This window comes from Quercus robur, chromosome 2 (genome assembly GCF_932294415.1).
Source record: "Quercus robur chromosome 2, dhQueRobu3.1, whole genome shotgun sequence".
In the NCBI taxonomy this organism is placed as follows: domain Eukaryota; kingdom Viridiplantae; phylum Streptophyta; class Magnoliopsida; order Fagales; family Fagaceae; genus Quercus; species Quercus robur.
Genome location: NC_065535.1, coordinates 25,942,190 through 26,014,278, shown reverse-complemented (window position 1 = coordinate 26,014,278; position 72,089 = coordinate 25,942,190). Strand labels below are relative to the sequence as shown.

Below are 72,089 nucleotides of genomic sequence, written 5' to 3'. Positions count from 1 at the left end.
GCATACTAATAAAATCGACATATAAAACTTTTGTAATTGTTTGCAATCAGGATCTAAATTTATGTGGGTATGCTTTTGAAATCACTTGGTTTCAGAAGTTTATTTCCTAAGAAATAAATCAAGTTTCTTATCTTTAAAATTAATGTTTTTGTTAGGAAGTTATTTATCATTTTTATTTTTCAGCTTATGATTTTGGGAAAAAATTCTGCATGGGTAGAAAATTTTAAAATTTTTTTTCTTGTTTTTGAAAAAAAAAATGTTCTGGTTTAATTTATAAAATTTAATAAAACTATATAAAGTATTTTAAAGCCTATGCAACCATCTTCTATATAACTTCTTCCAACCTTTAACTACTAATATTGGTCTTCATCTTCTCTTTTTCCTTGCCACATTCCCCCTAGCTATATACCAAGCGTTACCAATAAAAATCTAGAAATGCTTTTATTACTATATTCCTTTCAAATTGATACTATGGGGACCGGCCTAGAATAATAGGCTGGACGGGCCCTGGGCCCGTTCGAGGGCTGGCCCGTCCGAGGAGACATCGTGGCCCAGGCAATCTTTATTTAGGCCCACGGGGGCAAAGAAAACATGTCCGAGGAGTAATTCCTCCTCGGACATTGCAAAATCCGGATCAAAGGTACGCCCCAGCCACTGTAGTCCAACCTCCAAACATGTAAAAAAGAAGGGAACCAGAAATATCTCATCAAAGATTGCCACTACCATATTAAATGCATCACAACTATTCTCCTGACCGCATTAATGAGGAGAAGACCCCTGAACAATGCTACCTTGAACACTGCAACTCACAAAGAATTGATAAGTGTGTCTAATGGGACAGGTGCTCGAGTAGGGGTTTGGATAATCAACAAGTGTAAAGCTCAGATGATAGGAGAGAACCTATATAATATGTAAGAGTCCCCCAAGAGAAGGGGACGGGAAAAAGAAAGAAAAGGAACACAGGAGAAAAATTTCACTGTACAAATGATGCCCATGAATAAAATTTCTCTCTTCACGTCCATCTTCTTTGTTCTCGTTTCTGTATTTCCATAGCCCATGCAACAAACCGTCTAAGCTAACTGAAAACAAGTTATTTAACCCATACTCTATAAGAAATTCATTGTGTGGAACCTTTTGGGCCAAGACTTAATCAATAAGGATTGGACCATTAAAATTGTGCTCCTACAGATACATCATTTAATATATTGAAAGCAAATTCATGTGAATGTGAACTGAATTCTTTCGATTTCAAATGACTTGTTCTAAAATTTACTTATGGTTTACATAGTTAAACCTTTGGAAACTCATTACCACAATTAGTACATATTACTTAAAAAAGCGTCACTTGACTTATATTTTATCAAAAGTCACAATGCTAAAGAACTCTCAATTAAATAAACTATTATTTAGAGAAAATGCTATACCATATAGCATTTTTCCTTGCCCATCACTTAACTTTCTATAATATATTTCTTTTCTACAAGTTTCAATTTCTATAAACACAAATTATTTAGTAGAAACTTTCACATATAAGTCCTTTCAGGGGCCCCTCAAAAAAAAAAAAAAAAAGTCCTTTCAGGGATACCGGGTGGTGGGCTTAATGAACTTGAGAATGTGTTGTAAACATGTTTTTAAAAACTAGTACAGTGAAAAAACTGAAAAATTGACTGGTTATCGGTTTTCTGGTTAGACCAAGATCTAACTAGTGGTCAAATTAGTGACGTCATAAATAATTTAATTAATAATTTTAAAATAATAAAAAATATATATTTAAGTTTTTTAACTAAGAATATTCAGTTAAACACACACATATATATATATATATATAATATATATATATATATATATATATATAAAATTTTAAAAATAATATAAAAATTTAAAAATAATGTGAGTTTAGTATTCGTGGGAAATAAAAATAACAAAACCCACAACTCATATATAAAAATTTTATACCGGTTAAGAATCAAATTAACAATATATAATATATATTTATTATTATTATATATTTAATACTTATATATATATACTAAGTACTGACATGGCTTTCCCTCATGAGTTGTCCGGTAAGTCACTTTGCTTATTTCAAGAACTTGTAACGTGGCTATTGGAGGTGAGTGAGACATAGACAAGACATAGAAAAAAAAAAAAAAAAAAAATCATTCTCCTTCATTAATACTTCACCTTGCCCTTCTTTCAAACTTCCATTTCTCCTTTCAAACTTGTCACTTCAGACCGAAAGCTAAAGTAATTCTCACACTCACCTCTCTCGGTCTCAAAATATTTTTGCTACTAAATAAAAAATTTCAAGAAGTTGATGTTTTCGAGGTAATTCATATTTACCTTAAAAATAATCAAGAATCACATTTTAATCTTTAGTTCTTTACCTCTCTCTCTTTCCATTGATTTTTTTTTCCTTCCCACATTTTTGGATCATCATTCTTATGGGTTTTAGGTGAGATTTGAAGGGAAAAAAAAATGCAACTTTTTTTTTTTTTTTTTGTTGCAAAATGCATACATCTAAACATTATTCTAATCCGGTTCAATTGGCCCGGTTTTCGATTTCCACGTTGAATCCCCAGTTATCGGTTTTTTTCACTTTTCTTTTTAATTTTTGATTTTTAAGCATAACCAGACCGGACTATTAGTCGGTTCCTTGTTGAGCCGGTCCGGTTTGATTTTTAAAACCATGGTCGTAAATTCAGAGGTTTCAAGTTTTAGTTTCCACACTATCAATTTGTGGAGTTTCTAAGGTGTTTCATGTAGGTAGGGAGTAGAATAGTTCAGCTAAAGGTTTTGGTTTTTTTTTTTTTTTTTTTTTTTTTTTTAAATTTTTTTTTAAATTTTTTAATTTTTAATATATATATATTTATATAGGGTAAGACTTAGGTGCAACATTTAGGTACTGTTCCTTAGGTTTCTCTCTTAATATTCTACCGTGAGGATTTGTTCTCATAGGATGAAAGTGTATTTTTTAGTTAAGTAGCCACATGGTTGAATCTTAAGAGGGGAACCTATGGAACACCTAAGGTATTGTACCTAAGTTTTGTCCATATATATAACCCTAACCATATATTTTGTCTTTTCCTAAATGAATATTAGAATTATATGAGGTATTCATGCTCTAATTGACTTGTTTATCATGATTTTTGAACTAATATCCTTTCAAGACCATTAAAATGAATGCTTTAATTTAATATATTGCAGTTATAGGTCATTTGTCTCACATGATCATTGAAACTTATTGCATTTTGCAAAATACCTAACTTATTAACAAGTCAACAGAAAAATTATTATCAGACCTTGTGACCCTAGCAAAAAGATATTGCTTAAACTAAAAGTAACTTAATTTGAAAATTATCATATTTTTCAAAGTCACACTTTTCAACAACACTTATTTGAACAAAATATTTTATGAATCAATCAATTATATATATATATATATATATAAAATATTTATTTCATCGAAAAAAATCATAAAAAAATATAAAATTATATATATTTCAATTCTTTCTAAAACACCTAAGGTATTGTATTTAAGTTTTGTCCATATATATAACCCTAACCATATATTTTGTCTTTTCCTAAATGAATATTAGAATTATATGAGGTATTCGTGCTCTAATTGATTTGTTTATCATGATTTTTGAACTAATATCATTTCAAGACCATTAAAATGAATGCTTTAATTTAATATATTGCGGTTATAGGTCATCCGTCTCACATGATCATTGAAACTTATTGCATTTTGCAAAATACTTAACTTATTAACAAGTCAACAAAAAAATTATTATCAAACCTTGTGACCCTAGCAAAAAGATATTGCTTAAACTAGAAGTAACTTAATTTGAAAATTATCATATTTTTCAAAGTCACACTTTTCAACAACACTTATTTGAACAAAATATGTTATGAATCAATCAATTATATATATATATATATATAATATTTATTTCATTGAAAAAAATCATCAAAAAATATAAAATTATATTTATTTCAATTCTTTCTAAAACACCTAAGGTATTGTATTTAAGTTTTGTCCATATATATAACCCTAACCATATATTTTGTCTTTTCCTAAATGAATATTAGAATTATATGAGGTATTCGTGCTCTAATTGATTTGTTTATCATGATTTTTGAACTAATATCCTTTCAAGACCATTAAAATGAATGCTTTAATTTAATATATTGCGGTTATAGGTCATCCGTCTCACATGATCATTGAAACTTATTGCATTTTGCAAAATACTTAACTTATTAACAAGTCAACAAAAAAATTATTATCAAACCTTGTGACCCTAGCAAAAAGATATTGCTTAAACTAGAAGTAACTTAATTTGAAAATTATCATATTTTTCAAAGTCACACTTTTCAACAACACTTATTTGAACAAAATATGTTATGAATCAATCAATTATATATATATATATATAATATTTATTTCATTGAAAAAAATCATCAAAAAATATAAAATTATATTTATTTCAATTCTTTCTAAAACACCTAAGGTATTGTATTTAAGTTTTGTCCATATATATAACCCTAACCATATATTTTGTCTTTTCCTAAATGAATATTAGAATTATATGAGGTATTCGTGCTCTAATTGATTTGTTTATCATGATTTTTGAACTAATATCCTTTCAAGACCATTAAAATGAATGCTTTAATTTAATATATTGCGGTTATAGGTCATCCATCTCACATGATCATTGAAACTTATTGCATTTTGCAAAATACTTAACTTATTAACAAGTCAACAAAAAAATCATTATCAAACCTTGTGACCCTAGCAAAAAGACATTGCTTAAACTAGAAGTAACTTAATTTGAAAATTATCATATTTTTCAAAGTCACACTTTTCAACAACACTTATTTGAACAAAATATTTTATGAATCAATCCATCAATTATATATATAATATTTATTTCATCGAAAAAAATCATCAAAAAAATATAAAATTATATTTATTTCAATTCTTTCTAAAACACCTAAGGTATTGTATTTAAGTTTTGTCCATATATATAATCCTAACCATATATTTTGTCTTTTCCTAAATGAATATTAGAATTATATGATGTATTCGTGCTCTAATTGAATTGTTTATCATGACTTTTGAACTAATATTCTTTCAAGACCATTAAAATGAATGCTTTAATTTAATATATTGCGGTTATATGTCATCCCTCTCACATGATCCTTGAAACTTATTGCATTTTACAAAATACTTAACTTATTAACAAGTCAACATAAAAATTATTATCAAACCTTGTGACCCTAGCAAAAAGACATTGCTTAAACTAGAAGTAACTTAATTTGAAAATTATCATATTTCTCAAAGTCACACTTTTCAACAACACTTATATATTTGAACAAAATATTTTCTGAATCAATCAATAATATATATATATATATATATAATATTTATTTCATCGAAAAAAATCATCAAAAAAAATATTTATTTCAATTCTTTCTAATCATTCAAATGTATATAAGTTATACAGATCTTGGCCTTAACTATTATTTTGAATTCAACTATAAAATAAGAAATTTATATACTGAGGGAAAATTGATGGATAGAAGAGCGATGAAAAAAATTATCGTAGAAATGACAGAATTGGTCATCCTTATTCTTGTTGAAGTGCTAGCTAATTATCTGACTTTCACTTCTTTCAATCCATCTTCACTTCCAATAAACTTTCCTCATCACACTAAACTTAATAATGTTCCAGATCTATCTCACAAATGCGTTGAGGAAGAAGTAGTCAATTGTATAACATCGCTAAAAATACCGCATAAGCATCGCAATGCAATATGTATTGTAAGATGTTTTCGGATTTGCATGGTTAACCCAATTTTTAAAAACGATCCAGCATATCATACTGCTAAAAGCTGCTATATATGTTGCCTGTATCAATACAAAAACTGAAGGAATCCTTTTTGCAAATTGTTTATTGAGATGTTACAGAGAATTGGTATTTAGCGCAATCTCTCTCTCTCTCTTAGCAATCAATACTTTTGGAAGGTCCAATACATTCAAATTAAACTTATTCGAAAATGGGACAAGAATTATGCTATTAGCTAGTGGATTATGTAGATGGGATTGCTCGCTTGGTCTAATTTATTAAGAACAAAATAGGACCCCCTAGACAAAAAATTAATCCATAATCATGGAAGTTGTGGAATTAGACTACGGGAATAAGAAGTTACTAAACCCAAAAAAAAAAAGATTTTGGAATATTTGGAAGTACAGTGGCAATCCAAAAAAAAAAAAAAAAAAAAAAAAAATCTATAAACCTAGGAAATATTATAAAATTGTATGTATGAGACCACCAAGATGGGTTTTGAAACTCTAGCCTATGCAGTTTTTTAAACAGGTACTTGTTTAATGATATATACAACACATAGTAGTGAAAATTTTAAATAGCCATATCTCACTTGTTTAAAATCTTCAAATGTTTAAATCGGAACCTTTTCAAAACCATGTGTAACACCTCAGGTCCTCTAGGTCCAGAAGGCTAGCCTAATGGGAAAGGGTGTTTAACAAGTTTTATAAACTTTTCAACCTCTCCGTCACTAATTGACGTGAGACTCCACTCCACCACATTTCCATTATGCTATTCTGATAAAGAGGTGGAGAAGTTTTATACTCTTGGATACCCCTTCTCTATGGGGCTAGCCTTTTGGGCTTGAAGGATCCGAAATGTTATATCTTGAATGTCTACTTATAGATCAAAATGATTTTATTTAAAATTTTAAGAAACAGAATCTGCGTAGCGGAATTTTAACAATCGGTTTTATGACATACTTCTCTTCACTAAGTGTATGTTTGGATCCACTGAAAGTTGCTGCGTTTACGTTTACGTTTCAGCTTTTTTTTTTTTTTTTTTTTTTTTTTTTAACGCTAAAACGCTACTGTTCATCACTGTTATGAACAGTAGCCACAACTTTTGACTGTGAACAGTGTATATATGCACTGTTCATGGACCCATAAATTACACTTTTCAGCAACTTTTTCATTAAAAATGGGTCTCACGGTACTATTCACACATTTAAAAATTATTTTGCTACAGTGTTTTCAGTTTTCAGTTTTCAGTTTCAGCAAAATAAGTTCTATCCAAACACACCCTAAGTTGACAATTCCATAGGAACTTCGAAATTTTTCTACATTGTCTAGAGCAATCCTCCACGTAGACCAACAATTTAAACTTGTTCAAAATTTCAGTCTATAATATGTATAACCCACAAACAAAATATTTCTCCAATAGTGATGCACGCTACTAGATTGATGCAAACATAACCCACAATTTAAGACCTCACAACACTCTGTAAACATTATGAGAAATACAAAATTCATTTTCTATGTAGTGGGTACCAGTCATGGTGTTTGTATACATACCACTCTATCAATATTGAGTGGTATAGTGGGATAGAGTAACGGTTTAAGCCATTATTCCATAACTCTTGGATGTTACTTTTGGTGAGGTATACAAAGGGACATGCCCAATTTGGGTGTCTTATATTCCTCTCAGTTTCTAACACTTATTTATTTATTTAATTTCTAAGATATTATTTAAAAAGTATGCAAGGGTCATATTTTTATTTATAGGAATATCAAAGTCAAAACGCACTTTACATGTATTTGAGTCTTAGTTTTTAGTGTATTCAAAGATACGTTCAAGTGGTATGAATTGAAGATAGAAGGCTGCTAAAGCAAAGCAGTGAAATATGACTTTGATACCTGCTAATCTATCGAGAGTAAATGAATTTCAATACCTGGCTAGTCACCTCTCGATCTATTGAGTTACGAGAAAACTAAACAGTAATTTTTGTTTCAGTCCACAATGACTTGGTTCATCTTAGAATTCATGTACTAGAGTTCAAGAACATATAAAAGAGATATTTTATGACCATCATCACATACAAAGAGAGACTCATGCATAAATATTTAAGAAGTTTATTGATATGTAAAATGGGATGTCTACAATATTAGTACTCAACAAATACTTGCTTCTTTTTATAGGTTTAATTACACATTTTTTCTTCAACCTTTTTCTCATGTTTCAAAATAGTCTCTAACCTTTCATATGTTTTAGTTTAGCCCATAACCTTTTAAATGTGTGTCAAAAAGATCCATATCGTGAATAAAACAATTGCTCAAATAATAGTCCAACAGTGAAACAAGAGAAACGTCTAGCAATTACTTGTCAGGCATATCTTAGTGATAGGATACCTAGCTATATATCTTGAGCTAAGGCTCAAGGACTTGAAGAGAAGAAATAGAAGTTTTATGGTTTGATTTGAATTTTCATGATAACTTTTGAATATTGCAATAACTAATTTTAATTGGAAATAAACTTTGGACTTGTAAATTCTGCGGTTAGGTTGAAATTATATTGGTTATTGATTGACTGATCTGCAGGTTTGATCTTTTCTTATTATCAGGATTTGGTTTAAAAAGTATTTTTGAAATTCATTGATTGTTTCAAAAAATGTTGTGGCCTCTGATTTTTTTTGCATTCATTTTTTTTTCCTAAAACAACATTAATAACTTATTCATAAAAAAAAAAAAAACATTAAAAACTTATCAGACATATACAAACGTTATATCCAATAACATTTTTTTTTCTTTAAAAAAATTAATAACATACATATATTTTTTGAGCTTTTTCATTGGCAAAAGTAACACTATTCTTTTTCATATGCATCAACCTAAAACATTAGATTGGACCTAGTTTGCTACCATTCTTCTCCTCCTATTACAATTGATTTTTGTGAGAAAGCTATTTATAATTTTTCATATTCCTACTTGTGGTATTGAAAAAAGTTAAAATTATAAGTTTTACAAACTACAAGGGGCTTAAGCTTGATTTAATATTTACTTTGAAAGAAAATAGAGTTTCTCTTAATTTAGCATTAAAAATTTACTAAAATGAAATTACACTACCAAAAATTGGATCTATAGTGGCATTTTTTTTTATTATCGGTGTTCATAAAAAATGCCACTATAGGATGCTTTGTGATATTTTTGGGATACTTTGTGTGCAAAAATGTTGCACGGGGATTTTAGAGTATTCTAGGGATAGTTTGCATAGTCTTGTTGATAGAAGTTCTTACTTAGTTATGAAATATATGAATTTTTTTGTTATGAAATTGAAACAATTTTCCTAAGTACCTGTATGCTGTATCATTAAAAATATTTCATTAATTGTAATTATGGTGGAGAAGGATTAGACACTTTAGCATGTCTAATTGTAAATATGACGAATGGTTGAGGAACAACAAGCATGAAAAACCTTTATATTTTACTAGTGTGTAGTTTCGTGCATATGCATGAATACTGTGGGGACCAGCCCAGAATAACAAGTTGGCTGGGCCTTGGGCCCGTCCGAGGAGACGTCGCGGCCCAGAATCCCTGCCCAAGCCAACTGGGGCGAAGAAAACACTTCTGAGGAGTAATTCCTCCTCGGATATTCCAAAGTCCAGGTCAATGATGCATCCCAGTTACTGTAGCCCTCACTCCATACACGTAAGAAGAAAGGAGACTCAAAATATCCCAGCAAAGGCTGTCACCACCACATTAAATGCACCACAACTACTCTCCTGGCCGCATTAATGAAGAGAAGACCCCTGAACAGTGTTACCTTGGTCACTGCAACTCACAAAGAACTGGTAAGGGCGTCTGATGGGACAGGTGCTCAAGTGGGGGTTTGGATGATCAACAAGTATAGGGCCCAGATGATAAAAGAGAGCCTATATAATATGTAAGAGTCTCTCAAGAATGGGGGACGAGAAAAAGGACGAAAAAGAGAGAGGAGAGAGGGGAGGAGAACCAGGATTCACTGTATGAATGCATAGTCATGAATAAAACTTCCATTTTCACATCCATTTTCCTCATTCACATTTCTATATCCACTAAGGACATGCAACGAACCGTCTAAGCCAATTGAAACCAAGTTCTTCAGCCCATACTTTACAAGATTCATTGTGTGGGACTTTTTGGGCCAGGGCCTGACCATCCAGGACCGGGCTAACTAAAATCGTGACCCTACAATTGGCGCCGTCTGTGGGAAGAACTAAGGTATCAGTTAGCACGATAGTCGAGCATGACAGAACTAGGTCCACACCAGGAGAATCCCCACCAAGCTAACTCTCAATAGACACAACCCATTGAGTCCCAGCGACAAAATAACCCCGCCAACCTAAGCGGCAGAGGGAATTGTGAAGGAAGCGTGCATACTACCCAGACGAGCCAGAGTCACACCCAGATAGGTAGTCACGTATCCTAGAGGCGAAATAATCATCAGGCCATGCAGCGAGAGATAGATGACCTGAAAAGGAAGTTACAACGTGCACAGCGAAAGCGATCTCCCTTTAGCTCAGATGATTCCTCTAATGGGGAGGATGCAAGTTACCGACGGAGGTCAAGGACCCCCCCAAGTGAAACCTTTTCTTACGAAAAGGAACCACGCCCTGTACGAAAATATGAGAGCCCATTCAGCAGGGTTCAGGAAATGAGGCTATGAATAGGGCGCTAGACCAGATTTCAAGGTCACCCTTCATGTATAGAATCAAAGGGGCTAAGCTGTCTCAACGCTTTAACCAACCAGCGTTCGCCATCTATAACGGCCGAGCAGACTCGGTAGAGCAAGTGAGTCAGTTTAACCAAAAAATGGCTATCTACTCGCAAAATGAAGCCCTGATGTGCAAAGTCTTCCCATCCAGCTTGGGACCAATGGCGATGAGGTGATTCAACAGCCTGAAGACAAATTCCATAGGCTCATACAAGCAGCTCACTCAGTCTTTTTGCTCCCGCTTTATTACAAATAGCAGAGTCTCTCGGCCCCTTAGTTCGCTGTTATCCTTGTCCATGCACAAGGGAGAAACCCTGAAAGCATATTCAGATAGATATTGGGAGATGTATAACGAGTTAGATGAGAGCCATAATGATGTTGCTATCAGCACATTCAAAAGCGGTCTCCCCACCGAGCATGGCTTGAGGAAATCTCTCACTGGTAAACCAGTTGTCAACATTCATCAGTTGATGGATATGATTGACAAGTACAAAAGGGTGGAAGAAGATCAGCTGCAAGGAAAGGGAAAGGAGAAGATCATTCCCCCCAAAGCAAATGATTTCAGGTTGGAACGATATAACCATAACCAGTCGAGGAGAGATTTTCGCGACAGGCTGGACAGAGTAACACGCAAACGGTGAATGTCGTGTTCAGGGAGCCAGTACAACAGGTGCTGGAGAAAGTAAGGAACGAGCCTTACTTCAGATGGCCGGGAAAGATGGCTGGAGACCCTTCCAAACGTAACCAGAACCTTTACTGCCACTATCATCAGGACCATGGGCATACCACTAAGGATTGCAGGAATCTATGGAATCACCTAGATCAGTTGCTCCGAGAAGGGAAGCTACGTCATCTTCTGCACCCCTCGAGTGGTCATCCCGGTCAAGCAATGCAAGAGCCTCGAAAGGATGTGTCATTAAGACCCCCCACCGGAACGATACACGTCATCCTCACCACACCAGGAAGAACAGGGCCACCCCCTTCCAGGGTACTGGCTATTGGTCGGCTCCACTCCGAGGACAGGCAAAGGGAACCTAAAAGGTCGAAAAAGGGAAGCTCTTTGATACTAGGATTCTCGGACGAGAATAAGAGAGGAACTATCCAACCTCACGACGATGCCTTAGTGGTTACGTTAAGAATCGGAGGCTTTGATGTGAGAAGGGTGTTAGTGGACCCAGGAAGCGCAGTAGAGATAATGTACCCTGATCTATACAAGGGGTTGAACCTGAGGCCGGAGGATTTGACAGCTTATGACTCCCCCCTTATCAGCTTCGAAGGGAAGACTGTTACGCCCAAGGGGCAGATCAGACTACCCATATAGACTGGATCGGAGGTAGTGGAGGTAAATTTTATTGTGGTTGATGCTTACTCACCTTACACAGCGATAGTAGCCAGGCCATGGATCCACGCCCTGGAAGCCGTATCCTCCACCCTTCACCAAAAAGTAAAATACCTGTCCAGAGGTCAGGTAGAAGAGATTCGCGGAGATCAGGCCATGGCCAGTCAGTGTATAGTGGCTGCCATCTTACATCGGTCCCATGCTGAGTCCTCGGCCCCTGGGAACTTATAGCAACCAGCCACCTCGGCAGGGCAAGACAATGAGCTAGCCGAGGAGATAAGGTGTGAAAATTTAGAAAAATTCATCGTCAACGACGACCCGGAAAAGTTTTTCCGGGTCGGCTCCGAGTTGCCTTCTCAAGAAAAAGAGGAACTGGTCGGATTTCTTAGAAGAAATGTTGATGTGTTTGCATGGGACGCTTACGACGCCTCGGGAGTTGATCCTAGCCTTATTTGTCACCACCTGAACGTTAACCCATCTTCCACTCCGAAGAAGCAACCACCCCGACGCCCCTCGAAGGAACATGCTAGTGCCGTAAGAGACGAAATGGCAAAGCTGAAAAGAGCAGGGGCTATTAAAGAGGTCTTTTACCCCGAATGGTTGGCAAACACGGTAGTGGTAAGGAAGAAAACGGGGAAGTGGAGAGTCTGCGTGGACTTCACGGACCTAAATAAGGCGTGCCCAAAGGATCCATTTCCCTTACCTCGAATTGACCGATTGGTGGATGCAACCGTGGGACACCCTCGAATGAGTTTCCTGGACGCCTTCTAGGGTTATCATCAGATACCCCTTGCGTTAGAAGATCAGGAGAAGACGGCTTTCATGACACCTATCGGAAACTATCACTATAAGGTGATGCCGTTTGGACTAAAGAACGCAGGGTCAACCTACCAAAGGATGATGACCAGGATGTTCGAGCCACAGCTGGGAAAAATCATTGAGGTTTATATAGACGATATGGTTGTAAAAAGTAAAATAGTGTCCGAGCACGTAAAAGACCTTGAAATCATCTTTGCTATCTTAAGGGAGCACAAGTTGCGACTCAATGCTTCCAAGTGTTCATTCGGGGTCGGGTCTGGGAAATTCTTAGGGTGTATGGTAACCCACAGGGGAATAGAAGTAAGTCCCGATCAAATCAAAGCAATTAACAGCCTACAGGCTCCTCGGAATCCAAAAGAAGTACAGAAGCTCACTGGCATGATCGCAGCATTAAACAGGTTCATATCACGATCTGCGGATCGATGTTGACCCTTCTACCTCTTGATAAATAAATGGAAAGGGTTTGAATGGTCGGAGGACTGTGTTCGGGCCTTCCAGCAACTTAAGGAATACCTATCGCGACCACCCATCATGTCCAGCCCTAAGGCAGACGAGGTACTGTTTGCATACGTGGCCGTAGCTCCCCATGCTGTAAGTCTGGTACTGATATGGGATGATAATGGGGTACAGCGACCGGTTTACTACGTGAGCAAATCATTACATGAGGCCGAAGTGCGATACTTACCTTTGGAAAAAGCAATTCTGGCGATAGTACACGCCACACGGAAGCTCCCTCACTACTTTCAGGCGCATACGGTCATTGTTCTAATCCAACTTCCCCTTTGAGCGGTGCTTCGAAGCGCTGACTACACAGGAAGGATCGCCATGTGGAGTGCGCTTTTGGGGGCCTTTGATATTAAATATATGCCCAGATCCTCCATCAAAGGTCAAGTTCTCACAGACTTAGTCGTGGAGTTTGCTGAACCCTCTGTAGAAACAATAACCGAGAAGAAAGACATAGATGGAAAATCGGTTGGTACAATTTTAGCGGGGGGGACCCTGCATTGGAAGGTCTACGTAGATGGCACGGCCAACCAGAGAGGATCTGGAGTTGGGATAGTTTTAATATCGCTGGACGGTGCTGCCATTGAAAAATCACTGAGACTCGGGTTCTCGGCTACGAACAATGAGGCCGAGTACGAAGCCTTACTTCAAGGGATGACGATGGTTCAAAGATTGGGCGGAAGGGTAATAGAAGCATTCTCGGACTCTAAATTGGTCGTCGGCCAAGTGATGGGTGAGCTGGAAGCTAGAGATGCTAGGATGCAAGAGTATCTAGGACGAGTCAAACGCTTACAGTTGAGTTTTGAATCCTTCAATCTGACACACGTTTCCAGGAGTGTAAACACCCATGCAGACTTGCTGGCCACTCTCGCCATGTCCTTGGCACATAATCTGCCGCGAATGATCCTTGTCGAAGATCTAGTCCAAACGAGTCCCATTAGAAGAGACCCGGCCCAGGTCCATCAGATCAGAAAGAATCCCAGCTGGATGGATCCCATAAAAAACTTCCTCCAAAACGACATCCTACCAGAGGGAAAATTGGAGGCCGAGAAGATACGGAGGAATGCTCCTCAGTTCTGGCTATTGGAGGGCCATAAACTATATCGGCGCTCCTACTCTAGGCCATACCTACTCTGCATACATCCAGAAGAATCCGAGTCCTTACTTGAAGAGTTACACGAGGGGATTTGTGGAAGTCACACCGGAGGGAGGTCACTAGCACACAGGGCACTCACCCAAGGATACTGGTGGCCGAACATGCAAAGAGAGGCCCAGGAATACGCCAAGAAGTGTGATCAGTGCCAGAGATTCGCCCCAAATATCCACTAACCCGGAGGGGTCCTCAACCCCCTCTCCAGGCCCTGGCCATTCGCACAATGGGGTCTTGATATTGTCGGTTCTTTCCCCAAAACTGCGGGGAATAAGCGATACATAATAGTTGGAACCGATTACTTCACCAAATGGGTGGAGGCTAAACCTTTGGCCAACATTAGGGACGTGGATGCCTAGAAATTCATCTGGAAGAACATTATTACCCGTTTCGGAACTCCACACACACTCATTTTGGACAACGGTCTCTAATTCGACAGCAAGAACTTTAGGGAGTATTGCCGTGAGTTTGGGATCATTAACCGATACTCCACTCCCGCCTACCCCCAAGGAAATGGGCAAGTTGAGGCCGTGAACAAGGTCATAGTGAATGGACTGAAGAAAAGGCTGGATGAGGCAAAGGGGAGATGGGTGGAAGAGCTCCCACACGTCTTATGGACCTATTAGACAATGCCGCGACGGTCAACCGGTGAAACCCCCTTTTCGATGACTTATGGGGCTGAGGCCGTGCTCCCAATCGAGAACAACTTTCCCACATTGAGGTCTAACTCCTTTACCCCGAACAGTAACGACGAGTTATTGGGAAGAAGTCTAGACTTAGCCGAGGATAGAAGGGAAAAAGCAACGATCCATATAGCCTATTATCATCAGAAGCTGAGACAAGGATATGATGCCAATGTTAAACTGTGACCTTTAGGTCCGGGTGATCTCGTGATGAGAAAAATTCTCGGCAGTGCAAAAAACCCCTCTTGGGGTAAGCTGGGGCCCAATTGGGAAGGACCATATCGCATCACATCTGTGTCCGGGATAGGTGCTTATTATCTAGAAGATTTGGATGAAAAAACTGTACCTCGATCGTGGAATGTAAACAACCTAAGAAGATACTATTATTAATGAAAACGGCTTTGCCCATGTTTTGTTCTGTGATTTTCCTGTACCCACCGGTCTATTTCTAACTGTTTAAAGTTTTAAACAGAACCTAAGTCCTGCATGGCTCCTCGGACCACAGACTTAGGGGAAATTATTACTTATGCAATTTATTCCGAGTTTTAAACAGAACCTAAGTCCTGCATGGCTCCTCGGACCATAGACTTGAGGGAAATTATCACTTATGGCAACTGTTCAAAGTTTTAAACAGAACCTAAGTCCTGCATGGCTCCTCAGACCACAGACTTAGGGGAAATTATCACTTATGGCAACTGTTCAAAGTTTTAAATAGAACCTAAATCCTGCATGGCTCCTCGGACCACAAACTTAGGGGAAATTATTACTTATGCAATTTATTCCGAGTTTTAAACAGAACCTAAGTTCTGCATGGCTTCTCGGACCACAGACTTAGGGGAAATTATCACTTATGGCAACTGTTCAAAGTTTTAAACAGAACCTAAGTCCTGCATGACTTCTCGGACCACAGACTTAGGGGAAATTATTACTTATGCAATTTATTCCGAGTTTTAAACAGAACCTAAGTCCTGCATGGCTCCTCGGACCACAGACTTAGGGGAAATTATCACTTATGGCAACTGTTCAAAGTTTTAAACAGAACCTAAGTCCTGTATGGCTCCTCGGACCACAGACTTAGGGGAAATTATTACTTATGCAATTTATTCCGAGTTTTAAATAGAACCTAAGTCCTGCATGGCTCCTCGAACCACAGACTTAGGAGAAATTATTACTTATGCAATTTATTCCAAGTTTTAAACGGAATCTAAGTTCTGCATGGCTCCTCGGACCACAGATTAGGGGAAATTAGTTCAAGGTGCGCGAGTAGTCTAGCGTCATTGCAACCCTTATTCAAATTCGCTGCACGGCATCCTTTTTTCTCGTCCGTTTATATTTATTTATATCATTGCAAACGTTAAATAAAGGGATAGTATTAGTAAACATCCATAGAAAACAAAGAGAATGTTCTATATTAATATTCCGAAATCAATACAAAGAGAGGTCCTTACAAAAGAACAAAAACAAGACCACTCTCATTCAAAGAAAAAAAAGGGAATATAAAAATTAAAAACCTAAAAGCTAAGCCTTAGCAGGAGGATCCTTTTTCTGCTCTGGCTGAGGAGGAGGAGCCTCGGAGATAGAGTCCATGGCAGGGTCCTTGGCTTTATCAAGCAGAGGGACGGCATCAGGCACCGCCAAGCCCTGCTCAGAAGCTGCTTGCACGCCACCAGGATTCTCTCGGATCTCCTGAGGATAGAAGACATTCTCAGGCAATCTTAGCGCCTAATCCGTAGGAATTCCTGCAGCATTAAGGGCGTAAGCCCATGAGATGCTGCAGTAATCCCTGCACACCTCGGGGATTTCCTCGGATAGCCTGGCCTCCGTTTCTTGAATCCCGAGCTGATGAGAAGCTTTCTTTTCAGCCTCCGCAGCCTCCTGGATCAGCTGAGCCTCTTCTTTAACCCGCCTTATCTCGTCTTCAGCTTTCTGCAGAGTGGCCTTAAGTTCCAGTACATTCTGCTTCTCAGTAGCAAGACTGGTTTCGGTTACGAATAATTTCTGGCGCTGATCCTCCGCTTCGGTTTCAGCGCTCTTCAGGCTAGCCTCTGACTCTTTGAACTTCTCCGTAAGTTCAAAGATCTCTTGCTTGAAGGACCCCACGGCCCTCTCCACCTCAGTCTGAGACTGAGCCTTAGCTTCAGCCAAGCTGCGGCAGAACTCCTCAGCCATAAACACCTGCTGGGTGATCTACCAACAAAACAAAACCGAAATTAGGATAGAATGCAACAATGTTGATGGCTTAATAAAAGGGTGCAAGAATGACCTACCATCGCAAGGTCCCTCTTAAGGGACAGAAAAAGCTCGGGCTGGGAGAATTGCCTGTAGGCCTCCATATCCTGAGGAAGGAGCACTGGCTGCTCCAGGGCCTCAGCTATGTAACCTGCTCTGCCCCTGTTGTACTCTCGAACCGAGGCAGTGTAGGGGATAGTGACCCTGTCTAGCTCCATCTTTGGACTCCATGTGCGTGGATTAACGCGCACCTCAGCCCGATTCTCCTCATCCCGGCTCTCCGCAGAGTTAGCCCTTTTACTCCTCTGTCCCTGAGTGGCTTTCTGCTGCTTGGTCAGGCGGGGGGCCACTTCACCTTCTTCAGGAACGTCAACCGGCCTTTTCTTTTTTAGGTTCGAGTTAACCTTGAGGCCAGGGTCGGAAGGAACTTGAGGGGCGGTTGGGGGAGGGTCCTGGGCTTGTGACTTAGCAGGCGCCTTCGAAGACTGACCCTTTCCTCGGCTGGACATCAGTTCTCGTAAAGATTTTCCCTTGCCAGCCATATTGCCTACTTCCTCGTCTAAAGAGTCGTCCGAGTAGGCTATAATGATTGGAGCGCTTGCCACGGAGTTTCGATCCTGCTCTCCTTCGGGGTCCGAGAGCTCAACTACAGGGGCTTTGTCAACCTCCTCTTCAAAATAAAACTCGTCTATTTCCTCCTCAAGGGAAAGACGAGATGATTCGGCCTCTTCCTCAGCTGGCATGGCGGCTTCGTGGTCGCCTGGAGGCAGTTGCAAGGCCGGTGGAGGATCCCGAACACCAGGTAGCACGACTGGCTTAAGATCTACTCAGGCCAGAAACTTAGGCTTGGACATGTCAATCCTAGCCAACCGTGAACTACCAGCTCTGATGGCGTGGCCAATGGCTTGGAAAGCACGGGTTAGTGGTCGATAGCCCAAAACCAAATGACACGTGCGTAGCTGCCCGTCCTCGGTGACATAGATTTCCGACCTTAGAAGATAATTTAGGGCTGGAACGTTCACGTGGCTTAGCCTGGGAGCAACCAAAGCTCTATCTGCAATATAGCCGAGAAGGGAATTAGAATTAAACTACAAGATTTATGACAAGCAAAAAAGAGAGTAAATCCGAGGAGCTAAGCCCCTTCCCTAAAGGATTGGGCCTAAAGGCACCGCACCTGGGATTCCTGCTTGAGTTGGATAATGAAGACCATCGCTCCATTCTCCTGAGGCAATGAGAAAGTCATCCTTTATAGTCTTATTGGATATGGGGAGACAGGAGATTAGCCTAACCACCTCGGATCGAGATTTAAGGTAATGCCCTCCCTTCTCGACGTAGTGGCACTCGTACATGTGTACCACATCATGCCAGGTCAGACCCAGACCCATTCACTCGTTCAAGACATCTATGCAGCCTAATACCCTGAACATGTTTGGAGCGCACTGATGTGGTGTCAACCTATGGTGGAACAAGTAGTCCCGGGTAATCCTACACATGGGGAGTGTCATTCCCCCTTGTATAAAGGCAATCATAGGAATGACCACTTCACCCACGTCTCTATCTAACAGTACTCCTTCTGGAGGACAGTACCGCAGAACCACCCCCGGCGGGATATGATATTTTACCCTAAAAGCCTCCATGGCAGCCGGAGTGTCTACTAGGTCTTTGAATCTACCCATCTAAGCTGAACTGGAGGAATGGAAATAAAGATCGGGGAGAAAAGAAAAATCCGAGGAGAAATTCGAAGCGACGAAACGAACGGAACTTACAGATATCTTCACAAATGACCGGTGAGGTAATCGAAAATCTCTTCTAGGAAGGGCGCTTCGCGGAAACGATTATGGAGATTTGAAGAACGGAGGTGCTCGTGGACTTCTGGGCGCTGGAGTTCTTTGGAGTTCTTTGTTCTGATGTGCGGATAAAAAAAAGAAAAAAGGAGCCTCTCTGGCGCTTTATATAGCAGGAGGGAGAGAGAAAAAATCCCTCCCGCTCAAAAATTCACGGAACAATGCTGGCTGTCAGATCCATATCTCGTCGTTGGATGAAGGAGACATAAAGCTGTCTGGAGTAAATGGCCGCGCCTCGTAAATTGTGGTACGTCAAAAGTAACCGCCCACACGTGTGGACCAAGATTTCATCCGTTCCATCCTTTATAAATGTCAAAACCCTGCTTTTCTCCTCGGAGGGAGATCAAAACCGGAGTTTTGAGGGGCTATTGTGGGGACCGGCCCAAAATAACAAGTTGGCTGGGCCTTGGGCCCGTCTGAGGACTATTCTGTCCGAGGAGACGTCGCGGCCCAGAATCCCTGCCCAAGCCAACTAGGGCGAAGAAAACACTTCCGAGGAGTTATTCCTCCTCGGATATTCCAAAGTCCAGGTCAATGATGCATCCCAGTTACTGTAGCCCTCACTTCAAACACGTAAGAAGAAAGGAGACTCAAAATATCCTAGCAAAGGCTGTCACGACCACATTAAATGCACCACAACTACTCTCCTGGCCGCATTAATGAAGAGAAGACCCCTGAACAGTGTTACCTTGGTCACTGCAACTCACAAAGAACTAGTAAGGGCGTCTGATGGGACAGGTGCTCAAGTGGGGGTTTGAATGATCAACAAGTGTAGGGTCCAGATGATAAAAGAGAGCCTATATAATATGTAAGAGTCTCTCAAGAATGGGGGACAAGAAAAAGGACGAAAAAGAGAGAGGAGAGAGGGGAGGAGAACCAAGATTCACTGTATGAATGCATAGTCATGAATAAAACTTTCATTTTCACATCCATTTTCCTCATTCACGTTTCTATATCCACTAAGGACATGCAACGAACCGTCTAAGCCAACTGAAACCAAGTTCTTCAGTCCATACTCTACAAGATTCATTGTGTGGGACTTTTTGGGCTAGGGCTTGACCATCTAGGACCGGGCTAACTAAAATCGTGCCCCTACAAATACGATTAAAAATAATCATAATTATATGGTTCAAATTATATATATTTTTAGAAGATATTCAAAATATACATGGTATTAGCTTACTTTTTTTTTTAAACCATAAATTTCTAAAATATGTAATTGTTTCTCATTATATATATATGATTTAAAATTTAATTGGTTTTAGATTTTTCTGTTTTTGGCTTTTTGTACTCAATGACTCATGACTTGTTGCAAAAATTTAAAACTTAGATGGACACATGGCGGAAAATTGGACTCTAATTGAAATTTATTTTAGAATCTAATTGGATTTGGATTCTTCAATTTTTACATTTAATAATTCATTTGTCACAAAGTTAAAAATAAAATGAGACATATGACACAAAATTGAGAATCTAATTAAAATTTAATTGAGTTTTCTATGAGTTTTGGCTATTAATATATACTAGAATAGACATTGGGGGATTTGCCAATGTGAGGATAATGGTGTTATCCCCGCACAGGACAACGAAATGCGGCTAAAAGGCCCATATCACTTTTGCGTTAAATGTGCAATCTAAAAAAGAGAAATTGGGGAAAGTTGTGCTTGATCACAATCATGCTTTGTGCTCGACTAAGTCAGAATACTTTCCCGCACATAAGTACAAGAACATGAATACGAGGAGGAAGTTATTGCTGAATGATTAGGTTGGTGTTCTAGTTAGTCAGAACATTAAGCCAGTAATAGTGATCGGTGGAGGGTACAATAATGTTACGTACACCGGTAGAGATTGTAGGAATGTTAGTCAAGTGCAACAGAGTGACATGAATCATGCTGAGGCCTTAATTAAGGGCGTTTGATTCGTTTTGATATGATGTACATTACAATGATATGATATTATGGTTTTTAGTTTTTTTTAATATTATAATAATTTAAAATTACAAAATATATCACATCGTTTTAATTTTATCACCTTCCTAAATAATGTAATGTTATATTCTTATATTAAGATTACATTAATATAAAATTACAATAATATAATATTATGGCGTAACGTAAAATCACAACGAATCAAATGCCCTTTTTCCTTTTCATGTTATGACAACAACAGGAGATTGTGCAGTGTGTTCTGGGCAGATGCCAGAAGTTGGTTGTTGTACGAAAGTTTTAATGACGATGTGACATTTGGCACCACATACTTAACTAACAAATATCAGATGCCATACGCCCCTTTTATTGGTGTGAATCATCACGCGCAATCGATCTTGTTGGGGTGTGGGCTGCTATCAAGCGAAGATACAATGTCTTTTGTGTGGCTGTACGTTCTAGCAGTGGCTTACTAGCGTGTCTGGAATTCGCTTGAAACCTATCATAACAGATCAGTGCCAAGCCCTCCGAGCAGCAGTCCAAGTGCTATTTCTAACAACATATCGCTGGTGTGTGTGGCATATCACGAATAAGTTTTCTACGAAGTTGTAGCATGATGACAAGGCAAAGGAAATAGAATTGGAGTAGGATTTAAATTTCTAAAAATTGGATAATAAAATTTTAGCTAAATTAAATTATAATTAAATCTTATCCTTGATTCAAGGAAATATATCCTAATAATTAATAAAATAATTTTTTAAAAATAATTAATAAAACATTAGATGCAACTTAAGGGGGGAAAAAGCGTGGGGTATTGTGTGGGATTCTGGATTTCAATTTAAAATTTATCTATTTTATTTTTTTTTCTAGGGAAGGAAGTTAAAAAAAATTATAATATACTTTTAGTTTGAATAGAATTTAAATTTGTTAAAATTTAAATGATAAAGTTTTACATAAATTAAACTATTGATAATTTTATCCCTTAATTTGAGGAAATATATACTAACAATTAATAAAAAATTAATTTAATAATTAATGAGAGTAGTTGTTTATTAGGAAAAAAATTGTTCTTGAGAGAGAGAGAGAGAGAGTATCATATAAAACAACATGTATATTCTTCCAATGCAAATACATATACGTAAATTGCAACCTGAAATAAAAAAAAAAAAAAAAAAAAAAAAACGTGGGGTGCGAGATTCTATGGAAGGACCATTGGTGAATATATATATATATATATATATATAAGTTTTGAAATTTCAATAATATATTTTTAGTTAGAGTAGGATTTAAAATTTTGAGACTTAGATGCATATTGCATGTTTTGTTAAAACACTTATTGTTACTTTATCTAAAAAAATTGATAAAAAAAAAAAAGGTTGTTGTCTCTATCATTTGAAACTTAGATGCACGTTGCATGTTTTGTTAAAACATTTATTGTTACATAATTTTAAAAAATTGATAAGACTAAATAAGTTGTTGTCTCTATCAATTGAAACTTTGATGGCATGTTGCATGTTTTGTTATAAAACTTATTGTTATTTTATCTAAAATGTATGTTGCATGTTTTGTTAAAACACTTGTTGTTACTTTATCTAAAGAAATTGACGAGAACAAATAAGTTGTTGTCTCTATTTAACTTATTGTATTTTATCTAAAATATATGTTGCATGTTTTGTTAAAACACTTATTATTACTTTATTTGAGAAATTTGATAAGAACAAATAAGTATTGTTTCTATCAACTGAAACTTAGAAGCATGTTGCATGTTTTGTTAAAACAATTATTATTATTTTATCTAAAGAAATTAATAAGAATAAATAAGTTGTTATCTTTAACTAAAAAATTATTTTTATCCAAAATATTGCTATACTTTGGTGAAGCCACTTGGCCAACCACAACTTAGAAAAAACAATTTCAATTTAGTGAAGCCATTTGGCGCAACCACGACTTTTAAGCCCAAATTTTATTTATACTAGCTTGTAACCTCATGTATATGCATGGATACACTTAAAGATATACAATAAGATGCATAATATAATTCCTATATATATAATTTAAATATTATTGATAGTTATTTTTATATTTTGTTAACTCTTTAAAAATTTTTGTAAGGATATTATTAGGTATAAAATATAAATTGCCCATGTTTAAAAAAAAAAAAAAAAATTGTGAAGCACTTATTTATTTATTTTTTTATGATTAATTTATTTTAGACTTTTTGATTTTTGTACTTAATAACTCACTTGGATGAACATTTATGATGTGGCTCCACATTTTATTTTAAAATTAAGAAATAAAACTCTTTAAGAATAAATAAGTTAGCACACATGACACAAAATTGGAACGTGATGTGTGTGAATAGATAATTATATTTTAGTTATGGTATAATATATAATTTGTTCCAAAAAATTTGTGGAAATTAATTTGTTCTCCAAAAAAAGTTAAACACAATTTCTAAAATTATTTTTCATTAATTTATCTATCTCAAAAAATATATCATCATTTTATTATTTGGATTTGTTTGATTGATATTATTCATTTTTTAGGCGGTCCATATTTTGATAAATTATGTTATTGTGCATTATATTTTCCTAAACTGTTTTTCCTATATAACTAAAATGTTTAAGTTTCAAATAATTATTCAAAATTTTCATTCTATTAAAAAGATATTATTATATTTATAATTTTTCTTATCATTGGAGTAGTTTCGAACTATCAATTGAGTTTTATTTACTAATATAGATACATGAGATTTGACCTGCATATTTCTTAGACATTCCAAAGAGACTATATCATATTGTAGGTATGATAGACCCAGTAGTATATATATATATATATATATATATATTGGGCCGAGAGCCTGGTCTGAGGACACCTAGTATTCCAAGGACAGGTAAACGTTGTCATAGAAGTCCATATTAGTGAAAGGAGAAAGGGGTCTGGTCATGAGGGTTCAGGAAGGTGGTCCAAGGAGGAATGCCTCCTCGGCTGAGTAAAGCAGAGGTCAGAAGGTGTGGTCTGACATCCAGAGCAACATTCCGGGAGATTCTATTGATAAGTATATACATCATGAAAGCACAGGACAACGGAAAGCTATGAAATATATAAGAGAAAGTTGCTATCATCGCATTGAATGCTTTATAGCTAACTCTCTGAACGCATTAATGTGGAAGTGATATCTAAACAGTAATTTTTCAACCTTACAGCTACTTCCAGAGACTTCAAGAAGATGCTGATGGAACAAAGATCAAAGTCAGCAATCTGGTTTACACGTGGAGAGTGGAGATGAAAGGAGGATATAGTATAAAAGAGAAAGAAGAGCTTGAGAGAGGGGGATCGAAGAATTGAGAGAAAAACATTGTAGCAACAAGAGTTGAACTTGTAATCAAATTCAAAAGAAATATATACTAGAACTAACCTCCTCGCACCTTACCAAGGATGATTTTCTTTGAATAGAACTAGTTTATCTTTGTTTTCTTGTCATCTGGATCCACTATAATTGTCATCCAACTCATTAGAGCCTAGTTTTCTAACCCATTCTCTACAAATTCATTGTATTGAGCTCTTTGGGCTTTAATCTTTTCACCCTTTTGTTTGGATTAGTGCCCTTAAATCCTATTGTATGATACTATGTATGCTATTAAGTATGACATTATGTATGACTTAATATTATGATTAATAAATTTGTTTTATTATTATCTGAAATAATGGTAACATGAATATTCGGACATTATCATATAGTCCATGAGATGCATAGTATGTGATTTATATGATTTAGTCACAGATGATATAAATCACAAGTTCTTTGTAAACTCAGAATTTAGTTCGTAGTCGGTGATGAAATTGGGCGTTTCATCTACGAAGACTATAACATATCAACTAAGATGATTTGTCTTGATCATGGAAGTGGAGACTTCTAGTTGATATATTTTAAGAGTTAAGACATATTGAACTGGATCGCTGTGAGATTTATTATTCTCCTAATGACTGTCAAACGAATAATAAATTTCACGACTTATATTTACATGAACTCTTAATCCTAAGAGAATAATGGACCTGATCATGAGGTGTAGGTTACTTTGATATATCAGGAGTGAGATCTAAAGTTATGGTCAAAACCTCAGTATGTTGAGCAGCCACATTTAGTGTTGATGAAATTTATTATTCTCCTAACGACTGTCAGATGAATAATAAATTTCACGATTTATATTTACATGAACTCTTAATCCTAAGAGAATAATGGACCTGATCATGAGGTGTAGGTTGCTTTGATATATCAGGAGTGAGATCTAAAGTTACGGTCAAAACCTTAGTATGTTGAGCAGCCACATTTAGTGTTGACGGAACATGTATTCTCAAGATGGAATTCATAGTCTCTTAACGGAGATACAAAATATTCCCTTGAGATAAGTTTAATGGGTTTGTTATTCAGAGAGTTAGGCCTAACCACTTTTGTAAGAAATTACTAAAGTATATATTTATGAAATTGGATTTCATAAATATATGATGAATAACTTAAAAGGATTAAATCGGGTACTCAATGATTAAGATGTAGTAATTTACAAAGTGGCAGTCTACATTTATGACTTTGTATTACTACGAATATTTTATGAAGGGGTTGCATGTACAATAAAGTCTTGGGATATGATTTATAGATAAGACCTAGAGTGTAACTATATTTATATAGTGGTATTAAATATAGTTAATGGTAACTTTGGACTTGTGAAGAGTTGACAAAAAAGTCCAAGGCCTATTGGAGCTAGTGTCTTATTGGTCCCTTTTGGTCCCACTCCAAGCCACATATTAGAGCCCAATTGGAAAGGCCCAAAAGGCTAGCCTAATTAGATAATTAGTTATTAAGAGAGAAACATACAAACTTTTAAGTAAAGAACAACTTGCATGAAATGGTGTATGTGAGTGTTGGACACTCTCTATTTCTCTCTTGAACAAATTCATATTACTGATTAAGAGACCACACATCTTGGGCGTTAGTGGAATTGGAGTGAAGATTAGAAGTATTCCCAAGAGTTTACAATATTTGTTTTGAAATTCATCACACCAAGGTACACTCTCTTGTTCTTGTATTCTGAAATTTCATAGCACATGTTATCAATATTGAATGAAGTAGATTCGTTAATTTTCTGCTGCGCACATTCATTTTTCCATCAAATGGTATCAGAGCGGTCTTTAATTTCGAATTGTATAACATGTTTTGTGAATTTTGGAATTAGAAATTATAGTTTCATGTTGTTAGAAGATTACACATTTAATTTTTAGCATGGTTGTTGAAACTATGATTTGATAAAAACTGATATTGATGTTATGATGTTGTTTAAATTTGAATTTAAGTATGTTAAATTGATCTTTAAGGCTATAACATCAATGAAATTCAGTTTTGATATCATTCTCTGACTAGCATGTTCGTATGTTAGATGTTTGTTCAAGAAAAATCGTAGAAAACTGCCCTAGAAAATTTCTGGAAATTCGAGTTTCACAAGTTTCGATCGATCGAAAATCACTTTCGATCGATCGAGTGAAACGGTGATCAGAATTTTTAAATAGATTGATTTTCAATTGCTAGTCGATCGATCGAATTTGTTTTTCGATCGATCGAACAAGTCAGGTGGTCATGTTCGAATTTTTTAATTTTTTTCGATCGATCGAAGGGCACATTCAATCGATCGAAAGAAGGAAAATCAGAAAATTTTCCAAGTGTTTTCACATGTTTAAAGAGCAAGGTGATGTGTAATTAGATTATGCATGTTTCAAAATGAAAAACCTTTCCTTTAAAAACATCTAGTGGGAGAGAGATACAAGGGTTGGATCTCACGGCCTCCATTGTCGGTTTATTGTAGTGTGATTAAGCACCTCGCCTTGGCGTATATGCCTTACTCCCTTCGGAGGGTGTTTAATTCATGGTACTACAGGTTAAACTTCTTAATGATCGATGATATGTGTTTTTACATTAAGAACGACTACACTTCCGTGGAGTTACTTAATGACTCACATAGAATTCAGTCTATGGTGTACACTAGACTAAGTTTAATGTTAACCTCCCTTCGGAGCTATGTCATTATTACTTAAAGGCTGAAGGAAAAGCGGCAAATTATTTTTGTTTGGTAAGAGTTACCATGATAGCATTAATAATGAGAATAATTCTCGCCTGATCATAGTGATTGGTATGACCTCGCTTCCAAGGAATATTAATTGCGGGATTGGGTTGTCATTGCATATATTATATTATGGTTTTATTAAGGTTCCATACTATATATTTATATGCTAAATTGATAATGTCCAGTTTACTTATTATATTCATGTTTATTGTTTTCAGATTTGAACATGGCATCATTTAGCCCACTTGTAACTATTTTTAATCAAAACAAATTGACTGGATCCAACTATGTTGACTGGAAAAGAAATTTGGATATTGTTCTTACTGCTGAAGAGCACAAATATGTGCTTACTAAACCATGTCCTAGCTTTCCTTCATTAGATGCTCCTCTTGAGGAAAAACAACGATATGATCGTTGGCAGAAATCTAATGAGATGGCCAAGCGCTATATCCTAGCAACTATTTCAAATGTTCTACAGCATCAAATTTAGGATGTAGAACTAGCTTCGGACATTATGCTAAGTCTGAAGGAGATGTTTGGTGAGCAAGACCATTCTGCAAGGCAAGAAACCATGAGGCAAATTTATAATACCAAAATGGCTGAAGGTAGTTCAGTAAGGGAGCATTGTCTTATAATGATCTCTAATCTGAGTACATTGGAAGTTTTAGGTGTTGATATTGATGGAGAATCCCAAGTGGATATGATACTCCAATCACTACCAGAATCATTCAAGGAATTCAAACTTAACTATAATATGAACAAAAAGATTTATACATTGTCTGAATTAATGAATGAATTGGTAGCGGTAGAAGGCATTCTTGGTACTTCCAATGTTGAAGCCAATATTGGTGAAGCTTCTACTTCTCAACCTAAGTCGAAAGGCAAGGGTAAGAAGAAGAAGAAGAAGGACTTCACCAAGCAAGAGGGTAAACAAATTGCCTTAGGGGTTGCTGACAAAGGAAAGAAGATCAAAGGAAAGTGTTTCCATTGTGGTGAGAAAGGACATTGGAAGAGAAATTGTCCAATATTTAAGGCTGCCAAGAATAAGGGTATGAATAATACATTCCTTCTTGAAATATGTTTGGTACAGAATCCCACGGATTCCTGGTGTGTGGATTCAGGTTGTACTAATCATATCTGCAATTCCTTGTAGGGGTTCCAGGAGACTAAAAAGCTTAAAGAAGGGGAGTTGTTTCTTACTTTGGTTGTTGGGAGCAGGATTCCGGTTGTAGCTATTGGTGTTTATAATTTATGTTTTGAATCTAGAGATTTAATATTGGAAGATTGTTTGTATGTACCTAATGTTCGTAGGAATTTAATTTCTGCTACTTACTTAGGTAAACATGGATATTGTGTTATCCTAAAAGACAATGTTGTAATAAAGAAGGATAAAGTGTTTATTTGTTCTGACAATATTGTGGATGATCTTTATATTTTAACTCTAGATAAGCATGAATTATATAATTCAGAATTAGATAATAATTCTCATGTGAAATCATTGAAGAGAAAGTTTCCTTCTACTAGTGATGCATATCTTTGGCACTTGCGTTTAGGTCATATTAATTCAAATAGGATTCAAAGACTGATCAAAGATGGACTCTTAGAGCCCATGGACTTTGATGAATTTCCAGTTTGTGAATCTTGTTTGGAAGGCAAAATGACCAAACGACCTTTTAATGCAAAAGGTAGAAGAGCCCAAGATTTGCTAGAATTAGTGCATTCTGATGTATGTGGTCCTATGTCATCTCAAGTAAAAGGGGGTTATGAGTATTTCATCACTTTTACTGATGATTACTCAAGATATGGTTATGTGTACCTAATGAGATGGAAGTCTGAAGCCTTTGAAAAGTTCAAAAAGTTTGGGGTTGAAGTTGAGAATCAATTGGGTAAACGCATAAAGGCCATTTGATCTGATCGTGGTGGCGAATGCCTTCTTGGGGATTTCAAGGATTACTTAACTTAAAATGGGATTGTATCCCAATTGGCTGCACTTGGAACCCCCCAACAGAATGGTGTAGTAGAAAGAAGGAATATGACTCTTTTAGAAATGGTTAGGTGCATGATGAGTTACTCAACTTTACCGATTTCTTTTTGGGGTTATGCCTTAAATACAGCAATACATCTTTTGAATTTAGTTCCATCAAAATCTATTCCCAAAACACCCATGGAATTGTGGAGTGGGCGTAAGCCTAATATGAAATATCTCCACATTTGAGGTTGTCCTGCACATGTGTTAAAAGGGAAGCTTGATAAATTGGAACCAAAATCAGAAGTGTGTTTGCTTGTAGGTTATCCAAAAGAAACTAGGGGTTATTTATTCTATAGTCGTAAAGATAACAAAGTTTTTGTTAGTTCAAATGCTAAATTCTTGGAAAATGACTATATGAATAATTTTACTCCTAGAAGTAGAGTTGTGTTGGCTGAAATGAATGAACTTGTAAGAGCACAACCAATGGATGAAAGTAGGGATGATGTGGCTGTATTAGATACACCACAAGATACTACTCATGCGATGTCTGGTACACAGGTGCCTTGTCGTAGTGGGAGAATTGTTCGGCCTCCTATAAGATTCATAGGTTTGGGAGAAACTTATGAAGCTATCTCAGAAGAGGCTGAATCGGATCCCTACACTTATGAAGAGGCAATGAATGATATAGATGCACATCATTGGATCCAAGCTATGAAATCTAAATTAGATTCTATGTATTCCAATCAAGTTTGGGATCTTGTAAAGGCGTCTAACGGCATTAAACCTGTTGGTTGCAAATGAGTTTACAAGAGGAAGAGAGGGATAGATGGAAAGGTTGAAACCTTTAAAGTAAGGCTAGTGGCGAAAGGGTATACACAAAAAGAAGACATTGATTATAATGAAACCTTTTCTCCAGTAGCAATGCTTAAATCTATCAGAATTCTCTTATCCATTACTGCTTATTATGATTATGAGATTTGGCAAATGGATGTCAAGACTGCATTTCTTAATGGCAATCTTGAAGAGGAAATCTATATGATGCAATCGGAAGGTTTCATAGCAAAGAACCAAGAGCATATGGTATGCAAGTTGAAAAGGTCCATTTATGGAGTTAGGCAAGCATCTAGGTCATGGAACATCAGATTTGATCAAGCAATCAAATCATTTAGTTTTGAACAAAATCTTGATGAACCATGTGTGTACAAAAGAGATCAAGATAAAGTAGTAATGTTCCTAGTGCTTTATGTTGATGATATTCTACTCATTGGAAATGATGTAAGGGTAATGTCATCAGTAAAGGTTTGGTTGTCAAGCCAATTTGATATGAAGGACTTGGGTGAGGCTAACTTTATTCTAGGGATCAAGCTATGGCGAGATCACAAGAATAAAATGTTAGGCTTATCACAAGCTGGATATATAGATAAGGTTCTAGAATGGTTTAGCATGCAAAACTCCAAGAAATGATTACTTCCTTTCAGACATGGAGTTCCTCTGTCTAATGACCAAAGGCCTAAGACTCAAGAGGAAGTAGATATGATGAGACAAGTTCCTTATGCTTTTGTAGTGGGAAGTCTCATGTATGTCATGCTTTGTACTAGACCAGATATCTGTTATTCAGTTGGCATGGTTAGCCGATATCAATCAAATCTAGGACCAAAACATTGGCAAGCTATAAAACATATTCTCAAGTATCTTCGGAGAACGAGAGATTATATGCTTGTTTACCGTTGTGAGGATTTGATTTCCATTGGCTATACAGATTCAGATTTTCAATCGGATATAGATTTTAGGAAATCCACTTCAGGATGTGTTTTCACCTTGGGAGGTGGAGCCATAAGTTGGAGGAGTATTAAGCAATCTTGTATTGTAGACTCCACCATGGAGGCAGAATATGTTGCTGCTTGTGAAGCAGCAAAAGAAGCTGTCTGGCTCAAGAAATTCCTTTCTGACCTTGGTGTAATGAGAATGGAGCAAGTTTCAATCACATTGTTTTGTGACAATAGTGGAGCAGTTGCACAATCACAAGATCTAAGAAATCACAAGAAAGGAAAGCACATTGAGAGGAAGTACCACATCATTAGAGATATTATTGCTCATGGAGATGTGGTGGTAGTAAAGATTGAAAGTGCAAATAATCTAGCAGATCCCTTTACCAAAGGCTTGCCTCAGAGGACCTTGAGTCACATTTGGAGGGAATGAGAGTTAGATTAGTGCACAATAGTCTTTAGGGCAAGTGGGAGATTATTAGGATTAGTGCCCTTAAATCCTATTGTATGATGCTATATATGATATTAAGTATGACATTATGTATGACTTAATATTATGATTAATAAATTTGTTTTATTATTATCTGAAATAATGGTAACATGAATATTTGGACATTATCATATAGTCCATGAGATGCATAGTATGTGATTTATGTTATTTAGTTACAGAAGATATAAATCACAAGTTCTTTGTAAACTCAGAATTTAGTTCATAGTCGGTGATGTAATTGGGCGTTTCATCTGCGAAGACTATAACATATCAACTAAGATGATTTGTCTTAATCATGGAAGTGGAGACTTCTAGTTGATATGTTGATATGTTTTAAGAGTTAAGACATATTGAACTGGACTGCTGTGAGATTTATTATTCTCCTAACGACTGTTAAATGAATAATAAATCTCACGACTTATATTTACATGAACTCTTAATCTTGAGAGAATAATGGACCTGATCATGAGGTGTAGGTTGCTTTGATATATCAAGAGTAAGATCTAAAGTTACGGTCAAAACCTCAGTATGTTGAGCAGCCATATTTAGTGTTGATGGAACATGTATTCTCAAGATGGAATTCATAGTCTCTTAACAGAGATACAAAATATTCTCTTGAGATAAGTTTAATGGGTTTGTTATTCAGAGAGTTAGGCCAAACCACTTTGGTAAGAAATTACTAAAGTATATATTTATGAAATTGGATTTCATAAATATATGATGAATAACTTAGAAGGATTAAATCGGGTACTCAAGGATTAAGATATAGTAATTTACAAAGTGGCAGTCTACATTTATGACTTTGTATTACTACGAATATTTTATGAAGGGATTGCATGTACAATAAAATCTTGGGATATGATTTATAGATAAGACCGAGAGTGCAACTATATTTATATAGTGGTATTAAATATAGTTAATGGTAACTTTGGACTTGTGAAGAGTTGACAGAAAAGTCCAAGGCCCATTGGAGCTAGTGTCTTATTGGTCCCTTTTGGTCCCACTCCAAGCCACATACTAGAGCCCAATTGCAAAGGCCCAAAAGGCTAGCCCAATTAGATAATCAGTTATTAAGAGAGAAACATACAGACTTTTAAGTAAAGAACAACTTGCATGAAATGGTGTATTTGAGTGTTGGACACTCTCTAATTCTCTCTTGAATAAATTCATATTACTGATTGAGAGACTAAACATCTTGGGCATTAGTAGAATTGGAGTGAAGATTAGAAGTATTCCCAAGAGTTTACAATCTTTGTTTTGAAATTCATCACACCAAGGTACACTTTCTTGTTCTTGTATTCTGAAATTTCATAGCACATGTTATCAATATCGAATGAAGTAGATCCGTTAATTTTCCGCTGCGCACATTCATTTTTCCATCACCTTTGGGCTTAGGGACCAAAACGTGGCCTTCCACATATTATAAATTTAATATTTAAAATAATATGTAGGAAAAAGGTAGACTTTGTCTCAAATTGAACACTTCACCTATCGAAATTAAAGAAAATAATTTGTATAACAACATAAAGAGAACATGATCTAAATTTTTTTTTTTACTACATACACTTTCATTTATTAAGATTTAATTACCTTTAACTAGATCTTCATATCACATTTTTGTTACTACGCTCCTGTTGAGCTTTCTCATCCACCATATCATTGGCCACATCATTATTTTTTTTATTATTTATTTTTTACTTTTAATTTTTTGACAATATTAAATATATAAATATATTGGCTTTATAAATCCATCTTAGGTAGTTCTAACTATACATATTCATCTACTTTAATTTTGATGTTATAACTAAATAATAAATCAATAAAAAATTAAAACAAAAATATTGTCTATACATATTCATCTTGGGCTTTTTTAATAGTTGATAGACACATTCAAATACATAGTCAAGATTGTATTTTGATATAAATTCAAAATTCCACTTCCAAAATAACTAAGTATTATGTAAAAAAAAAAAAAAAAAAAAATCAAACAAAAGCTATAAGAGGGAGAGAGAAGACTTCTAATGGAAAAAAAATTAAAAAATCAAACACATGATCCATCAAATTGTATTAACCCAAAATAGTATTATAAAAAAAAAATACAATGATCCATCAACCTAAAGTAAAGTTGCAAAAAAGAATTATATATATATATAGAGAGAGAGAGAGAGAGAGAGAGAGAGAGAGAGAGAGAGAGAGAGAGAGAGAGAATAATCACCTTTCTCGGGAGAGAAATAGAAAAGAAAATAAGGAGAAGAAGCGTCAAAATAAAAAATATATTCATAATTAAGTCGAACACCAAACTATCCAAGTCATGCTATATAATAGAAGGAAAAAACTTAGATATAGTACCTTAGGTGCTGTCCCTTAAGTTCTCCTCTTAAGATTCAACCATGTGGCTACTTAACTAAAAATACGCTTCCATCCCATGAGAAAAAATTCTTGTAAATTATATTTATATGCAATAAAATAATATTTAACAATCATAGAAAAGAAAAAAGATAATAACTTAAAAACACAACCAAATTGCATCAACCCAAAGTAAAATTCTAAAGAACATATAAATTCATCAATCTAAAGTAGAGATACAAAAAATAAAAAATTCACACAAAAATAAAACATGAGAGAGAGAGAGAGAGTGACTAATAACATTTTTCATGTAAGAAAATATGTATAGAAAGGGAGAAAATGACATATTTATAGTAATAGAATGGAGATAAGAAGAGCCAAAATAAAAGGAAGAGGAAGGGATAGATGAAGAATGGTATTAAGGTTAAGAGTAGTGGAGGGATGAAAAGATAAAAGGGAAATTATGGTTGGAAGTAATGGAGAGAAATGGGAAATAGGTAGATGATGTAGCCACTAATGTGGCTCAATAGGAGCGTAGCAACAATAAATACTACGCTTCAGCTTTTATATATATATATATATATATATTTATATATATTAAACATTATGTTTTATATAACCATCAATTTAGCTACATACATTAAATATCATTTTGAATTTTAGGATTGGAGTAAGAGTTATACTTGCTACATGAGGATTTCCAAATGTCTCTTGTTTTAAAGAATAATGTTTTGCGTTGTGTGATGATATTATTAAAGGATATTGTATTTCTTGTCTAGTTATTCTATTTATTTTAAGGGCTCTGTTGTTGAATATTATCTATGAAGTAATCACGCTTCTTTTTTAAATAAATATTATATTGTTGAATGTAACATGTTTGATAGTATTTGTTTACGGAGTACTGTTTTACTAGTTATTTTGATTACAGTAGGAAAATAGATATTAGAAATAATTTTAATTTTAATTTATGAAAACTTTCTTGAGCTATTTGTAAAAATATGATCAATGGAAATTTAAGCTGATTATGTGTAATCATCAAGATTCCTTGGTCAGATTCACATTTATTATTGTATTTCTCTTACACATTCAACTATATTGTTAGGTTCTAAATATTTAGAACAATTGGCAAACCGTGAACTCAAAATTGTCTAGGTATAAATCATAGAGTCAATAAGTCATATTAGACAATGCTCAAGGTCTTGCAAGTCAAAATACAAGAAGAAGGAAGTTGAAGATTCAAGAAATCAAAACCCGACTGGCTCAACCGATTGAGAGAAACCTTCGACTGATAGAACGACGATTTTGCAGATTTTAAATTAGGCCCAACAACCCATTAGACCAACAACATATTTTGAAGAGACTTTGGAGCTTCTCTTTTGAGATCTAAAAATTTCGGTGCCTTCTCCTTTCAAAGTCACTACTGGAAATCTTTCTACACATAATTTGAATTGGTAAATTTGAAGTTACTGCATACTAGTCATCAAAGGTGCTGGATCTAAACCTTTAAATGTGGTCTTGGACTCATAGATTAGAGGTCTATGTTGGAGATCTAAAGTGTGAACGGGATGTTCATGTTGGAGTAGATCCACATCAAAGAAGTCTAAGGGTTTCAGAGCTAGGTTTGATAACAGTAGTTAAGTTTTCATATTCTTGACTATAAAATTCTATTTGATATAGTGGTTTGTTATTCTTAGGATAGTTCCTCCTGGGTTTTTATTTTATTTATTTTTTATTTTTTTACCTTGAAACTGGTTTGTTTTATTGGTTTTCATGGGTCATCTTATTTGTGCCTTATTTATATTTCCACTGCATTATATGTATGATGAATGTTTAACCTAAATCTTCTGAATGTTTAACCTAAATCTTCTTAATTGACTTAAGTATCAGCTTGGTAATAAAATTTAGTTAAACACTGTGTTTTCAAGGGTCTAAGGGCACACATTTGCTGGACCTTTTATATATTTCTTGCTATCTCGGCAGGTAAGTCTATATATATATATATATATAATATCCTTTTGCGCTATGAAATTCAACTTAAACAACATTAGTTTTAATTTTCTTGTAAGTGATCAAGTAATGACATCCTCAAGTGTTAGGCAAGAGAAGTAAGTGAAGAACACCAAATTCAGGTTTGGGTTTCCCAAGAGCATTCACATTTGAGGATGTAAAAAAAGATCAATTATACATTTTCAAATACTATTTTATTTATTTTACCAACTTATTTAACAATATACCCAATATCTCTTGCCAGTTCTTATTTTTATATACAACTCAATAAAATAATATAAATTATACAATCAAATAATATTAAAAAAATTGTTTCTCTCTCTCTCTCTCTCTCTCTCTCTCTCTCCAATAATATATATTTTTTATGTTTACAACCCATGAATAATAGGTTGTATATTTGAGAACTCACTATTCATAATTGCTAAAAACAAATAGCAATATTTACCCAGATAAACTTGATTTTTTTGGGTGTTGGTCGGTAAAATAGCAATTGAAAAGTTTTTACACCCCCAAATTAAAGTTACTGCTCGATTGATTTTACTCTAACTTAATACTAAGTGCGGAATAGAGTAAATGCGAGCGGATAAACAAACAAGCTACTCTAACCTATAAACATTAAAACACAGCAGTAAAATGAAAGGTAAAAGAGTAGGGAAGAAGAATACAAACACAAGATAACACAATGATGTGTTATCGAAGAGGAAACCGAAGAACTCGGCGAAAAACCTCTCTGCCGCCCTCCAAGCGGTAATCGATCCACTAGACAATCAGTTGAGATACATGGGTTAGCAAGAGACCCTCCAAGCCTAATCTACTCGATGTACCTAAGCCCTCCAAGCTCCTACTCCAACAAGGCTTCTTGGAACTGTGTCTTGTCTAACTTTTCGGATCCCGCAACAAGCTCCATGTTGCATCTGCCATCCTTGGCTTCTTCCAATGCTTCCCAGTAGCACCAAAACCTCACTGAACACTCTGAAAGGGTGTGATAAATTTTTGGGCTATCAACCTCTTAATGGTCTGGAAATGGAGAGGTAGGAGTTGAGGAAAATCCACAAGCAATTGTGTAGAGGATTGTGGGTATAACAATCTCTAACTCTTAAGGTTTGTGGCTAGGGTTTTCTCACTGAAGCACTCCTCAACTTTTGTGGGTAATGTGGGTATATATAGTGTGGGTACAGAAAGTGTGTATCAAATATCACAGTCTAGCAAAACAGAATGTTTCGCGAGTGTCTCGCGGGAAGGCCTTACTCGTGAGCTACTCATGAAACACAGCTGTCTCCATCTATCCTAATTCTTCGCATTCCAGTCATGTGCAGGGCACATGCATCATTTTGCGGGATGCTTAGTCATGAGCTACCCACAAAAACTCTTTTGTTTTCAATTGCTTAGGTCTTCACACACTCTCTCTCTATCACACAACCCTTACAATTAAATCCCACAATAAATACAGGATACAAAACATATAGTTGTAAATTACAAGTTTACACAACTTATTAAAATAATACTAGACTCATTAAACGTGATTTGCACATGCAATAATGCTCTTTTTTTTTTTTGGTATTTTTGGTTTAGTGTTATAATGTTTAAAAGTGATATATAAATAATTGTTTGTATTTTTTTATTTTTTTAAGAAAGAGGGAAGGTAATGTGGAATAATGTTTAAAAATGAGATAGAGATAGTGTCCAAAGTTTTGGGTTAAATGAAGAAGATAAAGGAAAAACCCTAAAACTTAGGCATAGTAAATTACTCTTTTAACCAATATGTGTTTTTTATTTAAAATTATTTAACTATAAGATAGGGGGTATTTTAGAGAGTTTAAGAATTTGTGTGAGGGTATATTTGTACACATAATGTTGACACCCAAATAGGGAATCATTTTATTAATAGTATAGATAAACTACCCATCAAATAATAATATAAATATAAAACTACCCATCTCTCCTTTCTATCTCTCTCTTTCTCAACCACTCCCATCACCTAAACCCAAACCCAACTCCTCCACTGCCCACCAGCCAAGCCTATATCAACCCAACCATTGAAACTACCAACAACAACCATGCCACAATCAACAAACACCACCAAAACCACAAACCCAAAACAACAAACCCATCCACTATCCACCACCAACCACTCAGCACAAACAACAACCACACCACACCACACCACACCCATGTCACAATCAACAAACACCGCCAACCACAAACCCAAAACAACAAACTCATCCACCATCCACTGCTCACCACAAACAACCACACCACACATATACAGTTAAAAAAAAAAAAAAAACTAAAACCCAATAAAATAAATGAATAGATAAATGAAAAATCAACTGGCAGTCAAAAGTTACATTCTTTGTGAGAGTTTTCTTAGCTTAACACAGTCAATGACCACTTTCTCATTTCTTCATCATCGATCTTTGTATCTCACTCACTCTCAAAAATCCAAACTAAAAAACAAAACAAAAAATCAAAATCAAAATGCTACTCTAAAACACTATGAAGAGTTTTCTGATTCTCTCATTAGCTTCAATCATCTGCTTTTCTCTAAGAAATTCCATTGAAGATGATGTGATGCGCTTGCAAGGTGTGAAGAACTCGTTCTCTGACCTGACCAACAAGCTATGTTCATGGACCTTTACAAACTCATCCTCGCTTCAATCTGCAAACTCCAAGGAGTTTTGTGTTGGAATGAGAAGGAGAGGCTCATCAGCCTTCAGCTTCTGACGATGCAACTTTCCAACAAGGTTTTGGAGTGTCCGAGTCAGTGAGACAAATTGAGAGAAAAATAGAGTTAATGAGACAAAATGAGAGAGAGAGAGAGAGAGAGAGAGAGAGAGAGAGAGAGAGAGAGAGAGAGAGATAAATTGAATAAAATATAATATTTTAGTTTACAAACTCATGAACAATAAGTTCTAAATATTAGAACTTACTGTTCACATGTTGTAAAAAATTATAAGTTTGCATCTCGAAATGTAGCTCTTTTTTGTATTATCAGTTGCTATTTTAGCAACTAAGGGGTTTTACACCCCCAATGCTAAGAGCACTAGCATTAGGGGGTGTAAACACCTTACAGTTGCTATTTTAGCAACTGAGAACCCAAAAAAGTGCTCCAACTTGGTATGTAAATCTTAAAAGTTTTAGAACCCGTGAACAGTAGGTACTTATATTTACTACCCACTGTTCACGAGATTGTAAACATAAATAATATTAATATATTCACTCACTCACTCACTCTTTCTCTCTCTCTCTCTCTTTTTCTCTGACCCTCTGCACTTCTCCCTCAAGTCTTTGAAACTCTCTTTTCTCTCAACTCTCTTAATCTTTGAAACTCTCTTATCTCTTAACTCTCAACACTTCTCTCTTATTCTCTCTCAAATTCCGAAAACTCTCTTCTCTCATAACTCTTCCTCTTGATCCTCGCGATTTTAGGTGGTGGGTTTCGGTGATGGCACAGATCGGGGTTTGGGTTAGTGGTGGCTGTGGTTGGAGTTTGGTTGATGGTTGTTTGGGCAAGTTTCAGTGATGGTTGTTTTGGTGGTGGTTTTCAGTGGTGGTTGAGTTAGGAGTGGTGGCTGGGTGGTTGGGTTTTTTTTGTTGTTGATGGTGGTGGGCTATGGGAATGGTGGTTGAGTTTTTTTTTTTGGTAAAATGAGTTTGATTTTGGGATGGGTACTGACTGTGGTGATGGTGGGTGGTGGTGACATTTTTTTGGGGGTAATTTGGTGGTGAAGAATTGGTGTTTGTGGCTGAGTTTTGGGTGTGTGAGTTTACCAGAGAAACAGAGAGAGAGAGAGAGAGAGAGAGAGAGAGAGAGAGAGAGAGAGAGAGAGAGAGAAGAGAGGAAAGAGAATTGAATTGTTTATATTATTTAATGTTGTAGTTTATATATTATTTTAATAAGTTGTATCTAAAAATTGAAACTGGGATGTAGGGTGAGTTGCAAAATGAGATAGTAAAATAGATAAAGTAGATTTTTAGGATGTAAAATATAACTTTTTTACATATTTGAATGCTAATGCTCTAATGCTCTAACTATGATGTTGTCAATAAGCTCTTTGAAGAAGGTAGAACTAAGGTCTCCCTTCCTTTCTCTCCATTCTTGTGTGTGTGTGTGAGAGAGAGATATCTATACCTCATCCGATTAGTTTAAAGTTTTTTGTTGTTATTGTTGTTGTTGGAGATATGGCCCTCCTGGGTCACTTGAAGAAAATGTGCAAAACTTTTTAAAGACATGGGAAATGGAATTGTTAGGCCAAGAATGTATTGATCCCTTGTGATAAATTAACCAATTGATTTAACCATGTAAATTAATTAATTCAATTAACATGCAAAACGCGTGGTAGCACAAATAAATCACCAATTAACTAAATGCAGTAAAAATTAAATTGACACGGTGATTTGTTTACGAATGGGGAAAACCTACATGGCAAAAACCCCATCGGGTAATTTTAAGGTCACCACTCCCGAGAATTCACTATTATCACAACAAGCGTTTATAAGTAAAGGAATCCTAGTACCTTATATTAACTTACAGTTAAACATTTACCCCAATACCCAATTGAACTTGTTCTGTAGTGATAATCTCTCATTTTCAATGCACAGCTCCCAGTACGTGACTAACCAATAGATGTGTGGATCCCAGTACGCGACTTAATCACCAACTTGAGAAAGATGTTGACTGCAAAGTTCTTCAGTTTATCACACGATGAAGATTGCGAAACTCCTTGGTGTCAAAGCCCTACAATGTATAAACATAACAGCTTCTTCAAGAGAAAGATGAACTAGGGCAAACTCTGTCTCTGGTCAAAATTTGCATGAACAAAACTCTGCTTCACACTTGCGTAGCCTTTGACAACCCTTAAAATAATCTTTATATATGTTTAGGGTTATTAGAAAAGAAAGCCCAAACATATACACACGAATTGGATGAAAATCAGCTCTAAAAAATTAAATTCCATAAACCTCTGTTAGGACATATGTGATTCAATGTTGGAAACATATGTCACTATTTTATGTAATTGGCTAATTCTTTGACAAAACATACTTTACTTGTAATTGGGTAGATCTAGGATGTGTTTAATGCTTCAAGAAACAAGGTTTCAAGTTCAAGTGTTAAAGCCATGTAAGTCTGTCCAAGAATCAACTGTGAAAAGTGCTGTTCATTAAAGCTCGACAGCTAGCATCTATTGAGACTTAGAGCTCTCGAATCCCGTGGCTCGACAGCAGCTCGACAGATAGGGTATTTGTCGAGGTTTATGAAGTTCAGTTTTTCAGGACTGTTTCTCATCCAATCCATGATTATATGTTTGGGCTTTCTTTTCTCACAACCCTAGACATATATAAGGATTATTTTAAGGGTCGTCAAAGGTGACACAAGTTGCACAAGTGTTTAGCAAAGTTTTGTTCAAGCAAATTGTGATCGGAGACAGAATTTGTCCTAGTTCATCTTTCTTGTGAAGAAGCTACTGTGTTTGTACACCATAGGGTTTGGTGACCAAGGAGCTTCTTGATCTTCATCGTGTGATAAATTGAAGAATTTTGCAACCAAAAACCTTTTCTAGTTGGTGATTGAAGTCGCGTATTGGGATCCGCGCAATTGGTTAGTCACGTATTGGGAGTCATGCATTGAATAAGAGAGATTGTCACTACAAAACAAGTCCAATTGGGTATTGGGGTAAGGGTTCAACTGTAGGTTGGTATAAGGTACTGAGATTCTTTTACTTGTAACCGCTTGTTGTGATAATAGTGAATTCTCGGGAGTGGTGACCTTAAAATCACTCGGTGGGGTTTTTGCCGTATAGGTTTTCCCTATTCGTAAACAAATCACTGTGTCAATTTAATTTCAGCTGTATACTTAGTTTAATTGGTGATTTATTTGTGCTACCACGTACATTGCATGTTAATTGGATTAATTAATAAACTTGGCTAATTAATCAATTAATTTATCACAAGGGGTCAATAGTTTTTGACATATCAAATGGTATCAGAGTGGGCACACTCTAATTAGGTTTTAATCTTTGCTGTGTGATCCATTGACCCCTGTTTATCATGGATAGAGGACAGTCTCTTATTATACCTCCTTTATTTGATGACACTAACCATGCATACTAGAAAATACATATGAGAGCTTTCTTGCAGTGTTTAGATGAGAAAGTGTGGCAAGCTGTTGAGATAAGCTGGACCAAGTCGAAGGAAGCGCCGATCGATTGGGATGATGCGAAGATTAAGGCGGCAAACTTCAACAGTAGTGCATTGAACACTTTGTTCAATGCAGTCACTAATGAGGAATTCAAGAAGTGTTAGGTTCTAAAGACTTAGGTTTTTATGTATTTAGAACTCTAATGTGTATTGTTGGCAAACCATGATCAAAACAATTTGTTTAGTAGTGTTTAGACTTGCTCAAAGTTATATCTTTTATGTAAAGTTGGAATCGAGCTGATGCAGAAGTTACTGTGCATTTCGGCCTGGCTTGATTGATCGAAGCTTAGGCTCGATCGATCGAATCTCGGGCAGAATGCGTTTTTCTGCAGAATTCCAACTCAGCCCTTGTTTGTTTAAAATGTTTAGGGTTTTTCTAATTTGTCCTAAGTATAAAAGGAAAACCCTAACCACATTTTAGTATTGCTTATATTGTTGTTTGTGTAAATCTCTTGTAAGATCTAGATGAGTTTTCCTTTACACAAACTTGGGGTTTTCAAGGATGAGATATTATCTACACCTTGATGATCAACTCAGTTGCTGCCATTGAAGTTTAAAGAAACACAAATGGGTGTGCTTGTATCTAGTGGTGAATCCAAGAAAGAAGGAGTCCGTGGATTCGGAGCTTGCACGTGGTCATGTCAGTAAGTTCTACTAGTGGGTAGCAATAAGAAGTTGAGTGTGGGGGCTTGTAAGTCTTATAGTATGAATTTCGATTCTTTCAAGATAGTGGATTCAAGTTTACCTTGAGGATAGCTAGGTTAAATCATCCCCAGGTTTTTATCGGTTTGGTGTTGACACCCTATTTTGCAACCCGCATTTAACCTCACATGGAGGGTAAAATGATAATTTCATATTGAAAATATGCATCTTGATTCTGGTCATTAGATCCTTACTCTCATTTTACCAAAATGATCTTAATGTTGTAACAATCAAATCGATTGGTTATAAGTCCGAATCGGACCACCAGATTGAAAGTTGTCATCAAATTAAGTTTTAATGGCTAAGATGCACCATCACAAATTGAGTCCGATTATATGTGATTATGAACAATTGATTTCAATTGATTATAAGTATAATAAATTTGAGATCAATGATATGTCATAATTTGATTGGTTAGGACTACATTTTATGGTAGGGTTGCACACATCTAATTAACTAGATAGTTAAACATTAATTATTCAATGAGTAATTTGTGCAATTATCTTTTAATTAGAGTGAAATTGGAACCAATTAAGTCTGAAATGGGAGTGATTGGAGCCATTTAATGTTAATTGGTAGCTAATTTGGGACTTATTAATGTTGATTGTGTTGAAATCATTTTCTAACAAATGACCTCTGCTCACCATTTCATCCATATCTCTCAGAATATTTTAAATCTGTGAATGAGGTTAATTTTCCCAAAAACTAGACATCTGGAGCTTCAATTTGAGCATAAGAACGAGACAATTCCGATCAGAATTGAGTCAGATATGATTTTTCGAAGTTGGCTCTACAGGCTGTTACAGCAGCTACGGGAAAACCGAATTTTGCCTTACTCCTCACTCCCACCAATCTTTCTATTTAATGCACTAGATTTTCCCAAAGGCTAAAATGAGGTCTAAGTTCATGATTCTTTGTCAACCCTCATTAAATGATCTTCCATTCATATTTCCTCAACCACTACTGTATAAACCCCCCCTCTCCTTCATTCTAGGAGACACAAAAAACCCCATCTCTTCTCTTCTCTTGAGTTCTAGTGAAGTTGAGTAGTCTTGTCATATCTTGGTGTTCTTGAGACTCAAGGTATTGAGTGAGATTCACTCTCTCTCTCCTAACTCTTCTTTCCCTCCACCCTTAGAACCTCCATCAATAGTCCCCTCCTCCTCCACCATATGGATTTTGCATGAAAGTATAATCCCCTTCCCTAACTGTTTGTTTATGTTGCCATGATGATAATTTAAGATTAAAGCATGATAATTCCCTTGAATATGTTTGAATGTTCTTAATTGTTCTTATGTGTTCTTCACATGTTCTTGGTTGTTCATCAAATGTTCATGTATATCACTAGATTTAATCTTAAATCCACATCAAAAATATGAAGAACATGTTTGTTTAATAATTCTTTCAAAATCTTGAATCTAGGTTATCACCATCCACACAGATTCACTAGAATTTATTTTTCAATCCAAATGCAATGCTTAATAAAATGAATTAGGGTTTATCACATGCACACACATTAAATTGATTGATAACATATTGGATGATGTGACATGAATGTTGACCACCATAGTCTAGAAGATCGGTTTCACTGGGCAAGGTGGGTGCCTAACACCTTCCCACCTTGTAACATAGCCTCCGAGCTTAGATCAAGGGTTAGTAGATAAAATTTTATCCATGTAATTTTTGATTTTTAGATTGTAACTAGCAAATAAAGCCATGTACTTTATCTTAGATTGTATCTAGGACCAAAGTCATGTAATTTTCCTATGATCAATGTAAATTCAATTTCAAATTAATAAAATGAGGAATTTTTCAATTATGGTTTTCTTATTTTTCCAATAATTAAATAAATGGCGACTCCATTGTAAAACTCTTAATCTAAAAGGAAAAATATAACTAGTCGAACCTTCATTTTGAGAGACAATAACACAACTCCACCCATTCACATGGGTTTGGCCTAACATCCTATAAAAACGGGCTGGGGGCGCGATCTCTTACATTTGGTTTCTTGGGTGATCATATCTTTGTGTTATTTATTTTTCCGCTGCTTTGCATGATATGATTGTTTTGATTGTGATAACCTAGTTTTGTTAAATTGGACTATGTAACAACTTGGCTAATTGCCTAGGTTAATCCAATTGTGTTTTTAAGGGTTCTAAAAACTATCAAGAAGATATCCTTCATTGGAACTGTAAAGGAAGCATGGATCATTCTCCAGACAACCTATGAAAAAACTAAGACTGTCAAGGATTCGAAACTTTAAAGGCTCACTACAACTTATGAGTCGTTTGAGGCTTACTTCAAAGTTGCTGCAAAGGATGCTATGAATGTTGAACTTGGCATGAAGAAAATTGAATCTCTTGAGCTTGATAAGAAGAATTTACTTGTAAAAATGTTTGATGCTAATGAACTTTTGAACAATGTGAAAACTGAGAATATGCTATTGCTTGATAAAGTTAAATCTTTGGAACTTGATTTATCTGTTGCTAGATCTGCTAGTTCTAAACTTGATCAAATGCTGAGTGTTCAAAAGTCTCCTTCTGACAAATCTGGATTAGGTTATATTGAAAGCATCTCTGTGTCTGCTCCCCATTCCACAAACTTTGACCCTTTATCTTCTTCTGGACCTTCTGTGAGTGAGATTGTGAGTGAAACTGTCAAACCCCCTGTGAGTGAGGTTGTTAAACCCATAGAAGTTTCATCATCTAGGAAGATTAGGGTTGATCTGAAAGAGTCTAAACCTAAGAAGCCTACCCTGTCTAAGGACAAGTCACATGATAAACCTGCATGAGTTTGTCATTTTTGTGGAAAGTCTGGACACATTCGTCCAAACTATTACAAGCTGCAAGCTACAAAGAGAGCAAACAAACCAAAAGTACCTGTGCCTCAAGTACAAGATCCTATGATACTCATTGGTGAATTGGTAAAGGCTTTAAACCTTTATTCCAATCCTAGAGTTGGTAATCATTCTCATGTGAATAAGAACTCCAATGCTCATGGTGCATCTAAAAGGTTTTGGATGCAAAAGACTCGAATTAATTGAGTTTTTTTGACATGGTCTTTGTGCTTCATTGCTCTACCCTTTGTGACCATTTTTTTTGGTTTTTTATTCTTTTGTTTCTAGGATTTACATTGCATAACATTCATACATTTCATTCTAGGTGTTTTTTTTTTTAATTAAAAAAAAAAAGAAGGAAAAAGGGAAGAAAAGGGAAGCAAATTGTGTTTTGCACTAGTTTCTTGGTTTTTGAGAACAAGGTTGGTCAATTTATTTTCACCTAACATGTCTTTTGTACTTTATTTAGCCTTGATGAGCTTACTTATTGCACATTACTAGTTGAAGCTTTGTAGTGCATGTTGTGTGGGAAAGATGTTTATGGTTTTGATCACTTTGTCTTGATCTTGAAGTCACATGTTTTTTGACTGTCGGACTTGAACTTTTAGAGAAAGGCATAAATAACCATCTCACTACTGTTCACTAGCCAATCATGAACACCTTAATGCATATCGTAAGATTTTGTGCTTGAGAAAGTGTAGCACATGCACAAAAAGAATATAAGGTGTAGCCTCGGTTTAATTGCTTAATACTTAAAATTGGTGTGTACTATTAGGCTTGATGCCAAATTGCATAATTAAAATTGGTGTGTACATTATCCTGACTTTTTAATAAGTTTTTGAATAAATTAAAATTGGTATGTATATTATGAGGCAAAATTCAAGAAACTTACATGATTGCAAGCTTATGATCTAGGAGATGTGGGAGTTATATGATGTAACTCTTTAGGTGATAGTCTCTTTCAAATTCAATGTGATAAATTTTGTAGACTTTGTGATTGATTTCTATTTATATATCACCTCACATGTATCTCAAGTTTTTGCTAGTTGCACACACTACACAAGTTACTATTTGCTAAACATTGTACATGTTATTGTGTGTGTTTATGGTCTGACCAACCAAGTTTGCAAATACTTTGAATTTTGTGCAAAATTGATTTGATGCTTGAAAATTTATGGAGAATGTAAGAGATTTTAAATTTGGGAAATTCGGGTTTCAATTCTTGTTTTTGAAAATCATATCATCACATACTCATGCATTTTGTTCCTCAATGTCAATGCTTTGAGTTGTTCCTAAATTGTTTTTCAAAAACTGTGTTTTTTCCTCAAATTTAGTGAGCCTCTGCCAGTTTTGATTGATCCAATCTATTTTTCGATCAATCGAATTTTTTTTTTAAATTTTTTTTTAACGAGCCTCTATCTGTTTCGGTCGATTGAAACTGTTTTTCGATCAATCGAAACTTGTGAATCAGGTTTTAAAAAAAATTCAGATTTGACTTGTTCAAGCCAAGCACAAGGCCTATAAATTCCCAACCCATTCCTAAGAGTCTACCTCTAATAATAACATAGCACATGCTCAACCCTGAACCGATATAAAGAGGTTCATGTAGCACATAGCAATTTATTAATGTTGACTCCAAGATATCCTAACATGGGAAGCTTAACAAGAGAAAAATATACACAACAACAAAAAACCAAAACAAATGAAACATAAATTTATCCACAAACTTATTAGAAGAACACTTTATATGAATAGCATAATTAATCATGAATTAACACTATGTAGCTACATGTGAAGTGAATGCTAAGAGAGACAACTTAATAGATCTCTATGCTCCAAAATTCATTAAACCATATAAAATTTTGATCTAGTGACTGAAACTCAGAGAGAGAGAGAGAGCTGAAGTTTTGGTAGCTGTAAATCAAGAAGCCAATAATATCCAAACTGATCTTCAATTATATTAAATCCTGGAATCACAACTTATACCTCTATTTTGGCTGGATATAAACAAAGATGTGCTCTTTTGTATCAAAAGGAAATGTTCCTTTGGAAAGTATTCCCTCCAAATAATTAATAAAAAATCTGAACATATGAATGCAGCCAAATGTGACTAATTTTTTGGACCATCAAAACTTTAGTTCTAAGCCAGGAAAATTACAAAACAAGAGCACTTAATCACAACATGTGTCATAAATTAGAAAACATGATCCTAAACTAGAAAAATGGCTTGACTTTATGAACCGTCTCATTCCATCCACTTGCAACGTACTTCCTTGAGTCAACGGACCTCCACTTGCAATACTTCCTTGAGTCAAGAGATCTCCTGCACCATCAATTTTGCCGTAGGAGTTACGACATCTACTAATCCAACTAAAATTGCAAGAAACCGAAGACATAGCCAAGTCTTGAATGTTAGCAATCAAATGGAAAATAGACCAGGCAGAACAGGGACCATTGGTGTGGATAGACTAGGCAATCAAATATGTTATATACTAATAAAAATTCAATCTTTATATAAATAAAAAAAAATAAAAAGATTCAATCTTTATCTCAAAAAAATAAAAAAAGATACTCAAAGAATCATCCAGCCATTATAAAGATTCAATCTTTATCTCAAAAAATTAAAAATAAAAGTTCAGATAAACTCTAACTTGCATCCAACCATCAAAACAACAATATAAACTCACGAGGACAACAATATAAATGTAGAAAAATGAGATTGACTCCAAGAATCATCTAGCCATTATAAAAATTCAATCTTTATCTCAAAAAATAAAAAAATTCAAATTCAAATAGGCTCTAACTTGCATCCAACCACCAAAACAACAATATAAACTCACCAAGACAACAATATAAATGCAAAAAAAATGATCAAACATCAAATAAGATAACCATAAACAAGTTTTACGGATATACCTTTGTTTTGGCAAGATAGAAATAGAGATGTGCTCTGAACTTGTTCTCTGAAGCTTTGAACGTGTTCTTTGGTTTTCACTTTTCCCTCCTAAGAGAGCTATAACTCTCTCTCTTTTAACTTTTTTTTTTTTTTTTTTTTTTTTTTTTTTTTTTTTTTCCAGTAGAATTTGTCTGGTTGAGTTACAGAGCCCTATAGTTTAAGTATTTAACCACAGTTAAGATTGATATTGGGTTAAGTTATGAGCTGTCACATTTTTTGACCCTTGATATTTTTCAAAAAGATCCTCTCCTGCTAGAAACTAACGCATACAAATCAGAACAAAGCAACATCTAAGAGCAATATGCTGGGTATATTTCGATTTCCTCAGTGATTAATTAGCTTGCGAAGCAGCCAAAAATGTAAGAGGAAAGTTTTCAAACCACACAACATAATCAGACTTTAGTCATTAAAAAATGTTCCAATCTATAGTCATTTACAGTGTGTTTTGACCAAGAATTTGTTATTTACATAGAAATTTTATATTTGAACATGTGGCTCTTCCATTGTGACAAGGGTGATTACTATGTTAAAAAATTTGTAGTCTTAACCAAGGGCCTCATAAAGGTCATAAGGGACAAAAGCCCCTTGAAAACAACTACATATGCATCAATCCTTGAGTTAATTACAATTGTATAATTGTATATCAACCACACACAATCACACATAGTTAAGAAACCTCCCTGAGCCATTCTTCTCTTCTGTGTGAACATGGAAAATGCCATAGTTCTATACCCTTTTCCAGGCAGAGGCCATCTGATCTCCATGGTCGAGCTTGGCAAGCTCATACTCAAACATAACCCTTCTTTCAACATCACAATCCTTATCTTTAACAAACCAAACACAAGTACTAACTCCACCGCACCCCAATATGTAGCCAGCTCTACCACCCAATACATCACCGCTGTCAATTCCACCACTCCATCTATCAACTTTCACCACCTCCCACCAATCTCCGAAGTCCCATCCACTCCTTCCCCTATAGCACAAGCCTTCCTAATCCCACGCCTCAACAACCTTAATCTCCATCAAGCTCTCAAAACTATTTCCCAAACCTCCAAACTCAAAGCCTTTATCATTGATTTCTTCTGTGATGCTGCTTTCGAAGTGGCCACAAACCTTGACATCCCCACTTACTATTTCTTCCCCTCTGGCGCAAGCGCTCTATCTTTGCTTCTATACATACCCACCTTGCATAAAAAAGTGGAAAAAAGCTTGAAAGATCTCGGTGATATGCTTCTTGACATTCCTGGCTTACCGCCTATCCGAGCTTCAGACATGCCAGGAAGTATATCAGATCGTACTGCTGAATGGTATGAGTATTTGTTAAACACAGCAGCCCACATGGCCAAATCAAATGGAATTATTGTAAACACGTTTGATTTGCTCGAAACAAAAGTGGTCAAAGCAATTTCGGATGGATTATGTGTCCAAGATGGACCAACTCCTCCAATATTTTGTATTGGACCTTTGATATCAAGCAGCAATCAAGATGAAGATGAGCATGAGTGTTTGAAATGGCTAAACTCCCAACCGAGTCGAAGTGTTGTGTTTCTGTGTTTTGGAAGCATGGGATTGTTTTCAGCGAAACAGTTGGAAGAAATGGCGGTGGGATTGGAGAATAGTGGGCAAAGATTTTTGTGGGTGGTAAGAAATCCACCGCCAAATAATGAGGAAGAGCCAAACTTGGATGAATTATTGCCAAAGGGTTTCTTGGAAAGGACCAAGGATAGGGGGTTTGTAGTGAAACAATGGGCTCCACAGGTGGAAGTGCTGAGTCATGACTCAGTGGGTGGGTTCGTGACTCACTGTGGGTGGAACTCGGTGCTTGAAGCAATTAGTGTTGGTATGCCAATGGTTGCGTGGCCTTTGTATGCAGAGCAAAGGTTGAACAGGGTCTTTTTGGTGGATGAAATGAAGGTGGCATTGGGTTTAAAGGAGATGGAAGATGGGTTTGTGAGTGCAGAAGAGTTGGAAAAGCGAGTGAGGGAGTTATTTGAGTCCAAAGCTGGGAGAGAGGTGAGAGAGAGTGTTTTGGGCTTCAGAGATGAAGCTATGATAGCCCAGAAAGAAGGTGGCTCCTCCCATGTTGCATTAGCCCAATTGGCCCAGTTGTTGGAGCAAACCTGACAATGGTGGCAGCATTATTGTGCAAGTTAAGTTTTGTTTTTTGTTTGTACCATATAAGAAAAGAAAGACATGAGTTCACTCATCAATATGTCTAACAATTTCATGTTTTTTGCTGAATTCAAGAAAGGGTTTACAATTTCCTTTTTGGCTAAATAAAGAGACAACTTACTATTATTACTATTAGTTAGTGTATGCTTAAATTGGTGTGGATTTGGTCTCCGAGGAGTGGCCTCTACAATGAAAAGGCATGTTCAGCTCTATTATCACAACACTTTACAATAGTGAGTAGCTACTATTATTACTATTAGCTAATTTTTCAAAAACAAAGAAAAAAAATTGTATATTACAATTATTTGCTATGCCTGTCATTTGAAAAATCTAAGTAGTAGTATCACTTACTCAAATTATCATATGAACATAAAATATCGAATCAAATAACATTTAGCTTGTAAGAAATAAAATAATTCAATCTAAACACAATTGAGAAACAAAATAAATTTAAACTATTTTTATATCAAATAGTTCTATTTCAATCATGGTTTCTAAAACCAAACCTGACCGACTGGTTCAACTGTGAACCGGTGTCAATACTGGTCAGAATATTTATGGAATCCGAAAATGCATAAAAATTGCTCAAAACCAGAGAACTTGGGGTTGAATCGTCAAAATCAGCAACTGGGAAGGTCGGACCAATTCTTAATGGTAGAGGAGAATGTAGAAAATAGAAGTTTGACCTTTTGAATCTAAACTAACAATGACCGCAAATAGGAGAAGTTTATATTTTCTTTTGATTCAAATGCTCCTAAATTTTTTTTTTTATTATTAGATTTTCTTTGTTTAAACTTTAAACATTTGGAACATATTATTACTTCCATTATATTAATTGAAAATTTCACTTACAAATTATTTTAATTACCTAAAATATTTTTAGTAAATATTATTAGTTATTATAAATGTATAATTAATTTTTATTATTTAATAATTATTAATTAAATTATTTATGACTCATCAAATTGACCACCAGTCAGACATCAGTTGGACCACAAAACTAGTAACCAGTCTCATTTTTGGTTTTTTGTCGTACCAATTTTTAAAACCATGATTTCTACTCAATTGAATTACAAAATACATATAAACTAGTTTTTTTTTATTTTTTTTATATTAAATTAAGTAGAGTGGAAAAGGAAAAACTAACAAAAACATAAATATATATTTAAAATACATATTATACAAAAAGTAACTAACAAAAATCTATATTCAGTTCTAAATACTTTTAATTAAAAAAATTAGTTACCTTTAGTTTAAATACTTTTATAATTTACTAAATGTATTTAAATTTAAAAAAAAAATGATAATGACATCAAATTAGTAGTCATAACGGAAATACTTACAATTAATTGAAATTGACATAAACTATTATATTAAAAGAGTCATACAACAAATAATTAAACTAGGCGACAAATAATTAAGTAAGTCAACTAGATAAAAAAAAAATTAAGTCAACATACAAAACACCTAAGCGACATAGACTAAGACTTCTCAGTTCTCACACGTATGCCATGACGAATGACGAAAGAGATGCTACAGTAGTTGAAGTTATGTGGACAGAACTTGTCTAAAAAAAACACAATCATGATGATTGAGGACCTATTTAACACTGTTAATTTTAATATTTAAACAACTATATAACACTTGATACGCATTTTTATAACGTCCACACAATTGTTTTCGCAACAATTAACTTGTCTAGGCAATTTGTTTTGTTTTGTTTTTTTGTTTTTTTTTGATGGATTGTCTAGACAAATTAAAGCATTAAGTGCCCGTTTGATTTCAGCTAAAACCTGCGTTCGCGAAATTTTTTTTTTTTTTCCTGCACCATTTCTGCTTTAGGGGGACAAGAGTACTGTTCATACACTGTTTGACACTGTTTATGGGTTAAAAAATATTAAAAATGGGTCCCACGATACTATTCACATATTTAAAAATAATTTTGCTACAGTGTTTTCAGTTTTCGATTTTCAGTTTCAGCAACAATAAATTCAATCCAAACAGACCCTAAAACACAAACCTGGATGATTGAGTATTTATTGAAGTTTGTATGCAAATTATGATTGTTCATAAGCCTTTGAAAACCACAGCACCATTCTTCTCTTCTTTGTGAAAATGGAGGATGCCATAGTTCTATATCCTTCTCCAGGCAGAGGCCATCTGATCTCCATGGTAGAGCTTGGCAAGCTCATACTCAAACATCACCCATCTTTCTCCATCACAATCCTCATCTTAAGCGAACCAAACACAAATACTAACTCCGCTACACTTCAATAAGTAGCTAGCTCTACCACCAAATACATCACTACCGTCAATTCCACCACCCCATCTATCACTTTCCACCACTTCCCACCTATCTCTGAAGTTCCACCCAGTACTACTTTCTTTGTAGATCTGAAATTCTTAATCCCATGCCTCGACAACCCAAATCTCCACCAAACCCTGAAAACTATATCCCAAACCTCCAAACTCAGAGCCTTTATCATTGATTTCTTCTGTGATGCTGCTTTTGAAGTGGCCTCAAACCTTACCATTCCCACCTACTATTTCTTCACCTCTAGCCCAAGTAATCTAGCCTCGTTTCTTTACCGCCCCACCTTGCACAAAAATAAGGATCAAAGCATCAATGATCTCAACAATATGCTTCTTGTTGATATTCCTGGTTTACCTCCTGTCCGGGTTTCAGACATGCCCAAAATTACGTTCGATCCCACCACTAAAATGTACGAATATTTTCTTAACACTGCAACCCACATGGCCAATTCAAATGGACTTGTTCTAAACGTGTTCGACTTGCTCGAAACAAAAGCTATCGAGGCAATCTCTAGTGGACTATGTGTCCCAGATGGACCAACTCCGCCAATTTTCTGTATTGGACCTTTGATATCAAACACCGATCAAGATGGAGAAGAGCACGAGTGTTTGAATTGGCTAAACTCACAACCGAGTCGAAGCGTTGTGTTTCTATGTTTCGGAAGCTTGGGATCATTTTCGGAGAAGCAGGTGAAAGAAATTGCGGTGGGTTTAGAAAATAGCGGTCAAAGATTTTTGTGGGTTGTGAGAAATCCACCACCAGATACGGATAAAGATCCAAACTTGGATGAATTGTTGCCAACGGGTTTCTTGGAAAGGACCAAAGATAAGGGATTTATGGTGAAACAATGGGCTCCACAGGTGGCAGTGCTGAGTCATGACTTAGTGGGAGGGTTTGTGACTCACTGTGGGTGGAACTCAGTGCTTGAAGCGGTCTGGTGTGGAGTGCCGATGGTTGGTTGGCCTTTGTACGCAGAGCAAAGGTTGAATAGGGTGGTTTTGGTGACGGAAACCAAGTTAGCTTTGGAGTTAAACGAGTCGGAAGATGGGTTTGTGAGTGCAACTGAGTTAGAGAAGCGAGTGAAGGAGTTAATGGATTCGGAAGTTGGGACAAAACTGAGAGAAAGGGTTTCGGGTTTGAGAGATGAAGCAGTGTCTGCTGTGAAAGAGGGTGGGTCCTCTCATGTTGCATTGGCGAAATTGGCTGAGGTGTGGCGGCAAAACTAACATGAGTTAGTTCACCAATAACCCTTCGAGTTATCTATATATATATATAAAACCGAAACTTTTGAAGTTCCTACAATTTTCCACGTCAGCATTATTTTATTTTTCTTTTTATTTTACCTTTTATGTTTTACGTTTTACTTAAACTTCTTTCTTTTTCCCCTATTCGACAAAATCTAAAGTATGCTTTCTCCATAATTTTACACCTAATATTAATTTTTAAAATTATTTAATTTACTAAGTAAAAACCACACGATTCACCTTTGAAAACCCAACTACATAATTTCATGATTTTGTTTCTGAAAAACCCTAAACTGAAAACCTGAGACCCACACAGTCACAAACATAAAACCTAAATACTTGGCCGCCCTTGCAAATTGAACCTTACTCACAAGCCAGTGAAGCCATAGCTCACAGCCCCTACAATACGATTTTGTTAATAGGCTATCTGAACTACCCAAGTAGCGACTATAGCTTTTGTATGTTTTGTTGCTCCCAATAAAAGACCATTCTACTATTTGGTGCTGAGTCGCTGACACAACACTAATCACCCAGAGTGAGTGTGAAGGTAAGTAATCCATGATATTGCCAATAACAGTGAAAGCTTGGTTGATTTCACCTTCTTGACCCAATTTTATGCTATGTCTATTCCCTGGTAATACTTATCATAAAAAAAAAAAGAGTCTATTCTGGTAATGATATGTTTGAGTAGCTTTTTACATACTAATTGATGCAAAAAGAGAAAAAAAAAAAGAAAGAAAAAAAGAGAGGTTAGCTTTTATATACTGTAGTCTGTAGTGTGCCTTCAAATATACATTCAGCAATTGTGTTGTTTTGGTTCAAAGGAACCATAAAGGAGGTGGAATTTTACATCGAATTTAATCTAGAGATGAAGGAGAGTGGGAGAACCATGATTTTCAAAGTTATTAATTAATAATAATTTCAAAGTCTAAGTACTCCTATCAAATGAACTCAGTCATTTAGTTTACAAGTTAAGTCTACAATTTGGAGTTGAATTTCATATTTGACTTTATATAATGTAAGTTATTTATGTTATCATAAAAAACTTGCAATCAACGATTAGATTTTCAAAATATGTAGTCATGTTAAACTTTGTCTTATAATAAATTTTCAAACTATTACAATAGAAAACATTGTCAATAGCAAAAACAAATTAATAAAAATATATATTTTTTTAAATCGTATTTAATAATTTTCCCGTGCATCGCACGAGTTAGCGACTAGTTTTCTATATATGAAAAGAGCCAATGAGTTATTGTTATAGTGTGCAACGCAATAGTACTTTGGTTTGAACAATTTTGTTTTTTTTGTTTTTTTTTTTTTTTTTTTTTTTTTTAACGGAACTTGCTCTACATTACTTTGGCTGTTTCAATTTTCACTGTAATGCTTGCTTATGTTTTTTTTTTTTTTTTGAAACAAATGCTTGCTTATGTTGAACTTGCTTCTATAATAATAATAAAACATTAACTCAACAAATTATCTATATATAAAAAGAGCCGAGAGTTATTGCTACAGTGTGCAATGCTACAGTTTTATGGTTTGTTCTTTTTTTTTTTAATATATTTTTTAATATTTTTTTTGTTGTTGTTGTTGTTTCAATTTCCACTGTAATGCTTGCTGCCGTTGAACTTGCTTATATGATAACAATAAAACATTAACACAACAAATTATCTATATATAAAAATGGTCAATGAGTTATTGCTACAGTGTGCAACACTACAGTATTTTGGTTTGTTCATTTTTTTTTACGGTACTTACTCTATAGTACTTTGGTTGTTTCAATTTCCGTTGTTATGCTTGCCTCCGTTAAATTTGCTTATATTATAATAATAATAAAATATTAAACACACCAAATTATCACAATATTTTTCACAACACAACTAAAAATAAAGGTATTGTGATGAAAAAAAAAAAAGTACTATATCCACAACATTTTCATAACAAATCTTAGGTGGTAAATTGTTGTTCTAATTTAAACTTACCAATGAAGTCACTTTTTTGTCTATCAATAACAACCTACTACTTATGATTTGTAATGAAATTACAAAAATATTGTAAATATAGTATTTCTCTTGTGAAAATATTAAGACATCTTGTTGTTGTAACAATATTTTAACATCCGCTGAGGTGTCAATTCTTTACGAGTCAAAGTAAAATATAACAAAGCTGTAAAGATATTATGAAAATGTTGTGCCATTCTTTGTGTTTTTAGAATTATTTTTTTATTAGTCAATTTTTGTTGAACCAAAATTTACTGTTTCATGTACAGTTTTCTTGAGTTGAATTTTTGTATTTTCAAAACTTTTTTTTCTCTCTCCGACTAGGCAAGGCTCCACTGTGATTTTTTTGTCGTTTTCCTCCAAATTTCTTGCAAGGATTCTCTGTCCCTAAGCCGGTATGTCTATTTTACCCTTCCTTTTGCATTATTTTCACATTTTCATGCATTAATCTCATGGTTTTTGGGTAATTTTCGAACTATGCATTATTTTGGTTTTTTGATTAATCAAGCCTTGTTTTATGAATTTGATCAATGAGTTTTGTTGCTACAATGATATATTCATGATCTATGTTGGTTTATTTGATTAATTTGGGGTTTTATGAAAAATAAAAAATTCTAGGGCTTGTATTGAACCTGAATTGGGGCTTGTTGTTCAAATTGGTTCAATTGATAAAATTGGCTTGTTGAATTGATGTAATTGGTCATTATTTTCTGAAATCTATCTTGTATGATGATTAATTCGTCAATTTCTTACAAATTGATCAAGTGGTTTTTCAAAATTTTGGGGTTTTTGTTAGAAACTCTATGCTCAAGCCAAATTTGTGAACTTGAACTTAATTTGAAGTTCATTGCATTGCATTAGGCCATGCATCACTTTATTTAATTTGTTCATGCATCATATAGATTTTTGTTATATATTTTTTTGTGCTAACTTGCAATCTGCCCTTGGTTTTTTTATTTTTATTTTTTTGCTTTGTGTCTTGGTCCTTATCCTAGCACTATGCCTAGGAAAACTAGAGCCCATAGGACCCCCTCCACTTCCTCTGAGTCTCCCTCTAGGAGTGAGGTGTTTAGGAATGACAAAAGCAGAGAGGCCAGTGAGAAACTGAACAGTAAGCGTAAGATTTGGGTTGAGCGTTCTGTGATTTTAGATGAGATTGATCTGACCATTAGGGCTAACTTTGAGTCTAGAGGTTGGTTGTCCCTCTTAGAGATAGATCATCCACCCCCAACCGCCCTAATTAGAGAGTTCTTCTCAAATCTCTCTTGCCACGTCTATGATTCCAACACTCTTGTTAGGAGTTGGATACGAGGTGTTGAGTTCACCATTACTCCTCGGGTAGTGGCTGAAGCTGTTGGGGTTCCGGTTGTTCGAGAGCCTAACTATCCCTATGATGAGTCTCCACCCTTAGATGTTGTCATGTCATACATCACAGGGTCTTCTATCCAGTGGGTTTTGATCCTCGGATCACGTCTGTTGAGCTTTTCGAGACTGCTTATCTTTTCTTTAGGATAGCGTGTCATTCTTTGTGGCCTATTTCTCTTCTCCACACCATCCCTCTAGAGCGATGTGTGTTTTTGTATGCTTTTGTTTATGGTGCGTCTATTAGTTTCCCTCATATGTTCCTTCGTTCTTTGAACGAGGTTCATAGGAGTTCTGCCATAGGGCATGCGCTTATCCATCATATTTTCATTCATAGGATTTTGTTGTTTCTTGGTCTAGATGGTTTTCCTTCTGGTAAGCTTGTTCATGTTGTTGCTCCCATAGGTGCCACCTTTCTTAGGCAGAGGGCTGCTCACTTGAGAGTTGCTCCTTCGCGTCCTAGAGGTGCGTCATCTGGTGCTATTCCCCCTCCTCCCTCTTCTACTGGTTCTGATGATGCTGAGGTGTCTGGTGTTGGTGCTGCTGATGCTGATGTTCCTCCACCGACTACTTCGAATGATTCGGACATTCGACGTACGTTGGATCATGTCTCGACGTACGTTGGATCATGGACAGATTTTGGTGGATGTGCTCGATGAGATCCGTGCTTTGTGCGCAGAGTTGGCACAGTTTAGACGATCTTCACCGCCACCTCCCTTTTGATGATGGATTTTGATTGCCCTTTGGCATTCCGTCACAAAAAGAGGGAGTACATATTTGATTTGATTTGAGCTCTTGTAGAGTTTTGTCTTTATGGGGAGAGTATTTTTTTTGGTTGGAGCTTGTGGAGTTTAGATTGTATCTAGGTGCTTCACATTGTATTTTATCTTTTTAGCTCTTGCCATATTTTTTGTTGGGATATTCATGTTAGGGGGAGTTACTTTTATTGCTTTATATGTTTCTTGTTTTCAACTGTTTATTGATTTATATTTATGAGTTATTCATTGATATATGTCTTTATTGTGTGTTGTTTGAAATCAAGAATTTAATTTGTTTATTTGTATTTTCCACACATGTGGTTATGCATTTTGTTTAGTGTTTCAGGAAATATACAGGTTGATTCAATTGAGCTGCTGTCTACACTTGAAACTGATGGATAGTAGTTAGGATTGAGTTTGTTTTATGAGCATTTGTCTTGTAAAGGGCTTTTTCTTTGTAAACTTTGAGCTTCTAGTTGTGTTTTGTCACGGATTGCCAAAGGGGGAGTTTGTTAGGTTCTAAAGACTCAGGTTTTTATGTATTTAGAACTCTAATGTGTATTGTTGGCAAACCATGATTAAAACAATTTGTTTAGTAGTGTTTAGACTTGCTCAAAGTTGTATCTTTTATGTAAAGTTGGAATCGAGCTGATGTAGAAGTTATTGTGCATTTCAGCCTGGCTCGATCGATCGAAGCTTAGGCTTGAATGATCGAATCTTGGGCAGAATGTGTTTTTCTGCAGAATTCCAACTCAGCCTTAGTTTGTTTAAAATGTTTAGGGTTTTCTAATTTGTCCCAAGTATAAAAGGCAAACCATAACTACGTTTTAGTGTTGCTTATATTGCTGTTTGTGTAAATCTCTTGTGAGATCTAAAAGAGCTTTCCTTTATACAAACTTAGGGTTTTCAAGGAGGAGATATTATCTACACTTTGATGATCAACTCAGTTGCTGCCATTGAAGCTTAAAGAAACACAAGCAGGTGTGCTTGTATCTGGTGGTGAATCCAAGAAAGAAGGAGTCTGTGGATTCGGAGCTTGCATGTGATCGTGTCAGTAAGTTCTACTGGTGGGTAGCAATAAGAAGTCGAGCGTAGGGGCTTGTAAGTCTTATTGTATAAATTTCAATTCTTTCAAGATAGTGGATTCAAGTTTACCTTGAGGATAGCTAGGTTAAATCCTCCCCAGGTTTTTACCGGTTTGGTTTCTTGGGTGATCATATCTTTGTGTTATTTATCTTTCCACTGCTTTGCATGATATGATTGTTTTGATTGTGATAACCTAGTTTTGTTAAATTGGTCTAAGTAACAACTTGGCTAATTACCTAGGTTAATCTAATTGTGTTTTTAAGGGGTCTAAAAACTATTAAGAAGATATCCTCCATTGGAACTGTAAAGGAAGCATGGATCATTCTCCAGACAACCTATGAAGGAACTAAGACTGTCAAGGATTCGAAACTTCAGAGGCTCACTACAACCTATGAGTCGTTTGATGAGTTCTATGCCAAGCTCAAGGACATAGTAAAATCAGCATTTAATCTTAGGGAAACCATTCCTGAATCCAAGATTGTGAGAAAGGTGCTCAAATCTCTGCCTGAAAGATTCCATGCCAAGATCACTGCGATTGAGGAATCAAAGGATATTGACAAAATTCCTTTGACAGAATTGGTTGGTAATTTGCAGACTTATGAGTTGGGTTTGATGAGGATAGGGAAATCAAGCAAGAGAAAGAGCATGGTTTTGAAGGCCAAGAGCAGTAATACTGATGAGTCTTCTGACGATGAAGATTCTAAGATGAAGTCCTACATCACTAGGCAATTCAAGAAATTCATGAAGAATGCCAATGCAAAGGGCTTCGACAAGGACCGTAGACAATCGAGTTCTTCTCAGTCTAAGAGCCAAGACAAAGGGAAGAAGGATGCTAGGGATGGCGGTTAGTATACTGTTCCCTTAAGGCACCTGCTGCTGCTTTAAGTGACATCGAGCCTGAGGATGATTCCGACAATGAGGATGATGGAATCCTGAATGCCTTCACTGCCACTGTCAATCCTACTGAGGGGATTGTTGAAGATGTGGATGAAGAAGAAGAATTGGTGGAATCCAAGTTTGAGAAGATGGATGAACAAGATGACATCCACATAGCTTATGCAAAGTTATACAAAGTCTCAGAAAAGCATGAGAAGTTGTAGAGGTTGACCACCAAGAAAATTTGATAAAGCCAATCAAACTATTGGAGCACTAAGGTTTGAGAATAATTTCTTGGCTGAGAAGATCAAGAAACTTGAGGCAGAACTATTTCAAGTCAAAGCTTTATCGGAGAGGACTTTAAGAGCAAAGCTTGACGAGATGCTCAGTATTCAGAAATCTGCTTTTGATCGAACCGGTTTAGGGTATGATTTCTCTTCTCCTAGTATTGCTTCTACTAGTACTACTATTTTTGTTCCTCCTGCTAATAATATTGAAACTGAGAACAATGTTGTTAAAAATGAATTAGCTAGTGAGAACATAGACAAGGGTAAATCTATCTTAGGAGCACTTCCTAAGCTGGATAAGAAAGAAACTAAAAACTCTAGGGCTAAGAAGGCTAACTCTCAAAAGTCTAAACAGAAGAAGCAGTATCTCTGTCATCACTATGGAGTAGCTGGTCATACTTGACCTAATTGCTATGAGTGGTTAGCCACTCAATAGAGTAACGACATGATCGCATCGGGAAACCAGAATCAGTTTCCATCCTCTTTTGCTCCCTTTGGAGATCTTCTCAAAGCCCTCATGTTCCTTTCAAAGTTATGGTTTCAGTTCTTCCCCCTCATCTCTGGTTCAAGGATTCACTCAAAGGAAGGGTTCTTCCAAAGTATGGAAGGAAAAGGGTTCTAAGTGATTCTATTAGTTTTTCTCTCTCTCTTCTTGTTTTTGTGTTTGCATTACTTGTGTGTTTTGCTTTCAAGTTTTAAGTCAGTCTAGTTTTTATCCATTGCTTTGGTTAATTTGTTTTTGTTTGTTTTCTTTTTAGTTTTGTTTATTTTGTTTTTCATATAAAAAAATTGAAAAATCAGAAAAATACGAAAACAGTGTGTGTTATGTGTACATTGGTACTTGTGTACCTTGGATGGCCATTAAAACAAAGTTTTCTAAACTTTGTATCTCTTGTAACTTAGATGAGCATCTCTATGCAAAACAAAGTAAGTGAGCTTTGTGGCTCGTGTTTGTGATGAGTAAAATTAAGTAATCTCTTGTACTTAACACTCGTATCACTCTTTTTGACGGGAAGGACTAGAAAATCCTAAGAGAAAGGCATAAATAACCATATCACTACTGTTGCCCGCCAATCATGAAATGACATTTGTGTGCTTCAGTATAGCAAAATTGGAATGTCAATTGCTTAACATAATTGGGTATTTCTTTTCTATCTCATGTATGCCAATGCATGGTTTGCTTAAAAGAAAAATGTGCAAAGAAAAAAAAAAGCAAAAAAAAAAAAAAAAGGATCAAAATGCTTTATATATGATTACAAGCGTGTATTCTAGGAGATGTGGGAGTTATAGGATGTACCTCGAAGGTTATAGTGCTCATCAAATAGTTATGATTGTGTGTGAGTTAAAGTGATTTTCTCATATCTCAATTCGTCATAACATGTAGACATTTATGCAATCTTGCGATGTTTTTCACACACTACACACAATATTCTTTGCTACTCTTGATACATGTGCAGGTATAATGTGATTTGGTTATCACAAGGTTTACATATGTTAATGTATGCTTACTAAATTGTTTTGACTTATTTTTGAAATATAAAATTGGTTAGACTTGTTCAGTGAGTGTGTGTGTGTGTTTTGGGATCTATGTGCTTAACAATTCTTTGTTGAAAGATGATTTTAAGAGTTTAAAATGTTGTTTGGATCCATGGTTGAGTTGCATGTTCGATTGCATTCATGTTTGTGTTTTTCTCTTCTTGAAAAACTATTTTTAAGCAATCTCGACAACTCCTCGATAGCTCTAGACACCTAGCTTATCTTTCGAGCTCTTCAGTTGCTTTTTATCGCAATGTCGACACCTCTCGATAGCTAGGTCGATCAATCGAGAAACTTTCTATCCCCTCAATAGCTCCTCGACAGATCCTTGATCCATCAAGCTTTGTCTTTGCCTTGGACACTTGCTCGATAGGTGCATCTGTCGACCCTATTAGATCTTGACACTTCTAGATCTATCGAGAATTAGTGAGGTTCTATAAATAGGGTCAGCGCGATTTAGCTCTCATTTCGCTTGATCTCTCTCCTTTCTCTCTCACTCCCAACCTCTTCCTCAAGGATTTTTCGGCCTTATTCAACTTTTCTTCACTTGGTAAGTGTTCAAATCCTTATTTTTCATGCATTTTCATATTTTTTGACCTAAAATTGGGGTTTCTGGAAAATGTTTGGGATTTTTCAAATTGATGAGGTTTTTGCAAATTTTTTTCGAATGGGTTTTAAAGATTTGATCTTAAAAACTTTATGCATTGCATCTCATTTGCATTACAACTATATTTTCATGCATTTAGATGTGTGTTATATATGTGCAATTGATTATGTGCTGGTAGGATTGGATTGGGCTGAGCCTATGATGCAATTTCCTTTGCATGTCACATGTTCATGCATTCCCATGCATACGTACTTTCTATTCAATATATTTTTAAATATATTTTCTTGCTTGAGACTTTTCTGATTGTCTCTTTCTCCCTCTTTCTCTTCTGTTTGCTTTAGTCTGCTTCTATGGCACCTAAATGCAAATCTACTCCGTCCTTAAATCCTCTTCGTTCTAGGGCATCCACTTCTTCTGATCCTACACCATCTCATGTCTGGTTCTGTGATGAGAAGGCCAAATCGAACTTCTTTGAGAACTTTTCCCAACGAGGCATTCATTCTGAACGCCAAGTCATCTTGTTGGACTTCTTCGACACTGACCTTCCCATTGTCATCCATAGTAGGGAATGGGAGTCACTGTGTGATGTCCTGGTCACTTGTCCATCTGTGTTGATCCATGAGTTTTACTCCAACATGCATGGATTTGATTTTTCAGTACCTCTTTTTATTACTCGCATTCGAGGTACGCACATTGTTGTCACATCGGATATTATATCCAATGTGCTCCGTGTCCCTAGGGTAGAGCATCTTGACTACCCTCGTTGTGATCGTCTTAAGACTATGTCTAAGACGAGCTTATTTCTGCTTTTTGTGAGCGCCCTTCTGATTGGGGTGAGCATCAGTTCACTTATTGTTCGGGCTTTGCTAAAGGCCCTCGGTTTCTGAACATGGTCATGACCTTTGTTCTTCATCCTTTATCTCATTATAACTTTATTACAAAGCCCTGTGCTCAGTTTTCGCTTTCACTTTTAGAGCATCTTAGTATAGATTTTCCCTCTCATTTCATTCTTTCTATCATAGATGTGTATAGGGATTTGGCGACCCGTGATAAGCTTGACAGTATTTAGACCCCTTAAAACAATTGATTTAACCTAGTTAATTAGCCAAGTTGTTACTTAGTCCAATTAAACAAGTCTAGGTTATCACAATCAAACAATCATATCATGCAAAGCAGCGGAAAATAAATAACACACGATATGATCACCCAGGAAACCAAACCGGTAAAAACCTGGGGAGGATTTGACCTAGCTATCCTCAAGGTAAAAAGCAAATCCACTAGAAAGAATCGAAGTTCATATAAAAGGACTTACAAGCACCCCCGCTCGACTTCCTAATGCTACCAACCAGTAGAACTTACTGACACGACCACGTGCAAGCTCCGAATCCACAGACTCCTTCTTTCTTTGGCTTTTGCAAAACACAAACACCCCCGTTCATGATTTTGAGATCCCACTCAAAGGTTTAGCAACACAAACACTCCTATTTGTGACTCCAAGACCACCCTTGAAAGTTTAGATCATCAACACCTTTGATGACAAGAGAAGGTAGCAACTTCTACAATACCGGATCTTGAGATTCTTCAAGGAATAGCACCGGTAGAAGACATAAGAGAGATTTTTAGGAACTAAACCCTAAATACAAAAGAGGCACACTCTGTTCTCTCTGAAAAACCACACAAAAACGTGCTTAGGGTTTCCTTTATATACTAGGAGAAGTAAATTAGAAACCCTAATCCTAAATGGGCTTGGACTGCTGTTTGGGTTTAATTAAAATTCTGCAGATACGACTTTCGATCGGTCGAGCCTGTCTTTCGATCGGTTTAGCCAGACAGATTATGAAATCTTCTTCCTGCAGCTTGTATGTTCTTGAATCTTGACTTGAATCACATTGAGCATTGTCTAATAAAACCTATAGACTCTAAGATCTATATCTAGACAAGTTTGTGTTCACAATTTGCCAATTATTCTAAACATTTAGAACCTAACAAACTCCCCCTTTGGCAATTCGTGACAAAACTTTCATACAAAATGAAATGCTCAAATACAAGAACAACCCAATACAATAAAATGCCCAATTACATCACAAATCCCAATCTAAGACTCCTAACCTAGAAGTTGCAAGAAGAGGTAGAAGGTCTTGATCAGAATGCACCTGTCTTTCCTGAAACACTCAACAAACACATCACCGCATGTGTGGAAAGAAAGACATATAAACAATAATATGACACAGAATATAAAAAACAACAGTAAATTCTAACTCTCCCCCTAAGTTAGATACAACAAAAAGTTTTTATATTCTCCCCCTAAACAAAACAAACAGGTCATCTATTTCTCCCCCTTTTTGTCACGTATTGACAAAGACTACCCAATCAGAAGGTAGACAGAAAACATACGCAAGAAAGTAAGAGAAAATAGAGACAACTCCCCCTATGAACCACAAAGGTTAAAAAAAATTTCTCCCCCTATAAAAATAGGAAAAACAAAACAGGTTTTGGGAAAAACAGTTTTGAGGAAAAATAAAGGGGTTGGGGATAAATAAAAAGACACAAACCAAGTTTTTGTTAAAAAAACTAAGTTGAGGATACACATGAAGAAAAAATATTCTCTCTATCAATAAAATGCAAACATGACACTATGTGACCCATAAACAGTTGCATGAGTAGAGAAAATATTTGCACATTGATTATCCATCATATCTCTTAAGAAAAATATTTTCTACAGTTCACACATAAAAATAGCATATACTAGAAAGTACATAATTCAAAAATTAATCAATCAATTTTTAAAACAAGTTGAGTACCCAATTTAGCAAAGTGTATGCATGTTATGTGTGAAAACAATGAGAGATATGACTGCAAAACTGCAAGATGGATACAGAAAACAATGCAATGCATGCGAATCCTAAACATAAATGAGTCATGGAAAAATCAAATTTTTGAAAAAAAACAGAGCAATTTAATGCAGAAACTTCTCAAAGCACAATATTTCATGAATGAAATGCATGAGTATGAGACGAAAAGTTTTTCAAAAACACTTGAATTCAAACCAGATCTTCCAAAATCAAGATTTTCAATCAATTTGTCCTCAAAGCGCAAACATTAAACACATTTTGCATTAAAATCAAGGAACTTTTAATCTTGGATGGCCACAACAAGATCACACACAATATAATGTACCAAGTTTAACAAAGAGTAACTTGTGTAGTGTGTGCAACTAGCAAAAACTTGAGATACATGTGAGGTGATATGTGAATAGCAATCAATCACAAAGTCTACAAAATTCATCACATAGAATTTAAAAGAGACTATCACCTAAAGAGTTACATCATATAACTCCCACATCTCCTAGATCATAAGCTTGCAATCATGTAAGTTTCTTGTATTTATGCCTCATAATATACATACCAATTTTAAGTCATGTGAGTTTGGCATCAAGCCTAATAGTACACACCAATTTTAAGTATTTAGCAATTTAAACCGAGGCTTCACCTTATGTTCTTTTTGTGCATGTGCTATACTTTCTTGAGCACAAAATCTTATGATATGCACTAAGGTGTTCATGATTGGCTAGTGAACAGTGGTGAGATGGTTATTTATGCCTTTCTCAAAAGGTTCAAGTCCGACAGTCAAAAAACATGTGACTTCAAGATCAAGACAAAGTGATCAAAACCATAAACATCTTTCCTACACAACATGCACTACAAAGCTTCAACTAGTAAAGTGCAATAAGTAAGCTCATCAAAGCTAAACAAGGTACATAAACTTGTTATGTAAAGATAATATGGCCAATCCTTGATTATAAATCCAAGATGTGAAATACAAAATACAAAAATCCTTTTGGTTTTAAAACTATATGACCAAAAACAAAAAAAAAAAACACATATTATGCTAAATGAACAATGCAAATGCAATGCATGACAGTGCTTAACTAAGCTATAGAGGGTACACAAACAAGAAATATCAATTTCTTGATTAACCCATGAGTACATGTACAAACTAGTACATACTCACACAAAATTAGAAATAGCTTAGCATTTATAGAACACATACTATTCAAGTTTCTCCACAATGTCAAGCATGTTCTAAATCAAGAGAGAGATATCATAATTCATGTAATCCTCAAGAAAAATAAAACAAGACTCAAAATAAAATATTTTTGTCTTTTTGAAATTTTTCAATGTTTTTGGATTTTTTTTTTTTTTAGAAACAACCTAAAAAAAACACGACAAAAAACAGAAACAAAACATGTCCACAATTAATTGAAAGAATTAAATTAGGGACAAGTTAGCAACACTCACCTTGGAGAATCTTTTCTCACCCATCTAGCATGAGTCTTCGGCTTTGTAGGTGAAAATCCATGTGAAAAAGAGTGTATTTGAGGGATTACACCGATCTTCTGAGAAAGACTGAAATCCTGCAAATTCCTTTCACAAGCCAACAAGCTCAAATTTTTCAAAAGAATATGAAACAATTTATATGGACTTATGGCAGGAGAAATATCATCACATATCCTAGATTGAAACATTGAATGCTTAAATTTCAATTTATGACAATTAGGACGAATGTGACCACGGACACCACAAAAATTGGCAAACAGGAACAAATTTGGAACATCAGTATTCCTAGTGGGGTTTCCGGTCACAGGCTTTGGTTCTTGCCTCAACAAAGAACAATTTGGTCTAATATGACCAACAACACCACAAAGATGACAGGTAGGCACAAAAACATATTTATTATGCTCTCTAACAGTAGGTTTAGACATAGGTTTAGAAACATCAGCGTCAACATCAGAACTTTTACCTTTGTCTAACCTAGCAAAATAAGCCTTTTCTTTATTATTCCTCTTAAAAGGAGGGATATAAACTTTTTCAGTTTTAGGCTTAAGAGAAACAGAAACATTTCTGTTATCAACAGCAGACTTGGTACTAGTCAAATTTTCAATTTTAGCTTTAGATTCAACTAACTCTTGTTCCAACCTTTTCATCTTCTCATCTTGAGAGGAAATTTGATTTCTCAAAAATTCATTCTTTTTATTAGATTCATCTAATCTAACAATCAATTCCTCTTTTTCAAGATTAGCCAATTTTAACTCTTCCTTGAATTTCTTAGCAATTTTCATAGATTTCAATAATTCCTTACGAAGAGTTTCACAAGCATCAATAAAATCAACAGAAGCATGAGCAGAAACATGATCAGAAAGACATTTCAAATTATCCATGACAACAGGGGTCAAGGATCAGCTCTTAGATCAAAAGATCTAAAACAAAAGAGTAACCCGCTCTGATACCACTTGGCAGTATTTAGACCCCTTAAAACAATTGATTTAACCTAGTTAATTAGCCAAGTTGTTACTTAGTCCAATTGAATAAGTCTAGGTTATCACAATCAAATAATCATATCATGCAAAGCAGCGGAAAATAAATAACACACGATATGATCACCCAGGAAACCAAACTGGTAAAAACCTAGGGAGGATTTGACCTAGCTATCCTCAAGGTAAAAAGCAAATCCACTAGAAAGAATCGAAGTTCATACAAAAGGACTTACAAGCACCCCCGCTCGATTTCCTAATGCTACCAACCAGTAGAACTTACTGACATGACCACGTGCAAGCTCCGAATCCACGGACTCCTTCTTTCTTTGGCTTTTGCAAAACACAAACACCCCCGTTCGTGACTTTGAGATCCCACTCAACGGTTTAGCAACACAAACACTCCTATTTGTGACTCCAAGACCACCCTTAAAAGTTTAGATCATCAACACCTTTGATGACAAGAGAAGGTAGCAACTTCAACAATACCGGATCTTGAGATTCTTCAAGGAATAGCACCGGTAGAAGACATAAGAGAGATTTTTAGGAACTAAACCCTAAATACAAAAGAGGCACACTCTTTTCTCTCTGAAAAACCACACAAAAACGTGCTTAGGGTTTCCTTTATATACTGGGAGAAGTAGATTAGAAACCCTAATCCTAAATGGGCTTGGACTACTGTTTGGGTTTAATTAAAATTCTACAGATACGACTTTCGATCGGTCAAGCCTGTCTTTCGATCAGTCAAGCCAGACAGATTATGAAATCTTCTTCATGCAGCTTGTATGTTCTTGAATCTTGACTTGAATCACATTGAGCATTGTCTAATAAAACCTATAGACTCTAAGATCTATATCTAGACAAGTTTGTGTTCACGATTTGCCAATTGTTCTAAACATTTAGAACCTAACAAAGCTTATCTTCCCTTTGGCTATCACGAGGATTTTACGCCATTTTTCTATTCCTTTTCCTGTGTCCAACCACTTCTCTGTTATGGGTGCTATAGATGCCGCTACCGTTAAACGGAGCGAGGCACAGTTTTAGTTAAGGCAATCTGGGTCAGCAGCTCTTCCCACTCCTTCAACTCCATCCACATCTGCTCCCTCTTCTTCTATGAGCGGTGTGACTCTCGAGGACATCATGGCGCAGCTTCAGCGCATGGATGCTCACCTCGACACTTTCAGTGATGAGTTGTGTTAGGTGAACACCTGTGTTGGTCGTATTGCATGACGCCAGGCGGTCATGGGTGGCTTCGTTACTTCTCCTCCACCTACTCCAGAAGCTTCTGAGGATGATGATGATGATGCTACTGCTTCCGATGATGAGGATGATGGAGATGCTAGCTCTTCCAGTGTTGACGAGATGTCTACTTGACACTCTTATCCTTTGTCACTTATGACAAAAAGGGGAAGTAGTTTTGGTTATGAGAGTAGTTATAGTTAGGGGGAGAGTTAGTATAGGAGATTTTTGTTAGGGGGAGTGTTGATATTGAGGGATGTAGTGAGGATTTATGTACCTTTTTCTTTTCTCTCCTTTTTAGATACATTGTTCTTATACATGGGCTTTGTGACCATTTTGACATACATTGTACTTATATTCTTTATATATTGATGTATGTTTTTCACCTACCCTTACATGTGTTGTTTCTTTTCTCTCTTTATGCACATGCTTTTTATATTTTGTATGCAATCTATTATTTCTATTTCACACTAAGATGCCTTGATGAGTTTTGTTTAAATTGTTTCAAAAATACAGGTTGTCAAAGTCTACTTGCCATAAACTCTTTTCTTACAAAGGTTTTCAAGAGTTTGTGTTAGGATAGATTTTATTGTATTCAACAAGTGATTATGAGTTGAGTGATTTATGACTTCTCTCATATATTCATTTGTTTGTTGTGGTTTTGTCATAGATTGCTAAAGGGGGAGATTGTTAGGACATATGTGATTCAATGTTAGGAACATATGTCACTATTTTATGTAATTGGTTAATCTTTTGACAAAACGCACTTTACTTGTAATTGGGTAGATCTAGGATGTTTTTAATGCTTCAAGAAACAAGGTTTCAAGTTCAAGTGTTAGAGCCATGCAAGTCTGTCCAAGAATCAAGTGTGAAAAGTGCTATTCATTAAAGCTCGATAACTAGCATCTATCAAGACTTAGAGCTGTCTGAATCCCGTGGCTCGACAGCAGCTCGACAGATAAGGTATTTGTTGAGGTTTATGAAGTTCAGTTTTTTAGGACTGTTTTTCATCCAATCCATGATTATATGTTTGGGCTTTCTTTTCTCACAACCCTAGACATATATAAGGATTATTTTAAGGACCGTCAAAGGTGACACAAGTTGCACAAGTGTTGAGCAAAGTTTTGTTTAAGCAAATTGTGACCGGAGACAAAATTTGTCCTAGTTCATCTTTCTTGTGAAGAAGCTACTGTGTTTGTACATCGTAGGGTTTTGTGACCAAGGAGCTTCGCGATCTTCATCGTGTGATGAATTGAAGAACTTTGCAGCCAACGACCTTCTCTAGTTGGTGATTGAAGTCGCATACTGGGATCTGTGCAATTGGTTAGTCACATATTGGGAGCCGTGCATTGAATAGGAACGATTGTCACTGCAGAACAAGTCCAATTGGGTATTGGGGTAAGGGTTCAACTGTAGGTTGGTATAAGGTACTGGGATTCCTTTACTTGTAACCGTTTGTTGTGATAATAGTGAATTCTCAAGAGTGGTGACCTTAAAATCACTTGATGGGGTTTTTGCCGTATAAGTTTTCCCCATTTGTAAACAAATCACCGTGTCAATTTAATTTCTACTGTAGACTTAGTTTAATTGGTGATTTGTTTGTGCTACCACATACATTACATGTTAATTTGATTAACTAGTCGCTAATCCATGCGATGCACGGGAATGCTAGCAATTTTTTTAATTAAAAATAAATAAAAATTAAGATGAACCTCCAAATGATGTGACATTAGAATTGTAATAGTCATCAAATAATAACAAAATATACATTTTTATAGATTAAAAAAATGACACAAATAACTCAGTCATTTGCTCGTGTGACACTGTTGCACCACTCCCAAATGACACATACACCACAGAATCATTTGGTTGCTTGTTTAACCAATTAAACAGCAAGCAATTCTTGGACGAGTTACCTGATTGTGTTACTATTGGACCAATTGGGTACACTGGTCTTTTTAATACATTACCAAATAGTTTATCATCTCTCAAAGCCGTAACTGTTTTAGGCCGAAGCTCCTCCCAACAATTTTTTTATTTGCACATGTTGGGCAAATGTCCCAATACCTTGTCTTTTTTGCTATGGTTTTTTTTTTTTTTTTTTTCAATTTCATTTATTTCATGTCTTCTACTAGATATTCGATATATTCATTATATTAAAAAAACGTTGAAGTAAAGCTGTATCCTCAAATAACTAAATATAAGAGTTTAATTCCTCTCTGTTTCAATTTAAAACCAAATTGTGCATAAACAAAAAAGTTTCCTTTGTTCCAATACATCTTTAGTACCAAAATCACAAATCCATTAAAACCAAATTGTGCATAGAAAATTTTAGAGATTGAAAGACAACTATAAAGCATTTTTTGTATCTTTTTCCTTTGTTGCTTTGTAGTAGTCCGTGAATATGCCCTTTTGTTTTCCTCGACTACAGATGTTGGTGTGAGTTGCACATTACTTTCAACATCAAGTTTTTGAAATTTTGTACAATCACCATCTTCTTCAGTTAATAAGTTGTTGCTACATTCATTTGAAGTATCACTGATGTAAGCCTGGCAATAGAACAGGTTGAGGAATGTATTACAACATATACATCTTAAATATCATATTTTTAATTTTGCTAAATTAAAGAATACGTACTTCTATCATTTTATTAAGTTGAATTGCTTTGTCAGTTTCTTCAAAAGAGTCAAAAAGTTTCTTGACAGTGTAGAATTCTCATCCATACTTGAGATTATAGTCATTTAGTTGTATTTGGAAAACAAATTTTTTTCCTTTCAGATTTTCTATTTGCACAGGAAGGATGACTTCTTTGGGCTACTAACAAAAGTAACATTTTTCAAA

General features: G+C 35.6%; 2 protein-coding genes across 2 annotated transcripts; both read left to right on the top strand.

Moving 5' to 3' along the window:
* The first annotated feature begins 49,057 nt into the window (after positions 1–49,057).
* LOC126713063 (anthocyanidin 5,3-O-glucosyltransferase-like) lies at positions 49,058–50,760 on the top strand. Its single transcript, XM_050412708.1, has one exon. The coding sequence runs from the start codon at positions 49,162–49,164 to the stop codon at positions 50,578–50,580; it is 1,419 nt and encodes a 472-aa protein (XP_050268665.1). The 5' UTR covers positions 49,058–49,161; the 3' UTR covers positions 50,581–50,760.
* A 1,882-nt stretch (positions 50,761–52,642) lies between these two features.
* Positions 52,643–54,196, top strand: LOC126713062 (anthocyanidin 5,3-O-glucosyltransferase-like). Its single transcript, XM_050412707.1, has one exon. It carries the CDS (start codon positions 53,269–53,271, stop codon positions 54,166–54,168), a length of 900 nt encoding a protein of 299 aa, XP_050268664.1. The 5' UTR covers positions 52,643–53,268; the 3' UTR covers positions 54,169–54,196.
* The last annotated feature ends 17,893 nt before the right edge of the window (positions 54,197–72,089 follow it).

Coding starts and splice junctions, on each gene's coding strand:
- LOC126713062 (XM_050412707.1), top strand. CDS start 53,269: ATGCTTCTTGTTGATATTCCTGGTTTACCTCCTGTCCGGGTTTCAGAC.
- LOC126713063 (XM_050412708.1), top strand. CDS start 49,162: ATGGAAAATGCCATAGTTCTATACCCTTTTCCAGGCAGAGGCCATCTG.